The sequence below is a fragment of the Paramormyrops kingsleyae genome, chromosome 23 (assembly GCF_048594095.1).
Source record: "Paramormyrops kingsleyae isolate MSU_618 chromosome 23, PKINGS_0.4, whole genome shotgun sequence".
NCBI lineage: Eukaryota > Metazoa > Chordata > Actinopteri > Osteoglossiformes > Mormyridae > Paramormyrops > Paramormyrops kingsleyae.
This window is the reverse complement of record NC_132819.1, coordinates 20488057-20559511: the sequence shown is the minus strand read 5'-3', so window position 1 is coordinate 20559511 and position 71455 is coordinate 20488057. Positions and strand designations below refer to the sequence as shown.

Below are 71455 nucleotides of genomic sequence, written 5' to 3'. Positions count from 1 at the left end.
GGGCCCGATGCAGCCGTCTGAGACAGAATGTATCCCCCAGAAAGTGAAATGAAATGTCATCATCTTTTTATTTAAAAATCCATTTCCAGAACAAAAATTCCCTCATAATGGCATCCTGACACTGATCATTTGCACATGCTTCTGTAGCGTCATGGAGGGACGTCAGAGCCCACGTGGCCAGAAGGGGTGTCGCGTGTAGGTGGGGATTTGGACTCCTGCCCCTAGCCAAACAGGGTACACAAGGCTGAGGCCCCCGGCCAGACAAGGCTGAGGCCCCCGGTCAGGCACAGAGGAATACATGTATCCTTATTCACATCCAAAAGCCCGGTTTGTTGTTTCTTTGGCTCCACTCAAAAAGTCATAAACACAGACCACCACCCCACCCCCCCCAGGTGGGTGTGTCTGTAAAATTTGCTGCATCCTCATCAGGCGTTTCATTGTTTGCGCCAGAGAAGCTAGTCAGCTTAGGCAAATTTCTTGTGATTCATCTCTTTTGGTGGCAGCCCCAGGATACGATTGCATCATGGTTGCATATAATGTTAACATCAGCTTGCAGGTGGGGTCAGAAGGTCATAGTTTGCTAGCTGGTTAGCAGAGCTTCAGCATCTCCTGATAAGTAACACGTTTGTTTAATATTTAGCGTAGGACTGTTTGTAGCCAACAGGAAGCCTCAGACCTTGGGAGCTCACACAGCTACAAGGCTTTTGCAAGAGCCAGGAATCACGATCCTGCTTTTGCCAAAGTGTATGTTATTAAATTTCTATAGGTGAGCAGCCTGCTATTATGAGACTCTTAAATCCTATTCTATTGAGTTTTACTAAAGACTTGGATGCTTCCACTAGTGTGATAAATAATGTTTCACTTTAGCACCATCTGCTTATATAGCCAAAGAGATGAAGCCCCCTGTTGTGTTTGAACCAGCAACTTTCTGGCCATGAATGACCCAGTGCCAGTTACAAAATGAAGTGATGTTGCATTTGCCCAAATACACTGAAGTGCTTATTTTCATACATCCCATTTTATTCTCCTTTGAGACACTCACACAGTTTAGAGAAAAGCTAGGGGCCCAAGCCACAAATCCAGCGCCCCTAGAGCATTTTGGGGAGGGTTTAAGGGCCTGGCTCAAGGGTCCAACAGAGCTCTAACTATTCTGCTGAGGCCAAGGCTGAAACTGGCAGCTTCCCCATCACAGGCACAGAGGCTTAACCCACTGAGCCTCATTCCACTGGGAACAGAGCTCAGAGGAGCCAGCGACAGACTGAGCCAGTCAGAGGAACCTGCCAGTTAAAGAGTAACCACCAGAAGACATAGCTAATAACCGTCCATGTTGCTGAAGGACAGAGAAAGTCTTTGAAATGTAGGAGAAAGTGATTGAAGAAAAGGAGCCAAAAATACAAAACATAAAAAGAAAGATGAAAGATGATCATGCTTAAGTGAGAGAGAAATAACTGATGATAGTGATGCAAACCCTGGCACTACTGTTAAAAGTGCACTGTGATAGCTGTGATGGTGGTGTGGGTGAGTATATCACAATGGCTGTGATGGTGAATACACAGTGATGGTGGTGATGGTGAGTACACAGTGATGGTGGTGATGGTGAGTACACAGTGAGGGTAGTGATGGCGAGTACACAGTGATGGCGATGGTGATGGTGAGTACACAGTGATGGTGGTGATGGTGAGTACACAGTGATGGTGGTGATGGTGAGTACACAGTGATGGTGGTGATGGTGAGTACACAGTGATGGTCATGATGTCATATGTGGTCCATGCAAGGACCCAGAAGCCTTCTTGTAGCAGGAATTCTTGTTAAAATATTTCTCAGAACGTGGATAATGCAAGCTTGTGAAATTCACTTTGGCATATTTAGCTGCACAGAACTTTCTGTAAGCCTGTGAGACACGGGTCTCCTTCCAGATTCCCACAGCACCACTTTTATTATTCCCAGGAAAATCCAGCTGTCAGGACAACCGCTATGGCTCCTGCTCACCAGTAGAGCAGAAGATGCGGGATGACAGGGCCACAGTCAGAAAGACATCATGGAGCCTTTAGAGTGACATCTGGAGGTCACCATGACACAGCCACCTCACTCCAACATGTGCATTTTGCTTCTTTAATATCAAATTTAAAGTAAATCATGGTCCAGCCCTCGGTGCCTTTATGATATTGACATGATGACACCCCCCAGCCATCCAGCAGAGTCACCTTTCTCCCCCTCCCCTCTAGAAGATGCTACGGTCCATCAGGACCCCAACTTCAAGACTCCCAGGGACGATTTCTTCCCAACAGTGTTAAATACACACTAATGACATTATAATTCCAATCACATCTGTAATTTATGAACCACTGCCTCAGTCAGCAGCCACGCCTCCTGCAGCTCACACTAGGTAATCAATGTGAAGCTGAGCTGGTTTAGACCTGCCCAGGACTTGGATGTGGGACCAACTAGGAAAGCTGGGTTGCTGCTGGAAGAGGTGTTGGTGTGACCAACAGGTTAGACCACCCTATAGTCTGTGGGGATCCCAGTGCAGTGATGGGGACACTGACCAGCAGGTTTGACTATCCTGTGGTCTGTGGGGATCCCAATGCAGTGATGGGGACACTGACCAGCAGGTTTGACTATCCTGTGGTCTTTGGGTATCCCAGTGCAGTGATGGGAACACTGTGCTGTAACAAGGGTGCCCTCCTTTGGATGAGACTTGAAACTGAGGTCCTGATTCTCTGTGATCGAAAAAGATCCCTGGGAGTCCTTCATGTGGGCAGGGGCTGGTACCCCGATATCCAGACTAAAACTTCCCACTGTGGCCCTTTCAAATCTGGCCTCCTAATCATCTGCTGTGTGTAATTAGTGAATTCTCTACTGCCCCATTCACCATCTTAGCTACATACTGGTGCAGAATGGCTGCTGTCACATCATCCAGGTGGGTGTTACACAGTGGTGGTGGTTGAAGTGACTCCCCATTGGTTATGTAAAGTGCTTTGGCTGTCTTGAAAAGTACTGTACTAATGAACGTAACGTTCATTCACTTTAACCCCAGCACATTGGTAGCCTACTTGCATGTTATTGTATGTATAATGTTATTGTTCACTATTCTATTGTTATTTATTTTTACATGTTGTTTAAGTCTGCAAGGAAGTTTGCAAGCACGTATTTCATTGTATCTGTACAAATGACAATAAAGCTTTTGAATCCTTGAATCCTAATATGAGCTGCAGCATTTAAACTTTCAGGGTGTCATGTTTGATGGAGACTCGGTGCCTCTGGGTTCTGGGTGGAGATGAGAGCAGAGCAGGGGACTCGTGGATCCAAGCGGCTTCAGGATTATTTGATTAAATCTCCCCCGAAGATAAGGCAGCCCCCCCCCCCCCCCCTTGATAGCTGTTGAGTTCCCCCCTCAGGACCAAACGAGTCATGGATCATACCTGTAATCTTTTCACGCAACCCTTAACTAGCGTGGGAACCAGAACCCTGCCTATGTCCCCCCATGACACCCAAGAATGACGTCAGCTGTTTGTTTCATCCATTGTGGAGCAAAAGTCTTTTTTTTTTTTAAAGGTGCAGAAAAGAGAGGATGTGGAGAGTCTGGTTTTTGCTCCAGGATACGGCACGGCGTGCCTTGGCCCTCCAGCAGCACTGATCAGCGTTACCGAGGGCTTTTTCTATGAGGCAAATTTAGGACAGAAGCAGCACAGCATTACAGAAAGAAGCATTACATCATCATCGATACATCAGTACCTTCAACTGTCAAAGAATGTCGTTTTCTATTGATAAACTGAAGCCCAAAGCCTCAAATAAAACACCCCTCTGGTGAGTGCAGCCTGAAAGCTATATCACCTGAAAGCAGCTTTTCATTTTAAACCCATTTCTTGGGCAGATGTGGTCTCGACTTTGCCTGCTCACTCACTGACTCTGGACACCTTTGTAGCGTCTGATTTGCATTTAAATATTATCGCACAGAGCTTTGTCATCTCAGCATCCTTTCAGGCAGGATAAAGACTCCAAAGGAATAATCATCAGCTGGCGTTTGACACGAGTGTAAGATGAGTGAATTTTAATGTCCATATCGACGGGTGAAGACGGGGTCCTGCCTGGCATTTACTACACGTTGAATGAATGAATAGAAGTTTCCAAAAAGATGTGCTTCCAGTGAGCAGAAAAAAAGAGTCTCTACTTTTTGAGGTAACTTTATGGCGGCTCCTTGAAGACATTTATCAATCTTTAGTTACCAGTACGGGAGACATGGAGGTGCCGTGTTTAGCACAGCTGCCTCACACCTCTGGGACCAGGGTTCGAGTCGCCGCCTGGATTCCATGTGTGTGGAGTTTGCATGATCTCCCCATGTTGTTGTGGGGTTTCCTCTGGGTATTCTGGTTTCCCCCCACAGTCTAAAGACATGCTGAGGCCAGTTGGAGCTACTAAATTGCCCATAGGTGTGCATGTGTGAGTGAACGGTGTGTGAGTGAATTGTGTGTGAGTGAATGGTGTGTGAGTGAACGGTGTGTGAGTGAACGGTGTGTGAGTGAACGGTGTGTGAGCTCGCCCTGGATGGCCTGCCCCCCCCCCATCCTGGGTTGTTCCCGTAGCTTCCAGGATAGGCTCTGGATCCCCTGTGACCCAGAAGGATGAGTGGTTTGGAAAATTAATGGATGGATATATAAATATGGTATTGTATTTTATGGTAAATAAAAGTGAAGTAACTTAAAATGAAATCACCCCCATGAGTGTAAGTTGGTAAGTGATGGTGCAAAACAATCCAGAACCAGACAGGACATAACTCATAACTCAGTGCATAAGCAAGTAAATACTAATTTACGGATTGCATTCTGTAAATGTTTAACTCTTGTTTATTTATCATCACCATTGTTGTTGTTGTTTTGTCAAATTTATGTTCTATGTTATGTTGATTTTATGCACCAATGCAGCCAATATAAATTACTAGCTGGTTTACTGTGGTTTTTTTTTCATTTACTTGACCAATAAAGTGAATTATTATTCTGCACCTGCTTCCATTGCATGAGTAACTTGAATTCAGTTGTAGATCTTCATGCTTGTCCCGACTGCCGGATGAATCCCCAATGTTTTCAGCATCTCACTTCCACCCCGCTGGGGCCCATTGGGATACCCAGCCGTCGTCACCTGACCTGAAGGTCGATTCACTCAGTGTGACCTGGTGTTTTCAATCAGGTCCTCAGAACCTTTTTTAATGTGTCTCTCACATCTCCCAGGGACACAGCAGATGCCCAGAGCATCATAGCGAAACACACCCATCTCATTAAAAGCAGCCTGTTCATCTCGCAGCATTTCTTAGATCAAGGGCTGAATAATCTTTGATTATTAGCAGGCGAAGCACTGTAACATCTGTGCTATCTGCTTATTAAGCTAGTTCAGTGGCTTTAATTTTCACTCCATAAAATAAAAGTGATCTAAACATCACTTACCAAATTTAACATGAATTTCACATGAACAAGTAGATTGGAAACATATAGCCAGTGTGGATGCCTTTGATCTCAAACATTGTGTGTTTGCTGCATTTTGACACCCTGCCTAAACTTTATGTGCCTCCGCCATGCTACCTGAAGCCTTCTCCCATCTGATTGCTCCAGCCTCTCTTAATTAGTCACGCCACTATTCGTGCCAACAGAACTTCGGAGATGCCTTCACTCTGCTCATTCCAGCCAACGTCAACCAGCGTGAAGCACCGTCTCCTTCCTCATCTTCCTGTTTCCTGTGACTTTGGCATGTGATCACGGTGGCTTTATGCAGTTCCTAAAACGTCAAAGTCAAGTCACGGAGTGGACACATAGGACATATATGACATATAGGACATATAGGACACATAGGACATATAGGACACATAGAAAATATAGCAGAGACAGTGGCTCAAAACACCCCCTGGGGTGAATTTACATAACACACAAATGACAAAAAAAAATAAACAAAAAACTTAATGCCATTGTCCAAGCTTCTATGGAGAAGGTGATGTTTCATTGTACAGTCTACAAATGGCTCTGCGTAAAGTTCATAGCAGCTACTGAACCCCTTTTCTCCATGTACATTTCAGAAGGAGTCATACAAGATGAGCCACAAAGACACACATGGAATTAAAGGCTCAAGGTGCCAAACTCACCTTCCCCAATCAGATCAGCAGACCAGAGGCCTTTGCACGAATTATTCAGTCTCATCAAAATGATGAAAATGGGGTCTGTGATTGATGGTCAAATTTAATGCACAAGCTAATCCAGACTGAAACCCAAGCCCCTCTGCTAAAAGGGACCACTGATTAACTTTGTTCAGTAAAATTTTAAACCCTCCTACCGGCCAACAACTATAACTGCTGTGCAGCGCCTCTGATCATGTTAATGTGCCTCTGGTGATGGTCATCAACCGTTCCCACAGACTCAGGTCAGCCCTCATAACCTGATTCAAGATTCAAGATCTTTATTGGCCATGTGCAACAGGAATACTTGGTCATGCAGCCTCACTGAGTTACAAAGAGACTAAAGACAGTGAAAAACAATACAGACAGTGCAAAACAGTACAAGACAGTCAAAAACAATACAGACAGTGCAAAATAGTACAAGACAGTGAAATACAATACAGACAGTGTAAACCAACACAGATTACCAAAACAATACAGGCACTGAAAAACAATACAGACAGTGTAAAACAATACAGACAGTGCAAAACAGTCAAAAACAATACAGACAGTGCAAAACAATGCAGACAGTGCAAAACAGTGAAAAACAATAGACAGTGAAAAACAATACAGACTGCAAAACTACACAAGACAGTGGAAAACAATACAAGACAGTGGAAAACAACACAGACAGTGCCAAATAATACAAGCCAGTGAAAAACAATACAGACAGTGCAAAACAATACAAAACAGTGCAAAACTGGACAATACGTGATCATCGCCTGGTAACATGCAGTAACAGATCTACAAAGTACATGAGCCATGAATATGACTGTCACAGGAATTGAAACTCATTTCAGTGTTTAATGGCCATTCTGCCACAAACTAGTGGATGTAAAGTGAGGCACAAAAAGAACAACAGCTAAACTGCAGCTGAGATAACAGCGAGATGTTAGGTCAGGTGTTCAGTACGAAGCAGCTGGCAGCCTGTGAGTCCAGGAGAAAATCAGCTCATTTTACAGCTAAATATATGCTGTTTGATCTCTAACATCTGGGAGATTTGCTACATCACAGCTAAAGCAAAAATATAAAGGAATCCCTTACAGCAAAGTTCACATGGAAAAAGGGAGCTTATCGATTATTTATATGAATTCTGACAGCTCACAAAAAATGAGATACTGTAATATATATGGTGGCAGAAGATGAAAATTAAACAATAACTTAAAAATCAACAGGTAATCTGGTGATATTATTTTTGGAATGTCTTGAGTCCCCTCCTGGTAATCCATGCTCGTGGCAATTACAGGCAGGTTAAGGTGCCAATCTGAACACTCAGAAGTCCATTGACCAAATTATTTTAGATACAGCTTTAGCTATTTATTTAATTTATGTACTAGTCTAATTTATTTATTTGTTTATTTATTTCATGTCAAGTTTGTTCTCATTTATCCCTTAAGATGGACAGAACATGATGCACTGAGTTGTACCTGAGGTTGGGGGAGGGGGGGGGAAAGTGTATTTTTAAATGGGTCATTAAAATAGGGAATTCATGATGAGTCTGTGGTCTTTAGTGACTGGGCTGAGTGACAGGGGCTATTGAGATACGCTGCTCCACGGAGATTTTAACAGTATGTTCACTGTCATATGTTGAATGCCATGAGCTCCCATTTGAAAGGTGTTATGCAGCTCTCCCTCCCATACTGTTCACACTTGTTTCCAGGAGTAGGTTTGTTGTTTATGGGGTCCCACTTAACAAGTCACTCCACCTCCCCCATGTAGTGACTGTTTGTGGCCAAGAGGGGGCGACACAAAAGCCTGGTTTGACTAATGGCAAAAGGCACAGAAACCTTTTTGCTTAGTCGACTCCTTGACTGCACGCATGTCCGTAACGTGCATTTTGGGTCACTTTTACATCGCTTTCAACAAAAGTGTCGGCTAAATAAAACAAATGTAAATGGGCGTAATCTCAGTTTCACGGTAAGCTTCCATTTTCTTGAGTTTAGGCAAATGCTGAACGGGCATTAAGACGGACGGCCTAACAGGACCCCTGTATGCCTGAGTGACGGTTCTATCAGTGCTGCAGAGCGACGCTCCAGGTTCCAGTCCTCAGGCAGTGTTTCGGGCGCCACGTGTGCTGGAGGCCCCGTCTTTATCAGCGCTGGCTGCTTTGTGTAGGCGCCCCAGCATGCTCTGGGAGCGACGGGGCTGATTCTGCATTCCTGCCATCAGTGAGCCCGGCAGAGTGCTTGTTTTGACAGGAGACTTTTTGCCTCCATGAACATCAGGTGTCTCCAGAAGCAGCCAGACGTGCAAAAAAAAGAAAAATACAACATTGGGAGACTTTTTTTTTCAGTTCAATTCAGACTCTCAAAGTCCTTTTGTGAGTCAACAGAGCAGAATCTGCAGTAATGACAGACTGAGGGAATCTAACAATTTCCCTGTTCTAGATGCAGACACTCATCCTTTCTGTTCCCACTGCTGAGGAGGCTGGCAACTTTTGCACTTCGCCGTAAACTTTCGCAGCGCTCAAACCATGGCTGAAATGTAGCGAAAAGTATAGTGTGAACTGGGGCGTATCTAGAAATTCCAGGTCCGCTATGTCACCTTGGGTGCCCCCCGCCCAATTTAATGTATAAATATATTTTTAGGGGCCACTGTGAAGTGCTGGCCCCCCTGAATCTGCCAGGGTATCCATAGTCCCTACTGTGCCCACTGCCCAGTAACAAACTGGTCTTGTGCCCTCTGCATCCTGGGATAGTATCCAACTGCCCTGCAAACCAGTGCAAGATACACAGCTGTAGGACTGATGCATGGATACAGTGAGAAAATGTATAATACACACAAAACATTTTAAGATACACTTAGAGAAGAATGGATATAATATGCGAGGTGACAGATGCCTTACCTTAGATCGCATATCTGTTCTTTTTACGTGTTTCCCAATGGCAAGTGCCCCCTGCCGGCAAGGTTAGGGTTAATCTGCTCGGGATCCACCCCACGGTGTTTATTATGATGGCTGCCGATCCCGCAAGGAGGTGCAATATGTCTCCATGCCAAATGAGCCTGGCAGTACAATAACTGTTACCTAATGAGAACTATCATTGCTGGGCATTTCAGGTGCAGAAACTACAAATCCAGACCAAGATTTTGTTTCTACCAACCAGGGGAGTACTCTGTGACTGTGACTCTTTATGCTCATCTGGTTGGTAGAAACAAAACCTTGGTCTGGATTTGTGGAATCTGGACCTGAAATGCCCAACACTGATTACTACAGAATGAAAAGGAAGTGAATGAAATTCAAAAGAGTGAGGGCCCGCGACCATTTCAGGTCAAGGGGAGATTATGTTTTTAACATCAGGTCTACTGTGGTGATGTAGGGCTTGTTAATTTCTACATAGGTCTTATTTGGGAACTTCATACCAACAGAGACAGGAGGATTTTCTGAACCTACAGGCTCTGACGGTAAATGAATGTAGTTCCTCCATCCTGGGATCTGGATTCCCAAAAAGATCCCTTACGAAAATTAACCATGATTTTACTATGATTAAGTAACCATGGTTTACAATGGTTTGCCGTTTTTCATGGTTTTTTGGGTAACTATGGAAACCATGACTATGGTTTTATTATGGTTTCGCTACAGTTAAACCGTAGTATAATCTTGGTCATAAACCATGGTTTTTGTTTTACCATGGTCTTTCCAAACCATGGTAGTACTATGGGTAGTACCAAAGTATCATGAGGTACCATAGTAAAAACTATGGTTACTGCATAAAAACCATAGGAAACCATAGTGAATTTTCATAAGGGATACCTACAGGAATATGACATGAGAGAGAGAGGTAAGGAGCGTGCACTGATTACAGTGTGTAAGGAGCATGCACTGATTACAGTGTGTAAGGAGCATGCACTGATTACAGTGTGTAAGGAGCATGCACTGATTACAGTGTGTAAGGAGCGTGCACTGATTACAGTGTGTAAGGAGCATGCATTGATTACAGTGTGTAAGGAGCATGCACTGATTACAGTGTGTAAGGACCGTGCATTGATTACAGTGTGTAAGGAGCGTGCACTGATTACAGTGTGTAAGGACCATGCATTGATTACAGTGTGTAAGGAGCGTGCACTGATTACAGTGTGTAAGGACCATGCATTGATTACAGTGTGTAAGGAGCGTGCACTGATTACAGTGTGTAAGGAGCGTGCACTGATTACAGTGTGTAAGGAGCATGCACTGATTACAGTGTGTAAGGAGCGTGCATTGATTACAGTGTGTAAGGAGCGTGCACTGATTACAGCTCATTGCTGCACGCATCATATGACAAACCACCTCGGGGGTGAGAACCTGACTGCAGCCATGTGGCAGGTGATACCTCAGCACCACACTAGGTCCAATGGATCAGTGTGAGTTTTTCCCAGTGGCTGGAGTGCCAATCCTGCCACCAAACCCCACGTTTTTTCCCTGTAAGTTGGAGGACCTCCTTATAGGGCTGGATGTAGATTATCGTCACACCCAGGACCAAGCAATTGCAGGTTAAGAGCCTTACTCAAGGGCACAATGGAGTAGGATCACTCTGGACATTCACAGGATTTGACATGATGTGACATGAGGCAGCACATAAAATACAATCATCATAAGTAACGTCCAGATTCAGATAAACATCTTACATGTAAAACATGCATTGGATCTGCCGCATTTACATATCTGACACTCAGTTCATTGATAGTTAATACTGGAGACTAATCTCTGTTTTTAATAGGGTTAGAAAATAAATATTATTGTATGGTTTTGTACTGGAAGCATCAGTCCCAATGCCGACATCTAAAAACCCATTATTAATAAAAAATATACTTTTTTTGCATTTTGCACTTATCAGTCACAAAATAGTTATTTTCCTATCATTTAAATTAAGTTTTAAGTTCTCTCAGTGTTGATTTGAGTGCTGAGCTAATTTTACTAATGAGCCTTTTGATCTACTGAGGGAATGAAATCCTTTTATGAAAAGTATGGAGAATTCAGAGCCCACAAACATGAAAGTAATTATATTGTAAATAACTGAGGACAGTGCAGTTTGTAAAGTTAACAGCATGCTAAAGTTGGATGAAGCGAAGGACAGGAGTAACATTTTTAGCTAGTTCAGTGATGTGATCGTCATACTCAACTCGCTTGGAAATCATATTAGTCACATTTTAAAACTGAAATGCTTTTGTACATGCTGATAATGAGCCCAATGGTCACTGACATTCAAAAGGTCCTAATCTTTGAAGTGCACATTGAAAGGACAAAATTAGACACATATTGTTCCAAGATGAGTGTTGACTAAACGTGAGAGCAGCCTGCAAATTGAGCAGAGCAGCGGCAACACAGCAGAGCTGCCCAACAGGAAACGAGGCGATATGAAGGTCAGCCAATCGTGTAAGAGGACGCTGCCTATTGTCCCAGCACAACAAACATCACTCTGTCACTCTGATTCAAGGGCTGGGAGAGAAAAAGGACCAGCAGCTTCACTTAGAGATAACGTGAGAGCATAAATACTGCCGTCACAGCACCAGCAGGTGAAAGGTCACAATGAGAGACATCCACATCTCCTCCTGGCTGCTCAACAGTGGCTTCCCCGCTGGTCTGCAAGCTGATCGAGCCATGTAACTCCCACATGCTGCCTGGCCAGTGCCCATCGCTGGGCAGCTGAGGACCTCTCAAATGCCGGCGTGCATCCCATCCCGCCACGAGACACACTTAAAGGCAGAAGACTCTTATCAGCGGTGCCGCGTTCACACATGCGGCTCTTTAGCTTCACACAAAGGTGCCCCATGATGCACACGAATTACACCCTGCAGCCAAATATGAGCCCACAGTGGGTCCCAGCGGCTTTGAACAATGCACTAATGATATGCAAATCTTTGGTGTTCCCCAGATTTTTTCGCAGGGTTTTGAAGTGCGATTAGGATGTTTTTTTTCTAATTATGCTTATAGCTAGCAGGTATCAAAATGCAAAACCGAGAACAAAATCTTTTATTTTTGCAACTGCTTTTCCATCATTTGTTATAATTAGAACCTAATCATCTACATATGTATTGATACATGCAATTATTACAATCTTCTTCATTCATCTGATGCTTTGTTCTATTTACGTGTGCTCCCCGGGATTCAAACCCACAACCTTTGCATTGTTAGCACAAAGTGCTATTCATTGAGCCAGAGGAACTGAATCACAAACGTTGAAGGAAACACTAGAAATTGACCCTTATTGGCATGATTGCTGCTAAATTCAACCCCCCAAGCTGATCTGATACTTTACGGGAGAAAACTACTATGATAACCTGGGTACAATAGGTACGCATAGTCTTTACTCAGTTCTTAATAATAATAATAATAATAATAATAATAATAATACATTTTATTTAAAAGCGCCTTTCAAGACACTCAAGGACACTGTACACAACAAATGATAAAAAAAAAAAAAAAAAAATGTGTATAATATATGCCTGTAAACATTACAGCTTTTAACAGCTATGATTTCAGCCTTCCATCCTTTTTCTGTACCTGACTGTCCTATTCAGGGTAGTGGGAGGTCTGGAGCCTATGGGCACAAAGCAGGGAACAACCCTGGATGGGACACCAATCCATCACAAGGCACATTCATACACCTATGGGCAATTTGCTAACTCTAAGCGGCTACAGCCCTTAAAACCAGGAGAACAACCCATGATGTCAACATGCAAACTCCAAACAAGCAACCCTAGGCGAGACTCGAACCCTGGTCCCAGAAGGGCAAGGCGACACTGCTAACCACAACACCACATATGTCAATGTAAAAAACACATTTTCTGGTCTGGGCTGTAGGACCAGACCGCAGTCCCAGGCAGAGCTGGGTACAAGGCTGGGAGACTCCCTGGACATGATGCCAGTCCACCACAGGGCACACAGTCATACTCTATGTGCAATTTAGAGACGGCAATTAAAAGAACTGCATGTCTTTGAAGTCAGGCATTACAGAGAGAACATGCCAACTCCACACACACACACACACACACACACACACACACACACACACACACACACAGAGGAGGTGGGATTCAAGCACGCCAGGTGTGACCCTGAGCCATCCTGGTGTCAAATATCGCCAGGAGCTGGGTGAAAAGCCGTCTCTGCTTATGTAGAAAAATGGCAGAAAAGTCTCTGGGGGAAGAGAGCGCTAATGTCTTAACCAGAGCAGCCACACTGCATAATTTAGACGGCCGTGGTTCAAAGGTCAGCTGGTTAAGAAAAGCCGTTTTCCTCAGGCATCCACTGAGAGCGATCAAACAGATACGGGCTGTAATAGGCACTCAGTGGAGGTGTGTGAGGCGTCGTCGGGACTATGCGACGCGCGTATCTATCCGTCGACACCTCGGCAGAGCCCAATCCGTCACTACGGTAATAACTCAGGCGGTACAGCGTTTTCTGTTGCTGATCCGCCGTAAACACGCTGCAGATTTCTCACGTACCTTTTCATCCATCCTCAGGAGGACGAGTAATTCAGAAAGATGACATCGGCTGTGTGGTTCCTAATTGGAACATGACCTTGAGAGTCACACGTTTCCCTCTGCCGTGATAATTAAGCTGCATCACTGCCTCCGTCTCCCTCGCAGAGTAAAACAGGCACGGCAGATCAGCCCGGCCTCCCTTTCCAGGCTAAAGTGCAACTCCAAAGGTGTTACACACATACGAAACCCGATTGGTGCGAAAAGAATGTCAAGAGGTGACCCAAACAGCAGCACGTCAGCTCGAATTTACGGCGACATTTTCAGATTCAAAGTGATTTAATACAAGAGATATCAAGTATGATGGACAGTGCAAATGGCTTGCTTTGTTTTATTTCACTTCCGAGGTACTTCAGGATAAAAACCCCTTTGAATAGGCGTGTGTTTTCAAAGGCTATATTTATGATTCATTTACCAGATTTCCTGCAAGACAGCCTCGGTGAGCAAATCTGTATTTCTATTACCGGTGTTTCTGCAATCATTCTCCAGGAGGTGAAAGCCATTCTAATCAGCGATTACTCAGGCTGCACCCCAGGTTAATGCCCACCATGTAACTACGTTGCGAGTAAGCGTCACACCCCAGGGAACACAGTCTTCCTGGCTCCCACACAGAAGTCACCTCCTGTATGTTGTACTTAAAGGGACGTGGTCAGTCTGTTAAACACCTGAGCGTTGAGGCATATGTCCTGCAAGCTGATGGATGTGCACTCACATTCAAACCTTGTTTAAAGTTATTGTTCGCATAAGGGAGAGCATGCACCTCAGAATTTTTAAGGATTATATGAATAAGCCTTAGGGGCATGCAATAAGTACATCAATTCTGCACATGCACAAGAAACACCACAGTTACAGAAGCATTACTCTCCATTACTCAGATTACTCAATACTCAGGACATCAACCACGTCTGCAATACACAGAACTCAGTGATTTTCGCAAGCTTACATTTTTAGGGTTACTCTTCTACTCCATTGCCTGACCATCCATCTTATAACCTCTACACCTCCGTGCCTGTGATCAGAAGGTTGCCAGTTCGAGTCCCGGCCTTGGCTGAGTAGTCACATGTCCCTAGGTCCCATGGGTGCTGCTACAGGTGGCCGCCCTTCGCCACCAAGCTTGCTCTCCCCTACATATGTGTCTGGGTGTCATGGAGAGGCGAAAAGAGAATTGCCCCCATGGGGATCAATTAAGTGTCATTATTATTGTTATCCTGGTCAGGATCAGAAGAGGGCCTAAAGCCTTTCCCATGCAGCACAAGGCTGGGGGACAGTGGCACCAGCAGCATTTAATGTCAGTGTACATATTGTTTGTTCTGCCTTCCATCCATCCAACCATCCATCTTGTCCTGTTCAAAGTGACTGGGGGTTCTGGAGTCTATCCCAGAGGCTATAGGCACAAGGCAGTGAATTACGCAGGAGGGGGCACCAACCCAGTGCAGCTTGTTTCATCTTGATAAAAACAATATGCAATGCAAAATAATAACAAAGGCAGAAAAGTATCACAATCTTGATTCTGAGTGAAAAATACTGCTGCCCTTCTGTTGTACACATAACAAAAAAAGGTACGTAATGTCTAAATGGGGCCTAATAGGGGTACGCATCATGCGTGCAGGTGTACAGCTGCAGGCGTCCATACTGGGGGACACTCTGGGTAGGATTCCAGTCCATCACAGTGTACATATCTAGTTTCAAGTTTTATTGTTGTATGTATATTTGGAGGATTCTTGGGCTACATTTTCAGGGGAGAGGACAGGCACACAGAGGGACAGAACAAACAACAGTGCAATACAAGACGAGACAGGGCAACGTGAGAACAAGCAAACTATAAATAAATAATGGATGATGCAATGGGGATAAGTGTGTCCAAATAACCAGGAAGATAGAAAGGTACTGGAACGGCGCAGAAGTGAAATATTAACAAAAGAGTGCAATACAATGCAGTGGGTGAATATATACAAATACTCACAACCATGCACCTTGAGCAATACAGAGATGCCAATTAGCCTAATGCATGTCACTGTTTTGGGGTACAAGACTGTAGATCCAAGCCTAACAACCAGAATATTTGCCAAGGTATTTCATTCAGTCTGTTGTTATTATGTGTTATGTTCAGTGTCATTCCGTTTCATATGTCCAGTTTACTAACTCTAGAATCACATCAAAACAACTATATCTATACTGTCAAAGCCAGCAAACTGAAGTCTGTTTCTTGCTACATGGAAATGGGAAACTCAAACGTGTTTGTTCACCACTTTGCTGAAATATCACAGCATTAAAATGCACACCCACACTAAGTATTCACTTAAAGCACTAAGTACAAATGTGATTGACTAGATATACACTCTGACATTCATTAATCTTTCTGTTTGGCGGAGGACGGGAGAGGGGGGTTTCTGACTAAGCGAACACTCAGCTAAAATTTACATTTAAAAGAAGATTAAGTTAAAATCAGCGACAATCACTGAATCCCATCTGGTTAAAACTCTTTAATAGGAATCACTCTTAAATATGGCAGGATGTTCCTTATGTTGATTTTTCACACGGGATTTCATTGATACGGTTATATATTTTTATAAGCATGCAAATTAAAGGTGTTAATGTAAACTCTTTTAAATATTGTGGAAGATCTGCAGAGTAATCAATACAGTATTGTAACTTATGTGATCACAAGTTCCATTCTGTCACGCCGGGTTACCGGAGCTCAAACAGGATCTTGCTTACCCTGAGTTCAGTTGCTGCAGCCTAGACCACTAGTGCTTCACGTATAGTGAAAAGTGGCAAAAGCCACAGAGAGCGTATCTACTAGACCAGACAGTAAGGTCTGGAGATGTACCACTGCGATTACCGCAAAATATGACGGTGAGCCGCAGACTGATTACAACTTTCAGGTTGACATTCTCTAAGAGTCAGAGAGATGAATAAGAACCGTAACCGTAATTACGGCAGAACAAAAGAATTCGTAGATGAACTGATCATAACACATTAAGCGGAGTTCATAATCAGCTTAATGATAAAGCTTTGACAATTTGTTTGTAAAATAACGAATTTATTGATGAAGGTGATCTCGGTCGTGAGGACACTGCAGTACTCCCTCTCATTTTTGGCTTACTAGACAAGAGTTATGTTCTTTTGAAAAACATTTACACCTACAGGAGACTGTAAATTACAATCTGGTGAGGCTTTTTTTACTCAGAATATTAATGTCATAAAAATCACATGACACCTGCATGACATAATTCTCCATTATAAAACCATCGCTGCAGCGTCTGACAAACACGCCTCAGGGACTGCCATTTCCGTGGTACTCCACGTCAACTTCTGTTCATTGTTAACTCTTTCATTAGTCAATAAAATCGTGAATTTATTTGACGTATTACGTATCATAAAATATCAGTTCTATTTGAATTTTTTTCCAACAAGGAACATGAGATCATTATGAGAGCGCTTTATGAGACGCCTTTAATTGTAAGCAGTCAGGGCGAGCTGTCCCTCCTGCTTTCATGCTCCCGAATCACCGCAGCCCTGCCGATCTGTTCGATCCTTCTCTTCTCCACGATCAGATCCTCTAGACTCTGAAACTCCAGCACCTGGCTCTTCTTCTCGGACAGTTTCACTTTTAACCGGTACGGCTGCTTTCCTATTCTGATCTCGCCTCCCGTTTTGAACTCCCGCTTACCGAACCGGCACCAGGCGGCGAAGCACTCGGAGTTTCTCCAGCTCAGCTCCCGGTCTCTGGCCCCGACCTGCTCCATGGCGTTCCGAACCACCACGTCGGGGTGGAAAGCTTTATATTTATAAAGCTCATTCACAATTCTCCCCCCTTTGCCATGGCTGGCATCAGTCAAATAACTATTTTTAATCTCGCCTCTGTGCAAATGGACCACCTTGAGGTCCCCCACGTACACCACCCAGTGCGGGAACTGGCTAGTGGCCACGAACTCCACCAAGTCGCCCGGCCTGCACTTGTTGGACAGATTCTCTGGGGAAGACGTCACCATGTCCGCGCTTTTAAGGTTCTTCTCGTAGATGCATTCGTTTCGGTTATAAATTGCATATTCCAGCTCATTGCTTTTATCGTAAAGCGTTGCGTCCTGTACCTGCTCCTTCTCTCTTCCATCAACAGTATCCTCCAGCTCCTCGTCATCGTTTGAGAAGATGTAGGAGACCCCGATCCGTGAGGCGTCCTCTTCAGCGTCCATCCCGTTCGGGTCCGCAGTCGGAACTTCTGCGTAACTTAAATGAGTCAGTTTTTCGACTTGATTCCCCATCCTATTGTATGTTTTAAACGTACAGAACCACCTGTTATGGGGAGGGCCGAAACCTTCGGAAATTCAACTAATTTCACGATGCTCCGGGTTTCCAATCCATTTACCACAGGTGTTACGGAAAATTCAGTTTCCCCATGTTCCCCCTATCGCGCGCTGATCTGAAATCACGACGTCACCCGCTGCTTCGTAGTTATACGGTTTCGCTGTCGTCTTAATGTCTTACTTTATTTCTTTCATATCTTTCTTAATGTCTTTAGTGTGCTGCGGGAAACAAACTATTTATGCAAAAACATCGCCTGTCTTTTCGATATTTGTGTATTTAAAGAACTGAAACTATTTCAATCGCTGGTAATACTTCTTTGCGTAATACTGTTTATTCTAATTATGGCGTAATTGTACGCAACTTACGCGTTACATTTAACTACTGCTGACAGCGCTGTACATGGAAATGCATGGCTGAATCACTTTTCATGAAACCATCAATACGTTTGCGTATAGATACGAAAGGGGAACACTATTAGAGTAAGGCTGGAATATATGGTTCCCCTCGATAAAGCAGACACACAGCAAGTCTGGACCTCGATACTGATAATACAACTTCATTATTACATTATGCAGTTATGTGCCTGAATGACTTTCAGCCATCTCACGTGGTTCTTCGCACAAATATGAAAGGGAAACACTATTTCCAAAAATCCAGGATATTCAGTTCCCCCTGCTAAAACAGGCATGCAGCAACTCTGGGCCTCAGTACTGATAGCAATAGTTTATAAGTATTTAATCATATCTAAATGACTTCTAGCCACCCCTCATACTTCCACAGACAGTAAGATGGGGGGAACGGATTTTCCCAGTGCCCGGGAAAATCTGTTCCCCCTACTTAAATCACAAAGACAGTGTTTCTAAAACATGCTGCTCTTTGTGTTAACTCTGCTATAGGTACACATGTCATTGAATAACTTTCAGCCACCCCTCATACTCCCACAGCCAGTAAGGCAGGGGGAACGGATTTTCCCAGTGCCCGGGAAAAACTGTTCCCCCTACTTAAATCACAAAGACAGTGTTTCTAAAACATGCTGCTCTTTGTGTTAACTCTGCTATAGGTACACATGTCTTTGAATAACTTTCAGCCACCCCTCATACTCCCACAGCCAGTAGGGCTGGGGGAACGGACTTTCCCAGTGCCCGGGAAAAACTGTTCCCCCTACTTAAATCACAAAGACAGTGTTTCTAAAACATGCTGCTCTTTGTGTTAACTCTGCTATAGGTACACATGTCATTGAATAACTTTCAGCCACCCCTCATACTCCCACAGCCAGTAGGGCTGGGGGAACGGATTTTCCCAGTGCCCGGGAAAAACTGTTCCCCCTACTTAAATCACAAAGACAGTGTTTCTAAAACATGCTGCTCTTTGTGTTAACTCTGCTATAGGTACACATGTCTTTGAATAACTTTCAGCCACCCCTCATACTCCCACAGCCAGTAGGGCAGGGGGAACGGATTTTCCCAGTGCCCGGGGAAAATGTAAACATATGAATTTAGTTGTTTGTTTTTTTTTTTTTAAGAAGAATAAGCTTAGGTATTTTATACATTATTTTAATAAATCTTTTAAAGTTAACAACATCAAATAAATTAAATAGCTGTTTAACAGATATAACCAGTTAAATAATTGCAAACTTCAGTTAAAAGTGCAAAAGAACCATTCAGAAAATGCTAACATGCATAAGTTGAAAACTCGCTTAACGATCTTTCCGAAAACTTAACAATAAAAAATGTTAAAATATAATTACAAAATAATTAACATAAATACAGAAAAACAACCAAACTTAACAACAAAAAAACAAAACGTCACATGTAAATAAATAAATAAATAAGGCAGAAGTTTCAAAGATTCCAAACTACTTCTTATTAAAAGTGCAAATGCCAAAATAATTCACTATTCATTAAAAAATTAAGCAGTCTTATGTGTAATTAGACATTCTGCACAAAATAAGTCCACATCTGTGGCTGGGTTTCCACTGCAAGACAAATGGAACCACCTGTCACATCCATTGCAGGCAATCTGAAAAAATAACAAAAATAACCACAACATTATTTCTAATAAATATCAAATCTCAATAAAAATATGACATGTAGTTTTATAGTAACTGCAAGTGTTTATTAGTGTAGCATTGAGACTGCCGACTAATTTTGATTATTTAAAAAATATAACGATAAACAAGTCTCCTATAGGAAATCAGCACTATGTGAAATTTCTCATTAAGCAAATGTTATATGGAGTACAATACTAAACCAAATGAAGCAGATTAAAATAGAAGATTCCAATCATTTTGTTAAGCGCAGTGGCTGTGAAGGCAGTATGCTTGTCTCTTAGCACTAGGTTTGCAACTTTCTATACAGTCATTTCAGTGGAGGTTTCTTCGGGGTACTCTGGTTTTATCTCAAAAACATAGACAGTAGCTGAGCTGAGTGTTAAAGTATCCAAGTGGAGAGTGAATGTGATTGTGTGTTTTGTGTATGTGTCCTATAGTGAACTCTCACTTTATCCAGGCAGTACTCATGCAATACAGCGGGTCACCACATTTTTAGATAAAATAAGTTTTAAAAAGTCAGTGTGCATATGTGACTGCCTGCATTTATTGATTGCTCCTTTACCCATGAGTTGTCCGTTTCAACTTCTCCACAGATTGAACAGACGTCAGTGATGTCATCTGTTAAACATAAAATGTATGCAGAAGAAAACCCTTTATTAAGGAAGATATGACAAAGTGCATATTTGCTGATACAACAAAACAAACAGAGTTGTAGATTCTTTATGTTACTTACCTGACTCCTGGAGAAGTCTTATGGCCATTTCCTTTCTGAACTGGTCAATCGTCTGTGGATTATTAGAGAACCACACAGGCTGGTCTTCCAGTATTTTCTCTGCAAACTACAAATATTTAAAATGTCAGAAAGAAATGCAAAACCTCAAATAGAATACAAAAAAACTTTGTATTTATTGCATACCTTGCACACGAATACCCCACATGATACCACATCTCTCTGCCGTGTATGTGGGAGAGTCTCACATCTCCATCTGGATACATTGCATCCTTTACTCCTCATAAATGCTCTGTAATTTAATTGAATATTTATTTTGTCATATATATTATTTTGTTATACAGTTCATACGTGTGTGTGTATGTGTGTGCGTGCACGCATGCGTGTGTGTCTTTCATTTGTCAAATGGGACAGACAATATCTGTAATTGGTACCTTGTGCTGTCAAGGCATTTGTGGATCTTCTCTTTTGATTCCCCCAGTGGATCCAAAAAAACAGTTTTTTTTATAGATGGGTATATGGCCTGAAACAAATACCACGGTGCAAAAAATTTATAGTCAGAAATAAACACTAAATGACGTGTACTTGCAACATAAAAATACATTTATGCAAATAAAGCTACAGAATGACTGCAGCCAAAAAAGTCAAAAGCCAAAAACTGAAACAAATGAGGTAGATAATTTGACAGGAAATGAATGTAAAAAAAAACAGCAGATAAATTAATGATTACAAATTGGTTGTGTGTGGAGAAGTGAAGAAGAGACAGAAATGATCTCTCAACTAGAGCAGGTACTTACATTATCCCAGCACTACATAACATAATAAGTGCAAGGGTATGGAAATGTTGTATTATATATTATTTAATGTGTCATAATTGTGTATATCTACTTACAGCAAGAGTCCAGTGTCCATGCTCCCCAATAACACCAAGAAACAACTTGAACTCATTTGGGTCCACCTAAATTATGCAGACCATCTCAACTGAAAATTTCATACAATACAATACAATACAATACAATACTCATTCACAGCTTTCATTATGAAAGACTGTCAGTTACTTTGATACTGCACCTTTCTAAGGATTCTGTAGGATCCCCGCCACACCTTAGTCATGGCATATGAATCAATAAGAAATGCCTTTTCAGCTCTCTCCTGGTTATGCTGCCTTATCAGTGCAAATAAGTATCCATTTATAACCTTTGGAAAGACAGACAACATTTTTAATGACACTGATATATTTTCATGTAGAGTCATATTGTCTGAATCATGTGTGACTGGCCTACCTCACTCTCAAGTTCTCTCCCAGGTGCAATCCGTGCTATATCCCAGTTAAATATTTTATAGGAACCAATCTTAGAGAGCAGTAACGTTTTCTTTTCCTCAGCTTTGCCTGACCAAGCTGCATTGACACCTGCCAAAGTTTTGACACACAATGTTAAGAGCCACTTAAAAACCTTTAAACCTTTTACAATTAAATAACTTAAAATGAAAATAATACAGCATTATACAATAAATGTATCACCTACTTTTCTCAACTTTGGAAAACGTGGTCGGTGCAGGGGACTGTGGGTCCTTAGGGGTCAGTGCAGGAGAATGTGGGTCCCGAGGGGTCAGTGCAGAGGACTGTGGGTCCCGAGGGGTCAGTGCAGGAGACTGTGGGTCCTTAGGGGTCAGTGCAGGAGACTGTGGGTCCTTAGGGGTCAGTGCAGGAGACTGTGGGTCCTTAGGGGTCAGTGCAGGAGACTGTGGGTCCTTAGGGGTCAGTGCAGGAGACTGTGGGTCCTTAGGGGTCAGTGCAGGAGACTGTGGGTCCTTAGGGGTCAGTGCAGGAGACTGTGGGTCCTGAGGGGTCAGTGCAGGAGACTGTGGGTCCTTAGGGGTCAGTGCAGGAGACTGTGGGTCCTTAGGGGTCAGTGCAGGAGACTGTGGGTCCTGAGGGGTCAGTGCAGGGGACTGTGGGTCCTTAGGGGTCAGTGCAGGAGACTGTGGGTCCTGAGGGGTCAGTGCAGGGGACTGTGGGTCCTTAGGGGTCAGTGCAGGAGACTGTGGGTCCTGAGGGGTCGGTGCAGGGGACTGTGGGTCCTGAAGGGTCGGTGCAGGAGACTGTGGGTCCTTAGGGGTCAGTGCAGGAGACTGTGGGTCCTGAGGGGTCAGTGCAGGAGACTGTGGGTCCTTAGGGGTGGGTGCTGGAGGTTGTGAGAAACTTTTTTGAAGTCTGTGAGGCACACGTGGCAGTTCTTGAATATATGGAACCAGATGATCCAAATTAATTTTGAGAAACTTTATCCCTTTCTCATTAACCAAGTCCACATTCTTCCCTTCAATCGAGGTTATTGTGAATGGCCCCAGAAGCTCTTTGTCAAGCTTTCCTCCTTTTCTCTCCAGACTCCTGACATTCTTCCTGAGAACTTTGTCGCCAATTTTAAGATTTTGTGGTGTAGCCCCAAGGCCCAGCTTTCTTCTCCTTGTTTTTTCCCTTGCTTTTGTCATATTTTTCTTCACTGCACTGAATATTAGGTCCTGAGTTTTAAGAGCAGGACTGACAATTTCGTCCTCCAAAACTGTCTCCACTGTTTCATTAATCTAGGCAATAATAAATAAATAACATTACTTTTACATCACCGATACTTTTAGGTTATCATTATAATATCTATCTTTCAATGTGAAGAAACAGATGTTTTGAGAAATATAAATTATTACCACAAATATACTCACATCAAAAGACTCTGGGACCTCTGAAAAATAACGAGCCTCCCTGCCAAACATAAGGAAGTATGGGGAAAACATTGTAGTCAGTTGTTTTTTGGTCCTGATGTTGAAAAGGACGGCATCAAGATAGGTGTCCCATAATGTGGGTCTTTCATCACAAACTTTTGAAAGGGTTCTAAAGAGAACAGAAGGAGTTTCAGGAGTTTACACATAATATGCAGTGTAATACCTTAAATAAGTCATGCAAACAGGAAGTTACCTCTGTATAGTACCATTCATCCGTTCCACCAGTCCATTAGTTTGAGGGTGGTAAGGTGAACAGAGACTTCTCTCAATACCAAACAAGGTGCATACTTCTCTGTTTACCTAGGGAAAGACAAGCAGGAAAAATAACACCGTGGACTTCGCATTTTTGGTGACATTTCTAACCAAAATTAGTATACAGTGTTGTTTTTTTTTATTGCTGATAATGTAGATAATTTTCTGGTTTTGATATACGTTTTATCCAGACAAAATTGTTCTCAGTCAAACCCTGAATAAATATGTATCTGAACTGTACAAGGCTATTCTTGAACATTTTTCAATATAAAAATTATTCCGATGTCCAACTTAAATGTAATGTTTTCATTAATATTGTATTAAACTACTTCACATTCCTCTTTGTCAAACCAGAAAAATTAAAATGAAAAGATATTTGTGTGCTGTTATAATGCCCATACTTGCTATTCAAAAAATGACATATATCCAACCTGATTAACAAATTCTCTGCCTTGATCAGTGAGAATCCTCTTTGGTGCTCCAAATCGGTAAAAAAAATTCACAATGCACATGGTGACATCTCCTGCTGCTTTTGAGGGTAATGGATATGCCTCTACCCACTTTGTAAAATAATCAATCAGTACACAAATGTACTGATTGCCTTTTTCAGTCAAGGGCAATTTTCCAATAAGGTCCATACCAACTAATTCCCATGGTTCATTTACCTACAAACAGAAATAAGTTCATTAGTAATTATTAAATGGAATAATGCTAATAGCTATAAAATCACAGAAATGAGAAAAAAATTAAGTTACTTACAGTTATTGGAATATAAGCTTCTTTGAGTTTTATTACCCTTTTAGACTGGCATGCTGGGCATTGTTTAATCTGCATTTAAACATATAACATGAATAAATTTAAAGAGCAATGTTAAGAACTATTTTCTAATAAATGTATAGATGAATCCATTCTAAAATAACTATTCTTTAAAAGATAATATATCAATGATGTATTATGTAGGAACCAATACATTAATTTTGGAAGACAACAGTTGATTTAGTGTTATAGCATAGTAAGAACACACATTTATAGACTTATTATAATTTTAGATAATGATTACAATTGTATTTCAGTCTTTAAGACATGTTACATCGTCTACGTGTCATTTGCCATGCAAATGCTTATCATAGGCTTTAATTAGCCTAATTGTAAATAATTAAAAACTTACCCAATTTTCGATATCGGCAGTCATGCTAGGCCAGTAATACCGTTTGGAAATTGCATCCTGCGTTCTTTCTTTTCCACTGTGTCCACCTGTGGCAGTGGCATGGAACTCTTTAAAAACGTCATCTGCCTCTTCAGCACTTCGCACAACTTTAACCAAGCGCTCTTCATTTGTGCCCTTTCGGCGGACATAATAAAGCACCCCATCTGTCAAGAGATTAAATAAATAAAGCAGAACCTCGATTGCAAAATATGTGTATGCCACATACCAATTTGGTATTTTCATTTTGATACAAAACGCCATATATTGTAACAAAGGCAAAATGTAAAATAATGGCCTATAAAGCTAGGCCTGTTAGGTAAGATGTGGTCAACAGGCTTAGGATAGACATGGAAAGTATATTTTTATGTAACATAATTATACCTTTTACTTAAGTAATGTATGTCTATGTAAAATATTTGTATGACTCATGATTTAAGACAGATCACTATGGTAGGCCTGTTTAGAATACGTTTTACCTTTGATGGAATACTGTTGCGCACGTCGTCGAATGACATATTTTTCTGCCTTAGTTCGGGAATCAGGATATTTGCCAGCTGTTAAATATGTATATATTATACCATACTGTATTGGATCCATTTTGTCAATCTGTTAGTAGTCACACTCGAAAAACTACTCGACCGCTATCTTCTTTCGCCTTCCAGAACTGAGAAACGTACAATGACGCAAACGACGTAGATATTTACGACAGAGCAATGCTGTTAAAATGATCTTTCAGAGAAAGCGTATGCGTCATGGAATAAACCAGGGCCTGATTATACGAAAAATCTGTACCACTGCCCCAAACAAACAAACAAACGAATAAATAAAATATAGCGCGTATAAAAGATTGAGTGGAAGTAAAATGTAGTTATTTGTTTATGAATGTTCTTAACAAAATCCAGGCAGTACAGTTATTGCTCACCATATGAAGCAAAGGTCCATACAAATCAAATTTTTATTAAAATCAAAGATTTATTATTAAAGTTGTGGCAGCATTGAAATACTTGTGATTTTTTTTTTGATGAACGACAGACTTTAGTCTTTATTCTTGATATTTAAAAATTGAAGATACATTCAAGTGAAATTGGGGAGTCTGAGTGAAGATCTCAAACCATAACTTAGGTTTAATCCTAAGTAAGTGGGAATGTGGTGAATCATTCTGCATTATAACATGTTTTAGAAACACTGTCTTTGTGATTTAAGTAGGGGGAACAGATTTTCCCGGGCACTGGGAAAATCCGTTCCCCCTGCCTTACTGGCTGTGGGAGTATGAGGGGTGGCTGAAAGTTATTCAATGACATGTGTACCTATAGCAGAGTTAACACAAAGAGCAGCATGTTTTAGAAACACTGTCTTTGTGATTTAAGTAGGGGGAACAGATTTTCCCGGGCACTGGGAAAGTCCGTTCCCCCAGCCCTACTGGCTGTGGGAGTATGAGGGGTGGCTGAAAGTTATTCAATGACATGTGTACCTATAGCAGAGTTAACATAAAGAGCAGCATGTTTTAGAAACACTGTCTTTGTGATTTAAGTAGGGGGAACAGTTTTTCCCGGGCACTGGGAAAATCCGTTCCCCCTGCCTTACTGGCTGTGGGAGTATGAGGGGTGGCTGAAAGTTATTCAATGACATGTGTACCTATAGCAGAGTTAACACAAAGAGCAGCATGTTTTAGAAACACTGTCTTTGTGATTTAAGTAGGGGGAACAGATTTTCCCGGGCACTGGGAAAGTCCGTTCCCCCAGCCCTACTGGCTGTGGGAGTATGAGGGGTGGCTGAAAGTTATTCAATGACATGTGTACCTATAGCAGAGTTAACATAAAGAGCAGCATGTTTTAGAAACACTGTCTTTGTGATTTAAGTAGGGGGAACAGTTTTTCCCGGGCACTGGGAAAATCCGTTCCCCCTGCCTTACTGGCTGTGGGAGTATGAGGGGTGGCTGAAAGTTATTCAATGACATGTGTACCTATAGCAGAGTTAACACAAAGAGCAGCATGTTTTAGAAACACTGTCTTTGTGATTTAAGTAGGGGGAACAGATTTTCCCGGGCACTGGGAAAGTCCGTTCCCCCAGCCCTACTGGCTGTGGGAGTATGAGGGGTGGCTGAAAGTTATTCAATGACATGTGTACCTATAGCAGAGTTAACATAAAGAGCAGCATGTTTTAGAAACACTGTCTTTGTGATTTAAGTAGGGGGAACAGTTTTTCCCGGGCACTGGGAAAATCCGTTCCCCCTGCCTTACTGGCTGTGGGAGTATGAGGGGTGGCTGAAAGTTATTCAATGACATGTGTACCTATAGCAGAGTTAACACAAAGAGCAGCATGTTTTAGAAACACTGTCTTTGTGATTTAAGTAGGGGGAACAGTTTTTCCCGGGCACTGGGAAAATCCGTTCCCCCAGCCCTACTGGCTGTGGGAGTATGAGGGGTGGCTGAAAGTTATTCAATGACATGTGTACCTATAGCAGAGTTAACACAAAGAGCAGCATGTTTTAGAAACACTGTCTTTGTGATTTAAGTAGGGGGAACAGTTTTTCCCGGGCACTGGGAAAATCCGTTCCCCCAGCCCTACTGGCTGTGGGAGTATGAGGGGTGGCTGAAAGTTATTCAATGACATGTGTACCTATAGCAGAGTTAACACAAAGAGCAGCATGTTTTAGAAACACTGTCTTTGTGATTTAAGTAGGGGGAACAGTTTTTCCCGGGCACTGGGAAAATCCGTTCCCCCAGCCCTACTGGCTGTGGGAGTATGAGGGGTGGCTGAAAGTTATTCAATGACATGTGTACCTATAGCAGAGTTAACACAAAGAGCAGCATGTTTTAGAAACACTGTCTTTGTGATTTAAGTAGGGGGAACAGTTTTTCCCGGGCACTGGGAAAATCCGTTCCCCCTGCCTTACTGGCTGTGGGAGTATGAGGGGTGGCTGAAAGTTATTCAATGACATGTGTACCTATAGCAGAGTTAACACAAAGAGCAGCATGTTTTAGAAACACTGTCTTTGTGATTTAAGTAGGGGGAACAGATTTTCCCGGGCACTGGGAAAGTCCGTTCCCCCAGCCCTACTGGCTGTGGGAGTATGAGGGGTGGCTGAAAGTTATTCAATGACATGTGTACCTATAGCAGAGTTAACATAAAGAGCAGCATGTTTTAGAAACACTGTCTTTGTGATTTAAGTAGGGGGAACAGTTTTTCCCGGGCACTGGGAAAATCCGTTCCCCCAGCCCTACTGGCTGTGGGAGTATGAGGGGTGGCTGAAAGTTATTCAATGACATGTGTACCTATAGCAGAGTTAACACAAAGAGCAGCATGTTTTAGAAACACTGTCTTTGTGATTTAAGTAGGGGGAACAGTTTTTCCCGGGCACTGGGAAAGTCCGTTCCCCCAGCCCTACTGGCTGTGGGAGTATGAGGGGTGGCTGAAAGTTATTCAAAGACATGTGTACCTATAGCAGAGTTAACACAAAGAGCAGCATGTTTTAGAAACACTGTCTTTGTGATTTAAGTAGGGGGAACAGTTTTTCCCGGGCACTGGGAAAATCCGTTCCCCCTGCCTTACTGGCTGTGGGAGTATGAGGGGTGGCTGAAAGTTATTCAATGACATGTGTACCTATAGCAGAGTTAACACAAAGAGCAGCATGTTTTAGAAACACTGTCTTTGTGATTTAAGTAGGGGGAACAGATTTTCCCGGGCACTGGGAAAATCCGTTCCCCCCATCTTACTGTCTGTGGAAGTATGAGGGGTGGCTAGAAGTCATTTAGATATGATTAAATACTTATAAACTATTGCTATCAGTACTGAGGCCCAGAGTTGCTGCATGCCTGTTTTAGCAGGGGGAACTGAATATCCTGGATTTTTGGAAATAGTGTTTCCCTTTCATATTTGTGCGAAGAACCACGTGAGATGGCTGAAAGTCATTCAGGCACATAACTGCATAATGTAATAATGAAGTTGTATTATCAGTATCGAGGTCCAGACTTGCTGTGTGTCTGCTTTATCGAGGGGAACCATATATTCCAGCCTTACTCTAATAGTGTTCCCCTTTCGTATCTATACGCAAACGTATTGATGGTTTCATGAAAAGTGATTCAGCCATGCATTTCCATGTACAGCGCTGTCAGCAGTAGTTAAATGTAACGCGTAAGTTGCGTACAATTACGCCATAATTAGAATAAACAGTATTACGCAAAGAAGTATTACCAGCGATTGAAATAGTTTCAGTTCTTTAAATACACAAATATCGAAAAGACAGGCGATGTTTTTGCATAAATAGTTTGTTTCCCGCAGCACACTAAAGACATTAAGAAAGATATGAAAGAAATAAAGTAAGACATTAAGACGACAGCGAAACCGTATAACTACGAAGCAGCGGGTGACGTCGTGATTTCAGATCAGCGCGCGATAGGGGGAACATGGGGAAACTGAATTTTCCGTAACACCGGCGCTGGTTTTTGTAAAGAATCTGGCTGGTCCGATGAAGAAACGGTGCAGGACAGGAGTCACCGTTCAAGAGTGATGCTGCGCGGAGACTCCCGCATGTCCAACTAATTCAGCGCGACTCAAACATGTGTTCCTTTCCACATCCATCTCGGCATAACAAAGTTGCAAAAAATGCAATAACAAATGCGTCTATATATTTAACTTACCAGAAATGGTATGAAATTACGTATAAATACGCCAATGTTAGTGTGTTAATTAAAAAAAAAAACAGCTCTCTCCACGAACGGCTTACTCGTATTGTCGAGAAGGGCAGTTTCCCGCAGCGAAGCTTTGATTGTGCGGCTGCTGGGAGCAGAGGGGACCGGACCCAGAGCCGCCGCCACCGCCGTGCAGGAGCCTCACTCCCCGTTTAAAGCAGCAGCGCGCATTTTCCCTCCCTCCGTATTGACAACCGACATGCAGGAGATCGCTGAGCTCAGTGATCCAGATGAGACATTAGTGATTTTATAATTATGGGTCATTGTCTCTAATGTTCAGCGAAAATTTCAGAGCACCCCACCGGTATCTCAAGCAGTGCCATCTGTGACCAGTGAAATTACTGGCGGGTCCCAGCTCGCGTTTCCAGGTAGACAGGGCAAAGATTTAGGAATTGATTGGGGGCTACTGAAAAAGGCTCTTTACCATTTTTCTTAAGGTGGGGGGCGGCAACATTTTAAATAAAGGAGCATTTTGGATGCGGTGCTATTAAATAAATGTTTGCGTTATCTGAAACGCCTGAAAACACTTATTCGGTAACTCCTGGCCGCTTTGCAGCTTTACTCCTGCTGAAGTAAACGTGCCTTTAAACACCTGTTTTGCACTAGCATCCTGTCCACTTTACTCGTGTTTAAGGCTGCTCGCTGCATGGTGTCCTGACTGCTTCGATCCGCAGCTCCACTCCCGCAGCGTGATTGAGACAGTCAAGGACTATGCAAATCGTGATGATGCCGATATTCACAGCTGTACTGGTCGCTAATTGCTGTTTTATATACTTTCCAAGATTTGAGCTGTGTCAGGATAGCATGTCTGCGCCGCATGACCACATAGGTAGGATTTCCAGAGCTCCAGCGAAGAGCGGCTTAGCCCTTAGCGGACGCGGCCGTGGGACCGGCCAGACTTCATCCTCTTCGATTCCTCGGCGAGCAAGCGCGCAGGCAGCAGCACTATCTCGTTTTTAATGACCTCCCGTGACAGCTGGCCAGGGCGCCGTGTGTGAGAGCACACGTCCCTCCGCCCACCTGGGGGAACGTGTCAGCCAGCCTTCATATGGCAGTTTGCCAGTCTCGCGTGCCAACATATCTATACAAAGTGCAATTCACGGCAATATTTCATCTCATAAATGCAAAATCGTGACTCAGATGCAGACAACCTGGTGAGGTGGATTCAAGACAACATAACTAGTTAATAACAAATTTTTTTTCCTGCAAATCGTAACAGCATGAACCCTCCCCCCTCCTGAGATTTGGGGGTTCACATTTACTACACTGCACTGAGTCTGACCCTGCTTCCTCCCTTCAGCTCCACACTGCTCTGATTACTAACTTGAGCATGGAAGTTATGTGGAGCCATGAGCGACGGCAAAAGTCGCTGAGACAGAGCATCACAGGTTCACTGCCATGAGAATGTGGAGGCAGCAGCAGATGATCAGCCCTTGGTGGCCTGATCTCCACCTGTTATTCTGCAACCCCCACTAGGGTTTGCAGGCCTAGAATAAATCCAGCCCCCGTCTCTACTGATTCCTTTCCAAATCCATTTCTGGTGCCTGTCAAAGAAAACATATCCATTAGTCAATGCTACAAGCAACCTGCCAGTTTTCACACTCAGAAAAAGGGTAACAATTTGTATCGTTGCTTGTCACTGGGCCTTTTTCCTCATGGGTCTAGCAATTGTACCCTTAGCTGTAGGTAACTGTAACTTTTAAGGTACAGAGGTAAGGGACTCTGAGGAACATTTCTGTACCATCGATGGTACATTAATGCTGTTTGTACCTTTGTGATCTTCGCGGAATCAATGGAGGCTCTGATCGGGGCTCTTGAGGGACTGAGCGATGAGTCTGAGTGTCGGGGATTGCGAGTGTTCCTGGATAAAACCCAAGATCCAAGCCTTTAGTGACTTCTTAGGCACTGGGAGAGCATGAGGGGTCATGAGGTCGCTGGAAAGGGGTGTGTGGCGCTCCCAGTATGTTTGTAAGAGGATGAGGGTCCAAGTTGTTAAAGTCCTGGGGCTCCCAGTCTGACTGTATGGCTGTGAGACATGGATGGTACCCAGTGAGCTGAGACTGGACTCCTTCGGTACTGTGTTTCTTCGGAGGATCCTTGGGTACCGCTGGTTTGTCTTTGTGTCGAATGAGCGCTTGCTAGAGGAGTCCCGAATGAGGCACATTACCTGCATTGTGAGGGAGCGTCAGTTACGGCACCACGGCCATGTGGCGCATTTCCCTGAGGGTGATCCGGCTCGCAGGATCCTCATTGCTGAGGACCCAAGCGGCAGGACCGGGCTGAGGGGACGCCCACGTGACACCCGGCTGTGGCAGATGGATGGTGATTTCCAGAGGGTGGGACTGGACCGTGTGTCTGCCTGGGGGGTCGCCTGCCGGGATCCCGAGGAGTTTCGCCGTGTGGTGGATGCAGCAACGCACTGCATCAGAGCATGCTCCCCAACCTGACCTGACCTGACCTTTGGGATGTTCCTCAGAGTCCATTTCTGCACCTTAAAAGGTACAATTACAGGGGTACAGCCCCAGTAACAAGCAAATGTACACATTTTTACCCTTTTTTCTGAGGGTGCATGTCATAATTAGTGGTTCTGTTTGGGACATGTATACAGACTTGATGCAACCTTTATGAGTTAATACAGCTAGAGAAAGTGGGGTTTAGCAAAACTTTGTCCACTGTGCAATGCTGAGCTGCCCCCTTGTGGCAGAAAGGCAGTCGTCTTCAACGAGAGTCAGAGGGCAGCAGCAAACAGCGGCCCCGTCGTTTTAATCCAATGCGGACAATGAGGTACATTCCGGGGATACTCTACGGTTTGCTTTTTCCATCTCCCTCCCTCTCCTACCTCAGTGCAGCTGTTCAGCTCCCTAAGACACATGCCAGTTAGGGCATCCTGGGAAAACAGGCTGGGGGCAGCCAACATCAAACGGGCAGGAGCGCTTACGAAAGGCAAACAGCCGCAGCTAATCTGCAGCGTCCCCCGGCAGGAACCACCGCTTGGACAGAAATCAGCCAGTCGTATCAGATCCTGTTCGGCACCTTTCAGATGCTGCAGAGGACACCTGGTATAGAATGTGGACACAGAGGGTTTCATTCCATAATCATAGTACGGGGCACAATTAAATCATGTAATGAAATCTCGCTCGGTAATGAAATCAAGTGGGTCTCCTTGAGGGTGTTCTTGTGGGAATGACGTGGAGCTGATACAGGTTGATATGTGAAAAAACAGCTCTGTATCCACAAAAGCACGACAGTATAGGACAGGAGGGGAAGGGACAGAACCACACTATGATGTGAAAGTGGAGGTAGTTATCAGAGGAACCCTCAACGGAAGATGGGGCAGAATAATGGCGGTATTCAAAAAAAAAAAATGCGAGCTTATGTATGAGTCCCCTGTTGTACAGGTAACTAATTTGTGACCAAGATGGTTGGGGTCCTAATAAACATGAGCAGCACATGGCATTGAAAGGTATCCAGACACCTGTCAGGTCAGAAAGGAAGCACGGGGTAAGGCATCAACATGTATGTGAAATCAGCGCACACATGCCAAACGTAGCCGGTGTGTGCATTTAGCCAACAGCTGTGCATCACACTGACGTCTCCCCTCCTCCAGCCCAGACCCCCCTCGCCCACGTCGGCCTGAGCACATTTCTGTGATGTCGTCACTATAGCGATGGTAGATCAGGAATTCCCTCCGAGCACAGATCCACAATGAGCGCACAGGAGGCCTTTCTGGGGTCGGCACATCACAAATTTATTCATATCTTTTGTTTTACATAGTAAATCTGTGATTGCACATTTCTGGAAGGAGGAATGTCGCGGCTGTACCATTTAATTACAGTGGTAATATTCACAGTCCCAACAAACACACTACAACAAAAGTTTCTAAAAAGCAGACCAACATTACAAATCTACAGGTAATTAGTCCTCTAACACTGTGACAGGTGGTGCGATGCAGAGGCCAGGGGGAGCTTCTGGACTGAAGGAGGGGAGGATCAGGAGGCCAGTTTGCTGATAAGGCTGGCAAATGGATGGGGGGAAAATACAGGACAGACACAGACACTAGTCATGCTGCACCAGGAGCTCAAGGAGATTCACCAGCAACCACACTAAAGTCCAGCCAAAAATCCCAGCCAGCTCCTGTACAGGCCAGCGCCTCTGAAAAGCCATGGAGGGTCGAGTCAAACAAATCTAGGCTCAACACAACTGAGACGAACAAAACTAAGCCCCACACAGCTGAGTCAAGCCCAACACAGCTGAGTCGAACAGAGCCAGACAGAACCAGGACCAACACAGCTGAGCCAAGCCCAACAGGGCCGGATAAAACTGTGCCCATCATAGCTGAGCCCGACAAACCTGAGCACAACACGGCTGAGTCAAGTCCAACACAGCAGAGTCCAACAGAGCCAGATAAAACCAAGCCCAACATAGCTGAGCCAAACAAATCAAACTCAACTCAGCTGAGCCAGACAAAACCAAGCCCAACATAGCTGAGCCAAGCCCCACACAGCGGAGTCCAACAAGGCTGGACAAAACAAGGCCCGACAGCAAAGCTAGACAAAACCGATGCCACCAGAACCGGGCCTGCCCGAGCACATCCCGCTCCAGTGGGCCCTGACGCCCATCTGGGTGTGTGGCGGTTCTGTGACCAGCCTTTGGCTCCTAATGCACAACAGATGTTCCCATCAGGTGATCATTCTGTAAACAGAATCCCAGTGACCCTTCACTGCCATCTGACAGCACCAGGCAGAGCACATTTGGCAAGCTAATCAGCATCTCCAGCAAATGCATATTCCAAACAGGGCAGGTCACAGAAGTGCTCTTTGGTGCACAAAGTGGGTCAACACTCCCGCGACGACCAAAACACGGTCACCTACTACCACACCTGACAGTGTCTAGTAAAAAAAAATGAACGCTCCGTAAACAATGAAGTTATATCTCTCACTGGTCCACGATCCCAAACATCAGCGTGCGACATTAAAATCCACCTTACAGCATGTTCTGTTCACTGGCTGGTTCAGTCCAAAACTCCTAACGAACTCCTGTGCAAATGAGTCGTGCATTAGGCTACTGACATCAAACAAATTTAAGAGATCTGGGTTCAAGTGCTAGATCAGAAGAGCCTCTGCGCCACAGGCTCGGTCCTACAACGTTGTTTTCCTGACATCGTCCATATACACTTGGCCAGCAACAGGCCTTTTCTTATATCTTTGTACATTGTATATATATATATAAGTTATCATTTAGCAGAAATAAGATCTGATAATATTTTTTGTGAGGGTTTAAAAACCAGATTTGCGCCTCAATAAATACCCGCGGTGTTACTTTTGGTGCCGTTTCCTGAGTGCCTACAGTTTATCAACACCAGTAGGGAGCAACGCAGACAGCCTGCATCTCTGAGTAACACCGGCTATTTACGAGAGCAGCCAATCAGGAGGGGCGGGGTAGGCGGGGCTTGCGGTGGACATGTTGCAGGTTGGCTGGGAGTGGGAGGGAGGACACAGGGCCCTAGGTGGGCTGGTCCTTCTGCAGGTCTGAGATATGGATGGGGGGCGGGGCTCGGCCGCTCCACTCGCTCAGGTGGCCGTCCTTGAAGAGCAGGTTGAGTGCTGGAAGGGGTACGCCGGACTCAGCAGGGGGTCGGCTCAGGGTGCTGGAGACCCCACCCTCGGGGTCTACAGGCTGGGCGCTCTCCTGTGGATACAGTTGGATGGGAGGGCAAGTGACGGGTACTGGTTTTATTTCCCAGAATCCCATGCTGTTGCACTTTTCCGTCACTGCTGTGTGACCGCATGCCTTATAAGTGGATGACGTGCTATTTGAAGCTGCTCTGCACAGATGCGTCTGTCGAGCAGGAAGCTGTTAGGTAAATAACAGGTGGTGCATATTTGCATGTGTCCAGCTTCCTGCGAACAGCTACAGCGACTCACTGGACTGGTGGAGTGTGTCATGCATAATTCATTATCCGGGCATTACGACTGAACTTGTGCTGTGAGATATTTGTGGAAATAATCTGCTGAAGGTTATGATGGAAAAAAATGCAATTTTGTAACCAATACCAAAAACGGGGATCCTGAACACTGAAAGAAAAAAGTCAGACATAATAATTATCTGTTGAAGAAAAAGTGAGTGAATTCTCTTACCTGGAAGGACTGGACAAAGCTCAGGACTCTCAAGGACAGTTTTCTGCTGGAGTGAAGCAGCTCCTGCAGGCTGGGGAGCAGGATTGAGACTCAGTTCTCGTTTTCATCCGTGGAGTACCGCAGCACCCTGCCAGGACCGAGCCGACAAAGGAGGCCCTTTTACCTGTCTTTGCTACACAGCCGGTGAGAGATGATCTTCTCACAGACTCTGCGGTTCAGCTCAGAGCTGAAGAGAGGCATTCCGAAACACAACTCCAGAGGGACCCAGTCATCCTCTGATGAGGGCGCTGTGAAGCAAACCAGACAGAAAACAGATTATGTCACTGTCCTTCAAGCTAAAAGCAAGAATGACAGATGGGTTACATTCTGACCTTAAGATTACGCTGTTAATTACAAAGTGTTTTAAGATGGGAGTTTTTGGAAGGGGGGGGGGGGTACGTACCTTCATTTCCTTGCTTTTTGTTTGCCTCGCCGTTAATCTCCTCCGCGACAAGCTCGAAGGACTCTGTGCTTCCATTGGCATCACAACCAATCAGCTCGGTGTCGCCTGAGACACAGCGTGGAGGTTTATGGTGACGACTGGAGGAACATGCGCAGGGCACACATACGACATCACCCCCCTCCCCCCACCCCAGCCATCATAATACTTCAGCTTCAGTACTACTGTTCAACTAGGCAGGTTGCTGTTTGTCATATGAGAGCCTGCGCACAATGTTACCCCACAGAATCTCTGCTCCCGTGGGCCTCACATACCCTTGAGTTGAGTGGCTCACAATTATCGCTGGAAACCCTACGAGAGGCGTAGCTCAACTGCCTTTAGCTGAAGCTGTCCACCAACCCCCCCCCCCCCCCATCCGCGCTGACCTCTGCCATCCGAGCACTCGCTCAGCCTCCGACGGTGACGGCTGTTAGGGTTCAGCATGGTCACGTAGCCACACAGGTGTTCTAGGTCCGCCTTGTCGCAGAGGGTCCTCAGGGCTTTATGCGCACACATGTTGGAGTAGGAGAACTCTGGGGGGGGGGGGCACCAGAGAGGTAGAATTACCATCAATAGTGGAACATTGGTATCGATGTGGAAGACAGTGGGATTACTTTACCTCCTTTGAGATCTTCTTCATCAAATGGGAACGGGACATGAACAGTTTCTCCATGGCCGTGGAGTCCATGGCCCTGAGCACATGCACATCTTGTTAAACAGATATCTGGTCATGTCTTCAAAATGTTCTTAGCCAATCAAGCACCAAAAGCAGTATTCCCCGCTGAAGTCAGTTAATCAGACTCTCTCTTCACTGTTTACCTACAGGATGTACCAGGTGATCTGTATGGGTACTTTTAATGTGGGCGCAATACTGAAGAGGACCACATCTATCATCTCCAGCACCAAGACTGCTGACTTCATCTCCAGCTCCCATCCCATTGGGTTCACCTTCAGCTCCCATCCCAATGGGTTCACCTTCAGCTCCCATCCCAATGGGTTCACCTTCAGCTCCCATCCCATTGCTCTAGTCTCTTGATCATAACTTATTAGGTTAATTTCATGATTCCATCCTACTATGTTCCTCTTGATTCCATCCTGTTGGGTTCACATCTAGCTCTTGTCCTATCAGGCTGAACTTTCGATCCCATCTTACTAGGTTCCCCCACCACTTGATCCCATCCTACTAGGTTCCCCCACCACTTGATCCCATCCTACTAGGTTCCCCCACCACTTGATCCCATCTTACTAGGTTCCCCCACCACTTGATCCCATCCTACTAGATTCCCCCACTTGATCTCATCCTTTTGGGTCCACATTAGGCTGCCATCCTATTACGTTGATCTCTTGATCATATCCTTTTAGGTTGATCTCTCAATCCCATCCTACTAGGTTCCCCCCTTGAACCCATCCTGCTGGGTTTGTCCCCGACCTTCCATCCTATTGGGTAGATCTCCTAATCCCATCCTGTTGGGTTTATCTCATCACCCCGCCCTACTAGGTTCAGTTCCAGATTCCCATATTTACTCCACACTGCTCCACAGCTTAAGTAGATAATTTTAAAGATATTTAAAAGGCCACTGTCAGAAATCATGGTTCTACACTAATCCAGAACAACATGCACTAAAAGACAACATCTGCTACAGGCAACTTCTCTTTTCTTCTTATCGATAGACAAACTGTGAGAATTATTATTATTAAGTATTATTAACTGAACTTATAACAAATCTATAACAAGCAAAAGGGTCTCCCAGAATAAATTCTGGTTACATTGAATTCTTGTTTTCCTTTGATTGCACAAATAAAATACAGCATAACTCCTCAATCCTTTTACACCCCTGTCTGTAAGCTGAGGATTTCCACAGCCAGTCCAGTCCAGGCCTACCTGAATCAGCACAGCTGAATGGGTCAGCGCATCATTCAGCATGGTCAGCACATTGGACGTTGGCACAACGCCGGGGTCGTGGCCCCAGGAAGTAATCAGCAGCCGCTCGTAAGTCTAAAAATAAAACCCAATCAATTAGCATTCAACTGCCATTCATAAGCCAGAAACTTAGGAATGGAGCATGGCTGACCTGGAAGATGTCCGGCAGCTTCCGCAGCCTGGAGCCCTTGGAGAGCAGGAGGGACGGCGGGCCCTGGCCGGTCACATGGTATAGGTAGAGCTTGAACCAGATAGAGCTGACCTCTGGAATGGCTGGCCCAATGTGCTACAGAGAGGTATCGTTACACAGTGAGTATCTGAAGCGGAACATACAAATATGACAGACAGAAGGATTGACAGGACTGATGAATCCGTGTGGGCTGTAGGAAGAAGAGATCGAGACCCTTTGGGCAGGAGCTCCTCACAGTCCGTCTGGTGCTCACCATTGCCAGGTCTGGTCGCAATCAGATCTTCAGAGGGGTACTTTACACAGAAGCTCTTACATGCATCAACTAGATCCAACAATTTTGATTTGAAAATTCCCACCAATTAATAATTGTCTCCTGCTGCACCCCACTAAATTGGTTGTATGTAAGGAGTATAAAGAAGTATTCAGATAACCTTTCAGATAATGACAGGCTTTTCCATGAGCATCCAGCCCAGCTGAGATCCTGCAGCATAGCAAAACAAGTTCTGCAGTCAACAGCCATGATAATTATACTCTGCCGTTTGTACAAGTACTGGCACACAGGAATTCCGTCCCCATCTCAGTCTCCTATGAGAGTATGACTACTCTGCTGCCCATGGCAACCGGCGACCTACCAATCATAGACACAGTCTTAACCTGCAGGGTCACACACTGCCCCACAACACAACACCAGACAAACAGGAGCGGTCAACAAGCACAGGACCTCTACGGGCTCCCACGCAAAGCCTCACCTGGGGCGTGCAGCTGCTGATTGGTCGGATTTCGTTGCTAAGCGGTGCCATGGAGACAAGCAGCTTGTAGTTTTTGTTGAGCACACGGCTGCAGGTGGCCGGGTCAAGGCCCAGCAGGCTCTCGCATCGGAGGAGGTCCAAGGGCAGGCCTAGGGACACAGACAGCAGCCTGAGGCTTGCAGGTTTAACCCTGTGCTTACAGAAACCGTGTTCCATCGTGGGATTTCTCTCATGTATGCATTGCTACCCATCGTCCCAGAAGTGTGAGGTAACAGTGCTGAACCACAATTCTGTCCTCTATACATTTCCAAAAAGTAAATCAGTCCATCACATAATCTGAACATGCAAAGAGACGCTGAACCTCAGTATCAGTTTTAGCACATACTATACTATGCAAAAGCCTTAGGCAGTCAAAGAAAATGATGCTTCATTGATCTTGTTGTGTGTTGCTGTAAAACAATTACGCCGGTTAGTGTGTCAGCTTAGCCATTTCAAAATCTCTCCTTAAATCACCCCTTGTATTTGCGTATTTTTTGACTCAAGCACGACCACCCCTTATTTAACTAACTGATTAGCTAAACAACTTAGCCAAAACTGAAGGATTAATTAATTAATGGACCTAGCGGTGAAAATAAATGGAATGGCTAAGCTGCCCTCCAGGTTCATCTAGCCATCCGATGAGATTTCATTCTGTAGAGAACAGGAGAAATTTGTTTATTTTTATTGTGTTACTATTAATTTGAATATGTTTTAATGTGTATTAGCTCATGGGGGGAAAAAAAACACAAAGGGCGATGGTGGTGCAGGAGGTAGTGCTACCGTTCGGCAACCAGAGGGTTGCAGGTTCGAGCCCCTGGTCCTCCTGACTCCATCGAAGTGTCCTTGAGCAAGACACTGAACCCCAAATTGCTCCCAGTGAGCTGGTTGGCGCCTTGCGTGGCAGCCTCCACCACCGGTGTGTGAATGTGAGTGTGGATGGGTGAATGTGAGGCATAACAGTAAAGCGCTTTGGTACTCGTAAGAGTAGTAAAAAGCGCTATATAAATGCAGTCCATTTACCATTTACTACCCAGATAAATGGCTTTAAACAATTTCTTTGACTGCCTAAGACTTACGCAGAGTGCTATATGTGATGTCCCATGACTACTGTACCGTTTTGAGTGCAAAACTGGCCTTCTAATGGCTTAACTGCAGCACAACACCATGTTCTGATGTTAAAAACCCTGGTGGCTACGTACCGATATTTGGTAGCTCGGGGTCAGACGTCAGCTCCTTGTTGTAGCGCAGAAACAGTATCGTATTCCTGAGAGTTAGTGCGTGGTCGAAGTAGCGCTGGGCCTCCCCTTCCGCCGTGCTCTCCACCTACAAAAAGGCGAATTCGGTCACCCCAGGGAGATTCGGGCCCCCGGGGGCCACACCGCCAAAGACTCAGCCTTGCCTTCTCAAGCTCCATCAGGAAGCTGTCCAGGGTTTCGTCAGAAAGCTTCCCCACTTCAAACATGGTGACAGCATGACTTTTAAGGTTCTATGGAAGACAGAATTCATTATCAGCCATGTACAAGGGGACTAAAAATATACATATCTATACAGTATCAAAGAGACAGACAGAGACAGACAGAGAGAGACAGAGAGAGACAGAGAGAGAGAGAGACACAGAGACAGACAGACAGACAGACAGACAGACAGAGAGAGAGAGAGAGAGAGACAGACAGACAGAGACAGACAGACAGACAGACAGACAGACAGACAGACAGACAGACAGAGAGACAGAGAGACAGAGAGAGAGAGACAGACAGACAGACAGACAGACAGACAGACAGACAGACAGACAGACAGACAGAGACAGACAGCTGTGCCTCCTGTCAAGGCCAAGCACGGTGACACCCCCCCTCTCCACTCACAGGCGAGAGGTTCCCCATCATGAGGAAGGCCGTGAGAGTGGAGTCAAACAGGAAGGCGATCCGCTTGGTGGGACCGGTGGGGATGTTCAAGCTGCTGACGCTGGCAGAGTCTGTAAAAGCAGACAGACGGGTTCAGAGCAGTAGTCTGTGTGTTCAGCCTCACATCTAACAGGTTTATTGTCTGCAGGCTCAGAAAGGAAATGTTTAGAAATGGAGCTGTTGGAGTTTAAGGTAGCAACCAAGGCAAACATGTTACAGCAAAGCCTACAAAGAAAGGCCAGAGGATTCAGATTATAGGGATCCACCCAGATGCCTCTAGTTCCCACCTTGGTCCTCCAGGCTGGTTGTGTCTGTGTCTGTGGTGGAGGATCCAGCCTCCATGACAGGACTCCCTCCTTCCCACGAAAGCAGCATCTTCTGCGGGTCCATCGTAGCTCTGCAAGGGGAGGCTAACACTTTATCAACAACAACAACAAATTTATTTTTGTATAGCGCATCACAACATTACATCGTCTCAAAGCGCATTACAGCATCCCCTCCCAAAGCCCCCAGTGAGTAAGCCATAGGCGACAGTGGCAAGGAAAAACTCCCTAGAAGGAAGAAACCTTGGGAGGGACCAGACTCAAAGGGGAAGCCCATCCTCCAGGGGCCGGCAGGGAGAGTCAAATACAGTAAAATTTAAGACAAATCGACCGTGATGCTGAACGCGAGCTTCACGCTGAGCTCCTGTCACACATACACATGACCTACTGCCTACATGACGTGCTTCTGTTCCATGTTTCACTGTCAGCCTCAACCTGCAGGAAGTTACATTGTTGTTTCAGTACACCGACATGTACTTACAGTTTCTAACGGTTACTACCTGCATGACAATCACCACCCAGTTCATGTTTGTTAGTTCCACGGTGCCACGGTAAAACAATATATTTTTATGCATTTAAATGTAACTGGGGTAACTGGGGGTCCTTGAGCAAGACCTTTAACCCCCAGCTCCCTGGGCGCCGCTACGGGTGGCTGCCCTTCGCGGACAGCTTACTCTACAAAGAGCAAGTTGAGGGAGGTGTAAAGACAATTTCCCCACGGGGATCAATAAAGTATCCATTATTATTATTATTAACTGAACTGTATCCTGTGTATGGATCAGAACTGCACTTAATTAGGTAAGCAGCTGAGAAGCACTGGGGCAGGTGGCCCTATCTGCATGAAGCAGGCAGTTTCAGACGTCTGCATTACATTAGAGAAAAAGAAAATGCTCAAACTCACACTTCCAAAGGGAGAAGCATTACAAACAGTCCCAAAACGCCTCAGCTTGAGGTAGCTTTAGGTCCCTTAGGAGGAAATGACCTGAAATAACCGTTGGAACTCAATTAAGGACTTAACGACCTTAAGGAGGGTGGCACACTGGCCCAGTAGTCATTACTGTCTCTCACCTCCACGGCCGAGGGTTCAAATCCCACCTCTGCTCTGCATGTGAGCAGTTTGTTTCCGTGTGTGTTTCCGCCCACAATCCAAAAGCATGTATTTAGGCTGCCCTGCATCTATCTTGTCTAGCAAAGGACTGGGGTCACATTCAGCATGAACATTAGCCTTGTACCCTGTGCAGCCCGGGACACACACCAGGTGGGCAGAATATGGCTGGATAAATTAAAATACATGTAGGCAATCAATTAAGATATAAAGTACCCTAACCATAGGAACTCAATAAATATGAATAGTAGGTTAATGGTGATCCCCGTAATGCATCAGAAATGGCTTAGTAGTGATGTTTCTGAACATTTATGGTGACACCATATACCTGGAAAAAGTACAGAGCTGTCATTGGAGCAGCAGACGGTCAGGTGACCTACTTGAGCCTGTTAACACAAGGGACGTTCCTCCAGGAGGGGTGAAGCTGGTCCTGACTGATCACCTGACCCTTCTTCACGGCAAAGCCCAGGCGGCAGTACATGGACACGGCGTTCTGGACAAGTAGAGGAACACGAATCCATGAAGGAGCACCAGCCACAGAGCAGCGTGAGACTGGCCCACTATAGTGAGCTTACTAAGCAGTGTTTCATTTGATCTGAATGTACATTCACTGCATATTTCATACAATCTTTTCCGTAACTCTGCAATAAATCCTGAATCCAAATGAACCATGCAACATGACAATTGTAGTCTGTAATTAAGACGAGTGAATTCAGCTGGAAGGAGGCCACAGACCCACGCCAAGTACCACAGGCTGAGTGGCCTCCTTTGCAACCCCGCAGTGTAGATGTTTGCTGTGTGAAAACTGTTATGAGTCGTCACATAATGAGAGGCTTTACTGAGAGCAAGGGAGGCTCAACAGTAGCCAGAAGCTATGTGGGCTTCCCACAGCCGGCGGGAGCATCATTCAGTTACAGGGACGGCTTCCAGGGCTCGCAGTACATACCTTCACCAGACCCAGGTCGATTTCCAGCACGTTAGCCAACTGAAATGAGGAGGAGAGGAATCAGTTGGGAACAGACTCAATGAACGATGACTGTGAACATGAAGCATCACGCGACTCACCTCTGACACATTAGTCTGCTCGTCGATAGACACAAAGATCTTATAGAGCAGCGTCTCGAAGTAATCCCCCTGGACCCTGTTCATCACAAATCCCTCCAGAGGTGGGACTAGGAAAGGGGTAGAAGGACGGGGTTGTGAGTGAAAACGGACATCGGAGGACATAAGCTGGACAAGTGAAGCGAAGCGGCAGTGATAACAGACTTTCGCTCATTCAGTGACTATGACCAACATTACGTGCAAGTTCAGGTCCAAAAAGTCCATAGTGGGACTAGCTTTTGGACGGCAAATATTAAGGCACAAGTCAAACAGAAGGGAAAAGCACACATTTAACATGAACAATAAGCAAAGCATTTTACACACCTGTTACCCACAGATGTCTGCAACACTCAATTACAGAAACCCTTTAATGTACATGCTAAATGTGCACAAAAAATAATCTCACCCGAAATGCAGCTGTCATCCGATATGGGAACATCCAGGTATATGTAACCTCGGTTGTACAAACCTTTTAAGAAAGAAAAAGCAGCCTATCTGAATCACATTTCAGCCGGTCATGCGAGTTTTCAACATTTATATAATGTGTCGATGTCATTTATTTACAGACATCTTAAACGAAGCGCTTACGCACAACCAACCACTACCACCAATATCCTGGATAGAGAAAGACGGATTCTGGGCCCAGGGAATAAAGAGAAACCCAGACGGAAAGTACTGGGGGGGGCGGCAGGCAGAGAGCTGGGGGCGCGCTGCATAGGGGGCCCATCAGGGGAACCCCATTGAAGCTGCTGACTCATCTGATCAAAATCAGGCGACAGCGTGTGTGACAGCCTCCCCCGGACAGAGTGGGGCGACCAGGTGCTCCCTGACGTCTCTGACAGGTACACGTAGAAGGTTCTAAGGAGACTCGCTGGAGTCAGATGCAGGAGGCAGGAAGAAAAGCCTCCGTCATGCGACTCACGTCGCTGCTCGGGTTTAAAGCCGAAAGCGGAGACAGGCAGCGCGGTCGGCCGCGCGGAACTCAGCGGCCTGGCGGGCCGGTCACCTGACACCTGGACTACGCAGAAACAGTCAGCCAGACCGACGCCACGCCCACGGACTCACTCAGAACCACGTTGTACTCCATGGAGCCGGCTAGCTGTGGACCGGCGTCGATCATCTTGTCGATTGCCTTCTTCTCTCCCGGGGAGCAGATCTGGGAAGGGGGGGGGGTTTACACATATCAGCAGGGAGAAGAACGAGTTTAAAAGTGCTGTGACAAGGTTCCAAAAGCTGAGACAGGGCAGGAGCGAGGTACCCGGGTCATGTTTCACCTTGTCTCGTTCATGACAGACAAAGCCTCGCTGCAGATGTGAATGACCCATTCATTTATGGCTGTTCGGGGTGAGCGCACACTGAACACCTAAGGACCACTGACCCGGTGGGAGTCACATCATTCAGAAGAGACGCGTCTCACCCTGATATCATCCTCCGTGATGTAGCCCGTCTGCACCACCCACCATGGCTCCACAGCTATCTCGACAGGTTTTGAGGGCAGCAGGTCCCGCGCAGATTTCCTGCGGAAAAATTTCTGGGGGGGGGGGGGTGGGCAGGAGGTGCTGGTGAGCCAAGACCTATGACCTACGACTTATGACCTACAACCCACAGACACAATCTTCAGGCCTCATAGGCAGAGCCTCGATTAGTTTCCCTGAAAAATTAAAACTACATCTTAAGAAAAAACAAAAACACATAAGCTCACTTTGCTTGGCATTTGTTACAGCACAAAAAGAAGTTCTTGATAACTTCAATCTCTTTTCAGCTGCACTAGTCATACTGTAGTGGCTAGAAAGGGCACAGAGTAACAAAGTCAGACTTCAGTGAGGTGTGGGCAGCACCGCTGGGAGATTCTTACTTTGGAAGACCTGCACTGGTTCATCAGGTCGATGTACTGGTTCCTGCCAATTCCCAGAAGCCTGAGACCTGAAAGCGGATCGCAGGACAGTCGTGAGCAAGGAAGAATGCAAAGGCGTGTTCTGTGGTGACACGTCTGGTTTAACATCATCATCACTCCAGGAATTCAACAGCACAATGGGAGGATGGCTGGCGTAAAGGAAAGTGGGCAGGGCCTCGGGTTCAAGCCGTAGACTGGCACAGGCATATGGTCGGCCAATGCCCTTAGTATACACTATGGGTACAGAGCATAGAGGAAGGTACAGATTACACAATACCTGCAGGAGGACGGGGCATCCGTACACAGTACAATATGGGTACATAGTTCAAAGGACCCTAGTACAGATTACACTGCACAGGGCAGAGAGAACAGGGCACAGTCAACAGGGCACAGTCAACAGGGCACAGTCAACAGGGCACAGTCAACAGGGCACAGTCAACAGGGCACAGTCAACAGGGCACAGTCAACAGGGCACAGTCAACAGGGCACAGTCAACAGGGCACAGTCATCTTCCCAGATATACTTACAGTCAGCAGCAGTGAAGTTGGGAAGCGAGTCATAGCTCTTCTCGCTGTTCATGATGTCCTGTCGAAGGAAAGGAGAGACCATCACTGAAGATCCCCCCACCGTACGGTAGGTATCTCCACCCAGCCCACAGACTCCAGGCCCCAGGAACCTACCTCCATGATTCCAATGTAGTAGGAGAAAGGGGTGACCCTGAGGCCCTTAACCATGATGTCGGACAGGTGGTACGGGTACAGCATGAGGTGCTCTCGGCTGTACTTCAGCAGCTCCTCATAATACTTTCTCTCATCCTTCTTCACATGCCTCACTGGACAGGAAAAAAAAAAAGGCCGCGACCTTCTCACTCATCTCCACATATCACCAGTTTCAGACTTTCAGTCTCCTTCCAGATTACTATGACCACAGAACCAGCCATCCATCTTTGCACTGCTTACTCTAACCCTGTCCTGACAGCACAGGGCAAACGCTGGACAGACTAGGACCAATTAGCTTAACCGTATGTCTTTGGATGGAGGAAGGAAACCAGTGCAACATGGAAAGAAAATACAAACCACAGTAACACAGAGAGGAGGTCAGATTTGAGCATCCAACCCAGGAGGTCTGTAGTAATAGGGCTCCCCGCTGAGTCACTATGCCTTCCATTATCAGAATCATAATATACTAAAATACCTAGGTGAAGCAGTGGGATCAAAAAAATAGTTTTAGAAAAACATTTCGTTTGAACCATTAACCTGTTAGCACAGCTTGGTCTTTTTCTGGAGCAATTCAGCCAGCACCTCCTGGGACTTAAGCCTGAAACTAAGCTACACATCCAGCACACCAGCTGAACTTCTGGCTGAAAAATACGCTGTACCGTCACCACAGTGCAGGGCAAACTCAACAGGCATCTAAGGTGGATACAACAATTCAAAAGCTACAGATATGTCGTAAAAAAAAAAATCACTAGATAATTTAACATCCTAAACCCCTCGCAGTCACTCTCCAAACTGTATGGCAGTCTACCAAACTTAATAAATGAAAAGCAGTTTACAAAGCTTCCAGTTAGAGCTGGACATTTTTATAGGAAGCTTTTATTGAAATTGCCATTAAAGACCTTCATTCTTGCGGTCACAAGCCCCGCTCTGACTGTCCTTCCGAGCCACATTAACAGAACTCTTTTCCATAAAGGTCGCAGACAAGGACCGACAGTTCAAAGCTGGATCCTCGGATGACAGATGAACACTTTCTAAAAGACAGAGACATCGGGCACAGTGGACTCACCCAGGTTATTGCGAAAGCGCAGCTGGTTTCGAATACTGTACAGCAGGACATGCTTCTCATATTCGCGCTGCGAGTTTCCCAAACTCTGACCAACACCACAAAGGAAGAATTGATGTGTTAGTCACGCAGCTGACCGTAAAAGAGGACACAAAAGTATGTTTAAATGCATCCAATCTGCTTTAAGGCCAGCTGCAAACACTAGCATGGTACACATTTTGTTAATCACCACTGACTAGTTAGTCATATATCAAAATAATTAAGTTGTCTTAAGCTCACTGATTGTGTAAGTCTGTCAAATGGTTAGGTGGGGTAGCTTTAATGAGTTTCCAGTGTGGAATCGTCACCTGGTCAAAGACATCAGCTAAATAACAAAGAATGATAACAGGACAACAGATCATTTCAGTAAAAAGATGACACTCTGTGGCTGATAGCCTACTCTTAAAGGTAATGAGCTTTGGCCATTTAACCCACAATTGCTCCAGTGGCAGATAGCCTATTCTTAAAGGTAATGAGCTTTGGTCATTTAACCCACAATTGCTCCAGAGACTCACTGATCCTGCTTTCTCAAATGTATGTTGCTTTAGATGATTATGCACCAGTAACAGCAACACTGTCAAAGATGATGCCCTAGTAAAGGGTGTAAAAGGTGACACACTGGAAAGTTAACGCACAGGAGGATGTGGCATACTAGTAGATGTGACACACTGGTAAAAGTAATGTTCATACACCAGTAAAGGTGACACACTGGAAAGTGTGACACACCAGTAAAGGTAACACACTGGTAAAGGCAATGCTATAAAAAGCTAAGACCCTGGCAATGTTGGCACACCGATAAAGATGACTCACTGGAAAGCATTGGTAATGTTGGCACACTACGGTGACACACTAGTAAGCACTGCTGTGATGCTCGGATCGAGGTAATGCTCTACATGGTAACGCGCAGTACCGAAGAAAAAGGCGGCAGACTTTAAAAGGTGACACTGCATCTGTCAGACATTCACAAGAGAACCGTGCTTATTAAAAAGACACGCTTTAGTAGACGGACAGGACCCGATACCTGGCGGACGTTGGCCGGCAGCTTGCTCCAGGGGTAATTCTGCCTGATGTGAAACTCTACGTCCGTGTTCATAGCGACCTTCCGTCGAACCGCTGAAAGCTACGGCAACGAACCGGGCTCCGGGCAAGACTGAGGCCACCTTGCGCCCCGACGCAGCCTACGCTCCCAGTTAGTCCTGTGTTAAAATATAATTTTTCCGTACTGTGCAGCGAAATGTCGGCTTCCCTACTTCCTTATTGTATTTTGGAGATACTCGGCGAACCGCGTCGTCGTCACTTCCGCCGCCGCAGCTGTGGCTCTGACGTCACGCGCCTCGGGGCGCCTGGCGCGGGAGCGGCGGGAGGATGGCGTTATAAGCTGCGCCAAGAGCCTGAGCGAGAGTGGGATAAGCGGCTGAAAGATAAGATAAGAGCGCACATATACATAGAATTTTCTAAGGATCAAAAAGTGTGTCTTTTAAAAACTGTAATTGTAAAGAGAGGTAGAATCTCTCAAAAAAGACAGAGGAGTACTTTTTGTAATTTAGTTTCTGAGTCCATGAAGAAAAAAATCGATCACTGGTGTCTTCTTTTTCACATATTGCTTAATTCTAGGTAATAACATCCCCTAAAAATGGATCAACTGTCAATTATTTGAAATACGAACAATCTGCCACAATGGGACATCATAGATTCAGGTAAGTGTATATAAATTGTTATGTCTTCCAGAGAGAGACCCCTTGATTACTTGCATTTCAACAGAGATACCAAGAACCTCACTGTCCCTGTCATAGACCAGCCGTGTCGCAAAGGAACGCACAAAAAAGTCTCAGGGAAGTCCCTAATTGAGGGCCATGTGCTACAGCAGTATAGATGCATCTGACTATTTTCTAGTCTAGTCTAGATAGAGTCAAATATCAAATGTTCCACATTTTCCAGAATGTGTGGTCCACACATATGTGCACCAGCTGTGGTCATCAGGAACAGAAGCTACATCATCAGCAGTAGGGACAGTGTTGTTTTCTTAGCCAATGAAAATCCTATTAAATCAAAGGCTTTGAACCACAAACTCTCAATTTCCATTTAAGATGAAGACTGTCACTTGTTTAACTCAACACTCACTCATTGACTACAGACCCATGACCCTGACATCAGTCATCATGTAAACCTTTGAACAGCTGATTCTCTCCCACCTGAAAGCTCTCATGGATTCACTTATCGACCTCCTACAGTTTGCCTACCAGGCTGACAAGTCAGTGGATAAAGGTCCTGAACAAAAAATCAACCATTTTCTCATTTGACATGTACTGGTGTAGTGCTTGTGTGGTACCAACTCAAGCTTCACATTCAGACAATGTTTGTAAGGTGTTTGTTCTTTTTATAGGATCAAAGAAACTTCCTGGTTGTGGTCATGGCTCCGGGAGACACACAGCATCATATACAAGTTAAATGTAACTCTGCTCAAATGTGTAGAGTGGTGGCTCTGAGGCTAGGGATCTGTGGCGGTAATCGGAAGGGTGCTGGTTTGAATCTCACGAATGGCAGGAGTAGTTCTACTCAATTGGGCCCTTAACTTGCAATTGCTTTGTTCTGGGGTGTGTTGTTAACCTATGTCTGGCCCTGTAAGCAGATCCTCCATCTTTCAGGAAAAACTTGGGTGCTGGTGGCAGGATTGGAAAAAAAAACTTCACATTATTCCATTTGGAGTGCTGAGGCATCACTTGCTGCAGTTGTGTTCTCATCCCTGTGGTGGGTGTGGCAATGTGCTGTATCAGCATGTGCTCCTTACCTCAAATGTGGCCTTTAAAAACACTGGATGCCTTATGTTTTTGGCTCAACTCTGCCCTCTGAAGAAAGTTAGCTGTTATAACAGCTCAATGGAAAACATCATCAATCCATCTTCCATAACTGCATCTTCTGTACAGTGTCAGAGAAAGGATGAGGTACGAGGCAGAGGACACCCTGGTAGGTGCCACTAACAAAAAATTGAACAGGGATTTTTAAACGTGTTTTGAACTTCAAATTATTGAAATGTTGACATTTTATATAGTTTGTAAAGTATTTCTTTCACGTTATCAGTTTATCTGATGCCTTTATCCAGAGCGACTTACAGTATAGGGAAGCATTGCAATTTATTTGTGCTCCCTGGGATTTGAATCCACAACCTTTGTGTTGTTAGCAGAATGCTCTATTTGGTTCAGTCACTGGTTTAATTTCAGAGTCACTCATTCCAAGGCAGAAGATAAAAGGTACCAATGATCAGACATGAAGTGTGTTGTAAACCTACTGCATTGAGACTTTTTGCATACTGTGCAACAAAAGATCAAAGATATATCTGAATTTTGGCAGGAGAGCTGTTACACTTATACAATCATACCTGTGAAACGGGACACATCCACGAGGTGAGAGATTGCTGGAGCTAATCCCAGGCACCATTTGGGCCAGGAATGTACTGCAAGTCCCACAAGACATTGCTAACATTAAGGCCCAAAGCCATGATGGTTATGTGCTGCTCTGATACAAATGCGAGATTGAGGAGGAAAAGTCGAGGCTTAATGTTAAACGAGAAGAGGCAGAAGGTACTCGAGAAAAAGATCCAGTAGTGATGACTCACTTCATTCGGATGGTTCTTTATTCACCCACGAGGTTCTGTGTCCTACACATTCATTCATTGCAGTTGATGTGTCAAACAGTGCATGAGGGGTAAAAGCATTAGGACCAGACCCATTTCTTTCAGAAAGTCGGAGCTTCAGGTACAAGTGCCGTGGAAGATAACTTGTTTATCATACTGTTTTAAAATGTCAAATGAAAAAGCAGGTTGATAAATGAAAATACAAAGATTACAAACTCTGAGAAAGTAAATAGCAATTTAAATAAAAATTATAATCTATATCTGTACTTCACTCCCAATGTGGGAACATTTACATTTGAATAAGATGCATTTTCATATGTGCTGAAATAATTGAATTCAAAGAAGTGTCTGAATGTGAACCAGAGATTAAACTTAAAATGGATCCGGTTTTAAATGGGAAAAAAACATGGATTGGACGGATGTCAGGACATGTAGCCCCCATGAATCCAAAAAAGATTTCACATCCTTGGGTTGGAAACAGATTTTGGTCCACATAGAGCTCTTACTGCATTTGTGCTCCAGGCAAACTGTCGAAGCAGGTTTGCTATGGACTCAGGGGAGCTGGAGAGTTCCAGAACCTCAGCCCCTTCTAGGAGCAAGTCTTCAGCAACCATCAGCTCTCCCTCCCTCAATACAGCTGTGTTTATTGCCATAAAAGGACCCTAAAAAGCCGTAGGAAGAAGATGAACTGGTCACAGACCAGTAAACCGACATGAGTAGCTAATTAAAGTCAATGTGTGTTGCGCACACATACACAGACAAACACACACACACAGATAACATGTATGAAGAGGGAAAGGGAAACACTACTCTTCACCACTGGTCCAATGCATCCAAGTATTAAGAGAAACAGGAATTAATTTAAAAACAAAAAAGTGTTCTGCCAAGAACCAAGATCACACCACTGAGAAAGTGCAACATTAATATTATAATCATTATTAATAAAAATATACTCAAAATTTTAGCTCAAAGAAACACTGTACAAACACACAGCAGAGACCGTGACATTCATGTCTGCCCCCGCTGGTGTCTCAGGTTCAAGACACGTAGAGACCCGATTGAATGAAGTTGATAGACAATCACGCCAGGTCAAAACACCATTCAGAGAACATCTTTTGGCACTGACCAAACCTTTAAGGAAGAGAGGGGGAAAAAAGCAACCACCCACTCCATGCTCTTTCACACACTACTGTATATAATCACAACAAAGTGTGGTGCATTGTGGGTACCCATCCAGGCCCTGAAGAAACAGGGCAGAACGCTGAAACAAGACTAGCTTTGGCTAACCCATCAGGAAAAGAAGAGTGCTGCGTTTAAATTTAGACATAAATTTCCAAATCGTACGCACAAAGGTCCTCAAAAATAGAAATTAAAATTCAATAATAATAAAAGTATTCTGACAGATTTTCAATAGGCAAAACCTGCATCACCTAAGTAAATGCCTCATTCTTCTCTCCTCAGATTTAACCACTTAGAAATAATAAAAAGTAGAGCTTCTTACTAGAGCTCTAGGCTGCTGGGATGTGTATAATCAGCCCCCTACTGAGTGGGACAGCCCACTTTTCCTGAGATGGGGTCCCCACAAAGCAGGACAGGGTCCTCCCCCACATCACTCATGTACCTCTGCCCCCTAGTGGGACAAATGTATTACACACTGGTGAAGAACACACAGCTACGTTATTCTGCCAGCCGGAAAAGGAGCACGCAACTACAATAACACCCATAGCATAGGAATCCCTGTCACTGTGCTGCATTGATTCAATCCTCAGCCTGAGTGCCTGTGTCTGTGTCCTGTGACTTCACTGTAACACCTGTTTGAGTCACCCCCCCCCCCCAAATCTAGTCTCCTGAGAGATGACATCCAGCATCTACACCTCACTGATCGTTCTCTCAGATGGGCAGTAGCTGGCAGAGTCGGCTGGCGACACATAGAGCGAGTGCGTCTTGCGATTCAGCCGTGCACGTTTGGTAGCCAGCGACAGGCTGCGCTTGCTCGATGAGATGATCTCCGAGATGAACTTCTTGCAGTCTACGCAAACCTCCATGACACTCCAATCCTCTGTCAGTTCCTTGGGAAGCTCCAGGTCGTCATGGGATGTCTTTGAGCCATGCCTGGACAACCTTGCAGAAGTGGACACGGCGCAGTGTCAGCAGACATGATATGCACAATCATCTGGTTGGCAGTTCCTCACCAGAGGCGGCACTGTTTTACCAACAGGCCCACAGTACCTGGAAACTGTGCGGTGGAAGCTGTGCCGACTGCTATGGGCCTTCTCAGGTTTCGGGGTGGCTTGGCCTTTGGCCAGGGTGCTGGGCCCCAAGGAATAGATGGGCAGACTGGCATAGGGCTTGGAAGGAAGCCGCATCTAGGGGACAATGTTGGCATTGTTGGCAGAGCATCACATGTCAATCTGAAGGTGAATAGCGTCAAAGGTGGAAAAACCTACCTTTTTACAGCACTGAGAGCATACAGGCCTGAAGGATAGGAAACAGGAAGTGGATATTACCCAATTATCCTACTACTAAGAACTGTGAGAACTCCCCAGTATGCATCCTTGACATAAATACAAAATTGTTCTCTAGAACCAGTGACTTTGGAATGATGTATCTGACCTCCCATTGTGTGTTCAAAATTCAATATAAAACTTTTTTTCTCTCTAGGTTACTAAAATCTCATTGTAAACTGCCTTCCTGAGAAATGTTGAACATCATGTCTGTTTTTTTCAGAATTTTTGGGATCTTCTGGATTAAAGTACTACTGGATTGCAGTTAGATGTACTCTGGGGTTTCGAAGTCCAGAGAAAGGGCATTCATTACCTTTTGCAAAACTGACATGTGTAGGACCAAGTGAAGAAGGAGAACCTCTTGGTTCGGCAGGAGAAGCAGAGCTGCGGGAGGTAAGGAAGTATGTTCATAAGCCACCTGAGCCACCTTCACAGCATCCACATCTGTGATTATCATCTTGTGTTTTTGGAAGAACATTAGTGTTTCTACGAGAACTGTGACGCCAGACAGATGACACTGACCTTCCCTTTCTTGAGTGCGTTGTAAACGTCCCTGTACTGCTGGAATTTCTCCAACTCGGCCTTAACCAGTACCTGCCGGATGTGCATCACCTCCTCCACTGTGAGGGACAGGCATTCCACTGGGAAGCAGAACTCCTCCTACAACAACATATAACCATGGCAACCCCTCCAGCCAGACAAGAACTTTGGCAAAGGTTCAGATAGATTTCAGGGGCAGACAGAGACGAGGGCCAAAGCACAAAGACATACTTGAGGGCTGCATACACACTCGTATCCCAGAGACAATATATTGAGCAAAAGGGGGATTGGGCACTGCTTCAAGGCTCAGGCAGAGAAGGGAAGATGTTTTCAGACTTTTCTGACTATTGCGGGCAACTTCAGCCCTTTCAGAATGAGGTATGATTGTTGGATGTGAACCCAGATGTTCCTTGTGTTAGCTCTATTAGCAGGGTGGCCTACAGAGAGCAACACAGCCAAGCTTGTGTTCTTGCAGTTGACAGTAGACTATGGCACAGAGATGAGGTAATTGAAAGGTGAGGGCCGTGTACCTTTAGGCTACACTTCTGCCCATCTGCAATCACCAAACTCAGTGTTGACCTGCTTTTCTGCTAAGGATGCCTACTCTCACACACTAACCTCCAGAGTCTGTTCACCAGGATCCCCACCTTATAGTGCATTTCTGCTAGTTCCGTTTGTGAGAGCTACGTACCAGCGACTTCGAGCTCTGCCGTGTTGGCGGCACGAATTGGCGGACACTGGTGGGGGTCTCCTTCTCAATGGAGTGTCTTCTCTGCTGCTTGGGGCGTCTCTCTGGTTGGGGGGTTGACGAAATAGGCAGGAACATGGGCGGAGCTTGGGGGCGCAGGGGAGAACGATACAAGAGTTACGATGCAAGCAGGAACTGGGGCATAATTCAGGTTGGCGTCTCTGTCTCTGGACGGAGGGACTCGGACATACTCTTTCTGCCCTTGGACTCAGGGGAGGTTTCATCCATCAAGGATGTGGACGCACTTGAGCTGCTGGCTGACTTGCGTCCTGTAAAATCCTCCTGAAGAATGAGGAGAATCCAGTGTTAAATAACCTCACACACAGTGACTATATAGTCAGTCTACACTCCCACCTCACCACATTCACCATCCTTAATAAAGAAGTGTTGTTTTTTCTTTTTTTTCCCAAGTCGACACCGTGTGACTGTAGACACGAAATCCCAAACGACTGGCGAGTTTCACACACACCTCAGAGTCGGAGCTGTCAAGTTCTGCCAGTGTGGGAGCTTTCAGCAGCCTCTTCCTCTGGGACAGTGCCTGAGCCCTCGTCAGCCCCCTCTCCTCACTCTGGGCTTGCAGGGTCCCGTTGGTCAGAGCCAGGGTACTGATGGCCGTCCTCCTGGGGGCCTCGGGGGTGTATGAATCTGTGGCCAAAGGCATCACGGCACACCTGGGCTTCAAGCACTACTGAACATGATGAGGATACCAAACAAAAGCCCTGTGTGTGTGTGTTTGGGGATTAGGTTTATATTACATTGTGGGGGACATTCGGTCTCCACAATGTGATAAAAACCTGTTATTTTGACGTTGTGGGGACCATTTTTCAGGTTCCCACAAAGATCAATGTATGGAATAAAAAACTAAAAATGCCAAAAGTCTTATGTTTTGTTTGGTTACTTACGGTTAAGGTTAGGGCTGGGTAGGGGTTAAAGATCGTCATGTTGGGATTAGAGGTTTCGCCATAGAAATAAATGGAGAGTCCCCACAAAGATATAATTACAAACCTGTGTGTGTGTGTGTGTGTGTGTGCGCGCATCACTGCATGAATAGCAGTGGCTTGGAACAGCATTAGACACACAGAAGCGCTCTTTCTATTGGATTTGCCAAAACAGGGTCTGTTCATTCACACAGGCAGCTGGAAACAGCCTAGCAGACGATCCAGGGCATGACTGAGGAGGCAGAAGCATGTGACACACTGATTTATAAGCGCAGGAGGCCAAGAGCACCACAAGGGGGAGGGAGGGTGGGACTACAGCAGCCACAAGCCGTCTGTAGATTCAGGACCTGGGGGTTCGCAGTGAGACAGACCCCGACAGAGACAGACAGGCACGGGGTGCCCGGCTGAACAGAAGGCAGCATGTCAGCATGTTTACCTGGGCCGCAGAACTGAACGTGAGGAGTGCTGATGCTTTTCCCAGAACCTGAAAAACACCACCACCTCCTTTAGAGATGATCAACAACAGTGACAGCCTCACCCCTCTACCCCCCAGCACCTGACATGCAATCATCCAGCAACATGTAGTCACAGAACATAAGAACTATACAAACGAGAGGAGGCCATTCGGCCCATCGAGCTCGCTTGGGGCTCAGAGTTGTTAAAGTCTTATCTAGCTCTGATTTAAAGGAACCCAAGGATTCAGCTTGCACTACGTTATCAGGAAGACTATTCCATACTCTGACTACACGCTGTGTAAAGAAGTGCTTCCTTAAATCCAGTTTGAAATGTTCTCCCGCTAATTTCCACCTATGGCCACGAGTTCTTGTATTTGAACTAATGCTGAAGTAACTATTCGGTTGAACAGCATCCAAACCTGTTAGAATCTTATAGACCTGGATCATGTCCCCCCTCAGTCTCCTTTGCTTGAGGCTGAACAGATTTAGCTCAACTAACCTTTCCTCGTATGACATTCCTCTAAGACCAGGAATCATTCTTGTGGCCCTACGCTGCACCTTTTCTAAGGCCGCAATGTCCTTTTTAAGATATGGTGACCAAACCTGCACACAATATTCTAGGTGAGATCTCACCAAGGAATTGTATAATCTTAGCATTACCTCCCTTGACTTAAACTCCACACACCTGGAGATATACCCCAACATCCTATTGGCCTTTTTTATTGCTTCCCCGCACTGGCGAGAATGAGACATGGAAGCATCAACATACACATCAAGGTCTTTCTCATAATCAGCTACCTTTATTTCAGTAGGTCCCATAAAATACCTGTACTTTATATTTCTGCTCCCTACATGGAGTACCTTACATTTGTCTATGTTAAATTTCATCTGCCAGGTATCGGTCCAGTCACTAATTAAATCAAGAACCCGCTGTAGCTGCTGAGCCGCTAGTTCAGTATCTGCTACACCACCCACCTTGGTGTCATCTGCAAATTTCACCAGTTTACTGTATATATTGGTGTCTATATCATTTATGTAAATTAGGAACAATAGTGGTCCTAAAATTGAACCCTGCGGTACCCCACTATGAACGCAGGCCCACTGTGACATTGTGCCTCTTATAACTACTCGCTGCTTCCTATCTGTTAACCAGTAATCAATCCAGGTCGCTACAGTTCCTAAAATACCTACATGTTAGGTGAAGACAGAGATTCCATAGTAACAGGGATTGGACTACATAAATATAAATGGATCCACTGGGAAAGTAAGTCCTGAAGAGTGTAAGTTTATCTCCAAATAGGGCAACCTCTCCAGATATCTCAGTGGTCATTCCTGCAACCTTTTGACTCCCTGTAATTGACTTGCTGAAATCCCACAGGCACAGAAAGACCCTTAATGACAATGTGGTAACTAACATCACTACATCGTGAAACGTGGTGCGTGCAACACTGACTTAAGAACAAGCCAATGATAAAGCAGCGGATTTACAAAAAGCGGAGGCCTGAAGACTGCAAAGAAGCAAGCACATTTGAAAGTCAAGTTAAAGTAATTATCTGGTAATGCGTGACGGTAATCTAGAAGGACAGATGAGAAAAATAGGAGATAACACTGATGGCAGATCTTAAGGTCTATGAGAAGATGCAAGACAGTCGAGAAGCAACAAGGGTACAACATGGAAGACGTGGCCCTCACACAGTCAACAGTCCTGTTTGAAGGTCTGTAAAAGCCCCTTTTCACTAGCTTTTTCGCAATGGTCTTAAACAGGACAAGCTCAGCTTTCTCATCTGTCAAATGAGACTCTAATGACAACATGACTGATTGAGCAGAATGAAGCAGGTGAACGGCAGTGACAGTCCATCAGTTAGTCAGACAAAATTTAAGGAGACACTACTCACTGGTTTGCCGGCAAATTGTTCACAAATATGGTAATCTTACGAGATTTAATATCCGTGGAATTATCCGGTCATGCAGCTGCGTGTGGGAATGTGAACACATAGCCGCCCGGCATCTCACCCAAGCGGCTCCTTCGAATCTGATCAGGGGACACCGGCCGAAGCTTCCGTTCGGTCTTGATCTCCTCCAGGATTCGTTCGTGCAGACTGCGTGGCCTTGGATGGTGGGGCTTCAGTTTGCGAGCAGCCACCTACACACACACACACACACACACACACACACACACACACACACACACACACACACACACACACACACACACACACACACACACAGGAGAGACGGGCAGACTGAGGGCAAAGCAGCAAGCTCCGTTGCCCCCTTGGGATCGATAGTGCTGCTGAAAAAGGACATGGGGGGGTGGCTAACCCTGAAAATGGGCAGCTATGACTACAGAGAATAATAGGCACCATTTTAGTGGCATCATCATCAATGACAACAGAAGGGCACAAAAGGAAGGGTCAACTTACAGGGTTGAGAGGAGGTCTAGACCTTATAAAGTCTAAGATGACCTCGTGCGCACTCTTCTTTAACCGCGGCGGGATGTCGCCATTAACCTGATAACCAATCAGGAGAAAGCCAGGTCACACTCACAGAATCACTGATCTACCTCATCACCACGCTGCCAGACCTGCACTTCTCATGAAAATGCATCACACAAGATGCTGATTCTGCATGTTTGGTTCTGTTGACCACGTGCCAAAGATGGAACATCACAGCATTAAATAGAATGACACACATTATTAAAAAGATGCAGTGAGCCACAGAAATTGGCATGGTGTGTGTGTGATTCAGAGAGCACGAGCGGGATGTACCAGCAGAACAATATCCCCACACTAAGGAACCGAAGCTTTTCAGTATTATCCAAACCCAGTGTGGCTATTGATAGAAATGGCAAACCATTGATATTTAGCAAGATTTAGAGCCCATCTGTCAGGTCACAGCTGTTGGTGAGAACCCAGCCCGTTCAGCAGTCACATGTGATGGGTATTAATGCCATGAGACCTTTATGCATGTTTATGCATGGGAGCGTCTGCATACTTATCGCATACTTGTTATAGGTAAAACATGTAATGGATTTAAATATGCATTTATGAGTCACATTAATGAGGGGGTGTGCAAGCTTAGACATTAGTCATTGAGGGTGTGGTTGATTGTTTGCTGGATTTGAGCAGATGGGTGAGTCTGTATTCACTCCCTTCTGCAGGTACGCACAAAAGTGCCCTAACCTTTTTACGCTACTAGACATTCCTCTTATTCACGTAGTTTATCATCCAGTTATGTTAGCACAAAACCCGAAATACTTGACAATTAAGTTTAAACAACAAAAGGCCGTCTACGCTATGCAAGTTGTTCACATACATTTACTTACATAGACAAGGATGCGTTTGAGGGACAAATGTATCAAGGTAGACAAGAAGTAAGAAACAATACCCCTCATAAAACTGACTTTCAGAATGTCATCATCTGTACCCTTTGCTACCAGTAACAAAATAGGTGACAGGTTCACACATTCAAAATCAAATAATTTGTGTACTGGCCAGATGGAAGGTAAACACTGCTTGTAGAACCTAGTGGGTGTGTCTGCGTTCTGTCCTCAATCCCGTAACTAGCCTAACACCACCCGCAGTCCCAGACTCACCATGACTTTCCGCAGTTTGTAGCGTTTGGATCGGATGTCGTCCATCAGCATCTCATAGGGCGTAAGCTGGAACTCAAACGGTAAGGGATCGTACGTTCTCTCTTCGACTTTCTTCAGTTTGACCCCATGCCTCAGGTCCCTCATGACCTGCACCCAGAACCTGGCCTGAAGAAAGAGGGAACCGATAGTACTGACATAAAGAGAAAGAACCCTCTCCCAGAATCCTCTGTTCTGGACCGATAAGCCCCTCCTTTTACCCAATCAGCATTCTGCAGCTCTGTCAGGTCTTGGACAGGTTCCTCCGTTCTCCCACCCTCCATCTTCCGCAGGTTCTGGTCATTAGAGAGAAAGACCAGGCTTTAGATGAGCCTCTGAACACCAACATCTTCCCGCGCGGTCAAAGTCAACCATAACCCGTGGAGCTTAGGAATCAAGAACTGGCTGTGAACAAATCAGGAAACCTGCAAGTAGTACAGTTTTGGATTTGCAGAGATGCCCTGCCCAGCTTCGCAGGTAAACTCTAGCTTGACAAGTCAAACAAACAACCTACAAAAAGTATATGTTTTAATAGCTGGAATGAAGATATGGGTACATCCATGTTAATATATGGACTTTTCTCTGAACAGTATAATATTGAAGAGGAAATGACAGCTGTCATGGGCAAAGAATCTGATCAACCAGCTGGTTGTCATCCTTCAGGTTCCTCCCAAACATCAGCCTACTGCTGCACTTCCAAATGGAGGAAACTACAAATGACAGAAGGAATTGGGTAATTCAAATCCAGAGAGTAAAAGTTCAGACCGGGATTTTGTTTCAACCAACCAGTTGAGTACTCTGTGACTGTGTTGATTGAAACAAAAGCCTGATCTGGACTTTTACTCTCTGGACCTGAATTACCCGACTCTGATGACAGACACATGAAAAGTACTACAAATACAGCAGTGAAGCTCAACATGGATCTGGCAAACAGGAAAGTACATTGGTGACGTGACCCTGAAATTTGCATCAGGTGCAGCCACCCCAGGCAGCTGTATTGTAGGAGGAAACCACAGGACCAAGCTGGGGCTGGAACTGAACCCACATCTCAGGTAGATAATAGCACTGATCACAGTAGATCTGCTACACTGTTCTCAGATCAGTGGAGGGCATTACCATAAATATTTAAAGACAATACAAAACTCTTCCAACCTCAGGATCATTTCTGCGTTCCTACATTCTGGGATATCAGACATGACATCACCTTCTGATCTCCTGTAAACGAGGGGACTCGGGAACATAGTAGTCACTCAAGGTCTGAAGGTCGAAGGCCTTGTGTCCACACCACACCTCTGCACACCCTGCAGGTTCACCTGTGTCAGAGAAACGTGACTCACCTCCTTGGCGCTCTTGATTTTGTGTAGGAACATCCGGAGCTCCTGAGTCTCAGCATAAAGGGCGCGGCATACAGCTTGGTAATGACTGGGGGCGTCCGAGGGGCTGGGCAAGTGAGAGGAGCAGAGCTGCCCCACAAAGGAGGCAGGTCACACATACACACAAATCGCCTCATATTTATTGATGATGACACGGCTCGTCCAATCAGGGACGCAGGAATCCAAATCCCATCACAGATCTGTACAGAACACATTTCACAATATCTTTATTTTCATATTGGGGAGGTGTAAGCTACTTTGCATCTTGCTCTGAAGGGAGGGTCATGTGAACAGGGTAATGATTAGTTTTGCCTGTGTTGTATAAAAGTACCGGGTTGCTTTCTGCTTCTACCCACAGGAAACCAGACTGGTAGCCATGCACATGGGTTAGTCCAGGGTTTCTCAACCCGGTCCTCGGGGACCAGCAGACGGTCCATGTTTTTGCTCTCTCCCAATTCCCTGCCAATTGGGAGAGAGCAAAAACGTGGACCGGCTGGTGGTCCCCGAGGACCGGGTTGAGAAACCCTGGGTTAGTCAATCCCAACTGCTACCACAAAGTTTGTTCTACCACAGATAACATGGAGACAGAATCGGTAGGGGCATGGGTTCTATATGAAGACAATTCAGAAATTTGGTTTTAGACAACTGTACAAAATCCAATCTGATCAGCAAGAAAGGAACATTGAAAATCAAAACTAAGAGATCCCTGAAGTTACTAGAGGGGTGATAATGCTGCTTAGTAGAGACATTCCTGTGGAACTCATGACGCACCATGAGCAGCAGTTAGCAGACCATCAGCAGACCATCTGACATCCCTGCGTTACGCTTCAGTGACTTCAGCAAGGAGGAATGCAAGAGTTGCGTAATACTGCAGCACTGCATCATGGATAAATTAAACATGTGCCACTTCAGCTACAGAAGTCACACTCCAAATCACGAGAATACAACTGTATTTTGTCTCAGATTAGATTAGAGTGAAAACAAAACGATAAAATCTAAGGATGTGTGGGATACAGTCCTAGGAAGGTTTTACACAACAACAGGCACATCCACCATATCAGAGGCCCAGCTAAAGACATTTAAAGGCAACGAAGCTGCGCAAATGATATGAGAGGTGAGATAATAGAAGCTAAAGCAGAAATCACAAGCAGAGTTCAGCTATGCCCACCTTCAGGACGTCCCGGTAGCCATGGACACGGCACACATTAGCAGAGTCCTCTTCATCCGCAGCTGCCTCATAGCCCTCGTCAGGGCAGATGTCACCCTCTGCCACATTGGTCATGAGGTCGATGAGGTGCTCTAGCGGAGGACTTAACTCCCGCTCCTCGTTCTCCTTCAACCCATAGTCTAGTGCCTTGTAGATCATGATGCCCAGCGACTCGATCACCTGCGGAAGTAACGCCACACCATTCGGACCTCCAGGCGGCATGCCAGGGCCCGCTGAAACACTACACCAGCAGGGCTGCATTTTAAAGCAAAGTTTCATGCATTCATTACCCAGTTACCAATGGCAACCAGTCTCTGAGACAGATGGTGGTTACCTCAGAGACGGAGTCATGTTGGGGAATGTGGATGAGCTCATTCAGACAGAATTGTCTGTTGTGACGCTTATCCTTAAGTAGGGCTGGGAGTTATTTCAATAAAATATTGTATTGTGATTGTGAACATGCATATAGTCAATTTATGTTCAATTTAAATGTCATATCATGATATAGCCGAAACACTTGTTTTTTTGCATAATCGACAATTTTTGCACTCATTTTTACACAAAATCTAACAAGGTATGAGTGTTGCTGACATAATTTATCAATAGACCTGTCAAATTTCTACCAGTAAAACACTTCGGTCATCAAAACAAAAAAATTAAAAGCACCCATTTTATATTACAATTTTAAAAATATGCATTTTAGAATATCGTGATGAACATGAGTATTATAAAAACTTCAGAAATTGTGATATTTTTAGGACGTATCACCAGAACCTCATGAGCAGTGAGGTAAAGAAAGAAACCTAGAACAAAACACACTGTCTGCGTTTAACAGTGTTAAGCTCTACGACAAAAAAAGTGTTTATTTTCATGCGATTCATTCATTAAAATGAGTTTACAGTTTGCAGTCCATTTAACCTTTTTTCACGTTCCAAATCTGTTAAAGGGCAACTCTAGGGGAATTTTAAGCAAAAAATAGTGCCTCAAAGTAAAGAAATAAATTACTTGAATTGTATCGTGATAATTATTGATATCGTTTGTAAAAGTAAAAAAAAAAAAACCCTGTTCTCAGTGGTGTCTATGGGTGTGTGTGTACATTAACACGCAATACACACTGCATTCCTGACAAAGACGAGACTTTTTTTGTTGTTGTTTAAATCAAGCACAGCCCGCCTACAGTGTAACCCAATCTTACTCTGGACACAAAAGACCCCATTTCTTGTACACACTACACCTCAGATCATACCCCAAGATAGACATTATTCCATGAGGCACATCCACTTCAGAACATTTCACAGACCAAAAATACTACCCGTAATTCACTTTATTAATATTAGTATGAAGCCCTGGAGCATGTTTATAAATCTAACTAAATTAGGGGAAGAGCCGGGACTTTATCTACCTGAGATGACCCCTTGAAAACACACATAAGGTCAGCAGTCACTGAACGCCTCAACCATGACAATTACTAACAAAAACAATGCCCAACAGAGAACTCCAGCAGAGAAGATGTTCGGGGAAACACCCTGAAGAAACTTATTGGGAAGCATCTCTCTCTCTCTCTCACACGCACACACATACACACAGATTCGGTATCTATATCTTTGTGGTGATTCTCCATTCATTTCTATGGGCATCACCCTAATCCCAGCTACAACAACATTAACCCCTACCCAGCCCCAACCTTAACCATAAGTACACAAACAAAATACAATACTTTTGGATATTTTAGATTTTTTATCAAAGTCACAGATTTTTATGAAATTGAGTTTCCCCTTGTGGGGACTGAAAAAAGGTCAAAATATCAGGGTTATTACACTGTGCTTTCCTGCTTACTCTGTGTGAAGGACACCCGAGTCCAGACCCAAGTTTGTGTTAATTTAATATCTGTAGAAGTAGTAACTTCTCAGCCGAACAGACCTTCCAGAAGCACACCATATTTGTTTGGCCACAACCCTTACTTTTGCGTTTACACGGTGGATACAAGGACCGCTTTCCTTAAACATGAAAATTATAATTTCACAGTAGATTAGTCACATCGGCAAGGCACAAACACACAGGGATTCTCACTCCGTTTCTGCCTCAACCTACCCCGACACATTGAGAGGAATTTGTAGTTTAAGAACTAACATCACAGAGCATACAGTCTACCTCAAGCACTGCGGAGAGACATAGACCTCCAAGCGACATGCAACTTACAGACTGACCAGAAGGATCTCGCCTCGGTCTGCCAGACACATGCAGCTTCTCGTGTCACCCTTCACTGGGAGGGATAGACATACCCCTATTCTCAGATCATAACTTACTATATTACTATGAGTCAATGGGAGTTATATACACTACAGAGACAAAAAGAAAAACATACAAATCAGGTGCACCTTCAGTACGGGATCAACTTCTGTGCATCATGCTACACGTTTATTTTACTGGTTCAGTAGTCAGTCAACAAATACTGAATTCAATACAAGTATTCCTCAATATATTATTTGAAAGTTACAATAAAACATAGATACTGGATATAACAAACAGTGCCTGCTGGATCCATTTTATTGACCTGAAAGCCAACTCGAGAAGCGAGAGGGACATGGACCCCAAACCCAAAGCAGAGACAGGGTTGATGTTACACCATGGCAACGTAAGCGGCGGGAACATGCTGTTCTCCTGGCACTCAGGCCACACCTACACTCGCTTCCCTAACCCCCCCCCAATTAGCCAGCAACCTCGTGCGCAGGCTTGTGACTCACAGAAGAACGGGAGGGAAGAGCAGCTCCTACAGAGATGCTTCTCATGTGGACGCACTACTGCTCCAAACTCGGGGATGATGCACAAAATCTGCTACCAGTGAACATCGATTCATAAGAATTCTACAATAGACCACAATCAACCTTAGGTCATTTTATAGATGAGTACCAAAGATCCAGGGAGTCTATCTTTCAGGAGCTAGATGTACCTTCAATAGGGGTGGTACCTTGCTCAGGGTACCTCAATGGCACCTTGCTGGTCAGGGATTTGAACCAGCAACCTTTCAATCACAAGCATGCGTCCCTAACCATTAGGCCACCACAGCCCCACTGTGACCAACCTTTCCTCACACTAAAGAATCAGCAAACGCATAACAGAACTTCATGTCAACGTGTTGAGTGAACTGAGGAGAACAATGAAAAAAATGGAGAGAGCGAAAGAGAGCCAGACTAAATCTCAAGGATTCTAAAACGGAGCGAACGCCAACCATGTGATGGCATCAAGCCGACAGCTAATTTCGCCAGATTCTACCCCTCACAAACCCCCCCACCAGTAGAACCAGGAGGAGAAAAGCCATCTTTTATATTTTAAAGACCAGTCATGTGCCCACCCCCCACCCCCAAGTCTGTCGAAAGCCTATCCTAAGGAAGAACCCATTCCCTTCTGAGAGGCTGCTTGACCTCAGTGTGACCTTTTACGGCTCCGTACATTATGTAATGATGAGAAACAAAGACCTGCTATCACCAACGTGTGTTTTTAGAAGGCAGTGCCTTTAATAGCTAACCTGAGCAGTTACACAAGCAGGGAAGACCTGCAGCTGCAGTCTTAATAATGCTGTTATCCATGGAGATGCACATCCATGCAAATCCACATTTTAGGCTAAACATCAGGAATTGCCAGAACACACACACACACACACACACACACACACACATACATTTCTGTGGCAGGGGACACTAGAAGGGAGGTGTTTGTCTGTATACGTGCATAAGGGCACCCAAAGGGCCTTGACTGTAAGCCAGGCTTTACCAGGAATGCATCTCTGTCAAAGGGCAACTCAAAGGACTGTTACTAACATTTTAGCAGAGGTGAATAGTTCAAATCCAGAAAGAAAAAATCCAGACCAAGATTCTGTTTCAACCAACCAGTTGAGTACTCTGTGACTATTTGTACTCAACTGGTTGGCTGAAACTAAATCTTGGATTTTTACTTTCTGGACATGAACTATCCACTTCGGCATTTTATTACTTACATTAGCTTTGAACACCATGCCAGAAATGAGGGCTATATTCACGGTGAGAAAATGGACAGTAAAATATATTGAACAATTTCAAAGGTTAAAACTTCACAAAATCAGAAATTGTTACAGACAGATCAATCTAAATAAACTAAGATCAGTTTTCGATACAACAAAAATCTAAAAAAATCTTGACTTTACTAAAAACTTCAGTTTAAGAGTCAGAAAACTGATATGTTTGCAAAAGGGAAATAAAAGAAGGAACCCGCTGCGTTTCAGAGAAACAGATTCCTCAACACTGCTTTTAAGCTGAAAAACCACAAAAACGTTTGTTTCCAAGCTGCTTTTCACAGAGTGGTTTCATTCACACTGGATTCACACTGTGCAGTGCAGAGGCGACCCCCACTCCCTCTTTACATGGAGTCAGAGGACATGTGGTATGAGGAACGCAACAAGCAACTGGCCCTCAGGCTGTCTGGGCGTCACAAGAGACTCTGTCAGGGGGCCCATCAGAGGAGGGTGGGGAGGAACACAACACACCTACTGTTTTAATCCAGTGGGCAGAACTACACAAGAGCACTGCAAGCTGTCAGCCAGCTAGGCTCACTGCCGGGAACCCGCCTGTATCATGGAGCTTAACATCCAACACCTCAAGCGTATCACAGGAATGTGCACATCAACATTTACTTCAACAGTAGTATTTTAATGACTCCTTTGGAAAAACAGAAGAGACCTCATTTCAACAACCTGTCTTACAACTGACTGACCCACTGGCTACATATACCACAGTCAGGGCAACAAACAAGCAAAAGCCACAATTGGACCTTTTAAAAGACCACTGGGACAGTCCAGGGGCTCATGTTTGGGACAGGAAAATGACTCCGCAGTAGGGATCTATGATCAGGCATCCACACCCATGGAGAAGATGAACACTCAGAGGTGGATAGTTCAGGTCCAGAAAGTAAAAATCCAGACCAAGATTTCGTTTCAGCCAACCAGTTAAGTATAAAGAGTCACAGAGTACTCGACTGGTTGGTTGGAACAAAATCTTGGTTTGGATTTGTGCCTCACTTTCAAGAATATCAGAAGAGAGCCTAACAGTGGCGCAAAAAAAAATCTAAAAACGTCACCACTAAGAGTATTTTTGTCTGGACTAGAATCCACAATGAATCGGGAAACTGAACACATCACCAACAGGGCATTGCCAGGCAGTTAGAACACAGAGCACTGCGACTCAACAGAACGGCCACGAGGACAACAGAAGGACAACGTCCAGGAGCAAAGAACATGCTGAGCCTCAAACACTCCAGGCTGGCATCAGTCTGCTCCACCCAGACGCTCAGCTCTTGGAGGGACTGAGCCATCAGGAACCTTGACCCACTTCCCAGGATTTCTCTGTCAGGACTTTAGAGACCAGATACAAAGCCACTTATCGGGGATTTATCTGTGAGCCGCTACTGAAGCCAAGTCTACAGGACACCAGTGAGGTTAAATGCACACAACGTGCATGGATGTACTGGGAACGATGCTGAGGAATCTGTTTCTCCACTGAAGCTCCATGACCCAAACTCAGACCCTTGAGAAATGCATTGGATCATCACTTACCTGAGCTGGAGAGCAGGGCTTCCCATATTCATCTGAGAAGACACAAACAAACAGGGGTCACAGGAGTGAAAGAGCCATGAATCCAGAGAAATTACCATTTTCAAACACCAGGCCAACTTTCCCTCCATAAGAAAGAGCTGAACACTGAACCGAACCAATTGTTGTTACCGTTATAATCAGAAAAAAAGGCAGAGGTGGAGATTTCAGGTCCAGAGAATACAAATCCAGACCAAGATTTTGTTCAAACCAACCAGCTGAGTATAAAGAGTCACAGTCACAGAGTACTCAACTGGTTGGTTGAAACAAAATCTTGGTCTGGATTTGTACTCACTGGACCTGAAATCTCCACCTCTGCCTCTAATACACACACTCACAAACTAAACAGTGTTCAAATTTTGGTTCACCTTACTGCCAACATACTCCCACATCCTGCCTAAATGCAACTGTATTCCAGTGCAGTCAAAACCTCTAATGCATCAAACTGACAACCTCTAGACCGACCATCCAAGGAGTTACCCCAGTAAATGCCAGGAAACATTAAATATATAAAATCGGACCTGCTGCAGGCAGAGGGTGATGGCTGATGACCCCTCGTCACTAAAAACCTGCAACACGGCCAGAGGGCCACTTTCAAGAGAGGTCAGGACACTGTGACCCTTAAAAGCTGAAAAAGCCCATAAAGACGTTCAGATAACCAGCAGCCTCACAATGGAGAGGCACTCAGTGACTCATGTTACATCCCCTTTGGAGAGTTCCCAGAATTCCCACCCCGATCCTGTGTGAGCCACCACTGGTTACCATGGAAACCCCCCACCAGCTGGCATCGCAGTAGGGGGAGAGTAAAGGTCAAGTTTAGATACCACCAGGCCCTGGTGGTTTTACGTTCTGCTGTGATTGGCCGGTTGATCATTCTCCCAGAAGTGACGATGCATGATTAACGCTCAGTCTGTTTAGTGACTCATTGGCAAACAGTTTCTGAAATGAAAGCGCATTCCGATGACAAAAAATGCTTAAGGTTACAGTGTAACAAAAAGAAACACCTACCTATCACACCCTGAAGCACTAAAGAGACTGCAGAGCACATCATAGCCCTCCAGATACACCACAAAATAAACAGAAATCCCAATGAAAAGCAAAAGGCAATTACACTGGAGGAGACAGAGAAAAAGAGGGGAAATGTCTACTTTAATCATTCAGCATGGACGTTTTATTTGTAAATTTGTATCCATAAAGCCCTGTTAACCACTTTTTAATGACTGATTGCTAAACTCAAACCATTTGCATAAATGGAAAAATGACCCATCACTCTGAAAGGAATATTCATATTCATTTGAAGCAGTGGTATAACAATGGCTTGGTAGGTGAATGTATTGTTATGCCGTATAATTGCATAAATGCACTTCTCTGACTAATACACATTTTTGACAATTATTAGGTGAATATGCAGCAAATCCTTTTTTTTTAAGATGTGATATGCCATATAACTACATATATCCACAATTACACCTGATTTCAAGGATGCAAAGTGTGTGAATCACCGCAGCATATAGACATAAAATTAGAGACTACAGACAAAGTGACAGCCACACCAAGCAGGATTTTCAAAGTCTCAATGGACCAGCAACACAGAAGAGGCACTCATTACCATTAAACCAAGTAAACCTGTTACAATGATGCTTCCAGGAGGTAGAATGTAAGATCAGTGGACTGACCGACAGTAAAATTTACAATGAGCCAGCAGGTTCTGCCACCTGCATCCAGTGTCATGTTTCAAAACGGCAAAAGCAGGCAAAGATCAAACGCCGGCCGTCAGACAAAAGGCATGAACCCTGGAACCGGATGGAGTCTAGAGCTGCGGTCACTGTGAAGAGGGACCAGACTGATTCACACACCACCACTGATCAAGGAGGATGACAGCTTGGCGATAAGCAGTCACAGGTAGGACAAAAGCACAGCCCCACCACTTCAGACCAGGATGTGGCAGATTTACAGCCACCTTGTTCTGCGAGGGAACAGAGCTGCATGTGTAGTATTTACCACCTCTCCACCCTGAGCCATGCCTGCTGCAGCTTCACCTCAACTACCGCCTAGAAGTTCAGCAAGATGTGAGCTGCAGAATTTAAAATCCCATCCACATCAGTCATTTCATCACCTTCCCATGTGTTGTGTTCATTGGTTTAAAAAAAAAAAGATGCCTTTGAAGAATCAATGTTGAACTTAAACTGTATGTAAATTCAACACGAAGTGTGTCTTGCTTAAACTAGTTTTGGATTCTAGCAGGAGATTGAGCAGCAAGATTCTGCTAAGGCCTGTTTGGCAACCCAGTGACATGACTTTTTCCTCAACGTTCATTCCTGCTTTCTAAAGAAATCACAATCTGCATCATACGCAATAAGCCTCCGTTATCCACCTTGCCCATAAGGCTTTATCAGCAAAAAAAAAAACCTTCGCACACACTTAATTATGCTTAGAACCCATCGCGGTCTTTTCTAAACCAAACTTGTTCTCTATACACGCTGTGTAACCCGTGTTTATTTGTCAAGTCTCGGCTGGGCACGAGAACGTTCCGTCCCTCACACCGATTTTGCGCATTTTATATTGTACGATCCGTATATAACGAGATCGCAGCATTTCTGCCTATGCAGCTCTGGTGCCTGGCCGCGGTCCCACCGAGCCTTTCATGCGTGTATAGATGCATGGAGGAGTTGGAGCATGGAGGAGGTCTGCTCAGTACTGACGCACCTGCAGCACCTTGGTATCTCAAACTGACGGTTCCGTCTTTCTGTATGCGGACATCTCCCGGACCCTCCACCCGTCCAGCAGGGTAGTGCGGCGAAGCTGCCCTGCATCCCTGGTAGCACACTGCCCACGCCTGCTCCTCGTTGATCGGTTGTCCATAGAGCATCAGGATGTCCTCCAGGGACAGCTCGTCCGCCGCATCCTCGCCGTCCGCGCTCATGTCCCCGGGACCCGCTTCACCCCGGTCTGCAGAGACGCTGCTCAGCTGCTTGGCCATGTTGTCATTATTACAAGAATTATTATTATATGTCCACTAACGGGACGGGAGGCTCATGCGCTGAACGGAACCATTGCGGAGCAGCTTCATTCAAACAGTCCCGATGCCTGGTCGCCGCCTCTTATGAGCCACGGTCATATGACGGCTTCCTTGCCCAGGTCTAAAAGCCGGCCAGGTTTGCGCTGGAAGAAGACGGATCCTCAACTCACCACCACATATGATCGACTGCATCGTTCACGTGTTTGCCCCTCGTCCGCTGGTAAAAATGTATAGGCAAACAATATTAAGCATGTACCATAATTAGTAAACCTTTACGAAATGTATTGCGAAAATGCTGGGTGATCTTAAACATCGTGAATTTATTTCCTAAACCAGCGCGCATGATTTGACAGATGGGATGCAAGATATTTTTACCTGAAATTGCGTGTGGCGTGATGAAATGATTATATTGTTTTAGCTTTAATTTCTCTTATACGCGTGTGCATTTCTTAAAGACACG

At 44.9% G+C, this 71455-nt stretch overlaps 3 protein-coding genes and 2 long non-coding RNA genes across 7 annotated transcripts; 1 reads left to right on the top strand and 4 right to left on the bottom strand.

The window, feature by feature from the left end:
* Positions 1–16526: 16526 nt before the first annotated feature.
* Positions 16527–18026, bottom strand: lratd2a (LRAT domain containing 2a). The gene has a single exon (XM_023820180.2). The coding sequence runs from the start codon at positions 17920–17922 to the stop codon at positions 17128–17130; it is 795 nt and encodes a 264-aa protein (XP_023675948.1). The 5' UTR covers positions 17923–18026; the 3' UTR covers positions 16527–17127.
* Positions 18027–19355: 1329 nt separating this feature from the next.
* On the bottom strand, positions 19356–22496 carry LOC140581895 (uncharacterized). The gene is made up of 9 exons (XR_011984939.1): positions 22272–22496; positions 22029–22156; positions 21817–21942; positions 21638–21703; positions 21180–21268; positions 20932–21037; positions 20749–20854; positions 20578–20633; positions 19356–19984 (listed from the first exon to the last, which is right to left on the bottom strand). It is a non-coding gene; the product is annotated as an uncharacterized lncRNA (long non-coding RNA).
* A 10901-nt stretch (positions 22497–33397) lies between these two features.
* fam91a1 (family with sequence similarity 91 member A1) lies at positions 33398–48611 on the bottom strand. The gene is made up of 24 exons (XM_072705363.1): positions 48351–48611; positions 47294–47378; positions 46189–46340; positions 46036–46093; positions 45470–45537; positions 45032–45145; positions 44680–44770; positions 44021–44083; positions 43579–43685; positions 43460–43498; positions 42894–43006; positions 41373–41482; positions 41047–41156; positions 40584–40670; positions 40384–40507; positions 39146–39294; positions 38358–38492; positions 38168–38281; positions 36905–36977; positions 36672–36818; positions 36250–36354; positions 35971–36094; positions 35808–35877; positions 33398–35358 (listed from the first exon to the last, which is right to left on the bottom strand). Exons 1-24 carry the CDS (start codon positions 48420–48422, stop codon positions 35173–35175), a joined length of 2496 nt encoding a protein of 831 aa, XP_072561464.1. The 5' UTR covers positions 48423–48611; the 3' UTR covers positions 33398–35172.
* Positions 48572–55278, top strand: LOC111848266 (uncharacterized). 2 transcript variants are annotated; one of them, XR_002839270.2, is made up of 3 exons: positions 48572–49026; positions 53688–53857; positions 55164–55278. It is a non-coding gene; the product is annotated as an uncharacterized lncRNA (long non-coding RNA). The 2 variants fall into 2 exon arrangements; XR_011984854.1 differs by lacking the exon at positions 55164–55278 and adding an exon at positions 53938–53993 and having other exon boundaries at positions 48659–49026.
* On the bottom strand, positions 50943–71111 carry LOC111848264 (protein spire homolog 1-like). 2 transcript variants are annotated; one of them, XM_023820118.2, is made up of 17 exons: positions 70683–71111; positions 67941–67972; positions 62318–62536; positions 61114–61239; positions 59998–60072; positions 59741–59905; positions 58569–58655; positions 58159–58288; positions 56127–56174; positions 55222–55397; positions 54944–55034; positions 54696–54838; positions 53987–54124; positions 53778–53848; positions 53408–53435; positions 53190–53326; positions 50943–53081 (listed from the first exon to the last, which is right to left on the bottom strand). In XM_023820118.2, exons 1-17 carry the CDS (start codon positions 70954–70956, stop codon positions 52829–52831), a joined length of 2193 nt encoding a protein of 730 aa, XP_023675886.1. In that variant the 5' UTR covers positions 70957–71111; the 3' UTR covers positions 50943–52828. The 2 variants fall into 2 exon arrangements, with proteins under 2 accessions (XP_023675886.1, XP_023675887.1); XM_023820119.2 differs by lacking the exon at positions 70683–71111 and adding an exon at positions 68985–69039.
* Positions 71112–71455: the final 344 nt, after the last annotated feature.

Coding starts and splice junctions, on each gene's coding strand:
- fam91a1 (XM_072705363.1), bottom strand. CDS start 48,422: ATGAACACGGACGTAGAGTTTCACATCAGGCAGAATTACCCCTGGAGC. Junction 44,084..44,679: donor GGAGTACAACGTGGTTCTGA/GTGAGTCCGTGG, acceptor CTTTCTTAAAAG/GTTTGTACAACCGAGGTTAC. Junction 39,295..40,383: donor CCCCGAGCTACCAAATATCG/GTACGTAGCCAC, acceptor CTGTGTCCCTAG/GCCTGCCCTTGGACCTCCTC.
- LOC111848264 (XM_023820118.2), bottom strand. CDS start 70,956: ATGGCCAAGCAGCTGAGCAGCGTCTCTGCAGACCGGGGTGAAGCGGGT. Junction 60,073..61,113: donor AAATCAAGAGCGCCAAGGAG/GTGAGTCACGTT, acceptor TCTAATGACCAG/AACCTGCGGAAGATGGAGGG. Junction 59,906..59,997: donor AGCTGCAGAATGCTGATTGG/GTAAAAGGAGGG, acceptor CTCTTTCTTCAG/GCCAGGTTCTGGGTGCAGGT.
- lratd2a (XM_023820180.2), bottom strand. CDS start 17,922: ATGGGGAATCAAGTCGAAAAACTGACTCATTTAAGTTACGCAGAAGTT.